Here is a 72,089-nt window from a genome sequence, read left to right on the forward strand (position 1 = left end):
CCTGGCTGCTTTGATCTGTGGAACTGGCACTGCTACAGGTGCCACATAATACCCATTCTGCACTTGTAAGAAATCCATCTTAAGTGTGGCAGCACTTAACTGCCTGTTTATTGACGTCAGACAGGTGCCTTCACTGTAATCTTTTTGAAGCCTTTTTTTTTAAACCAACATTCTTGTTTAGGCAAGCCTACCAAATATATAGCATGTTGGTGTGTTTTAACTTGGTCCTTAGCTTAGAGCTATTTTTTAATCACTCTTTTAATATGTCACAGCTGTTTTATTGATGTTATTGTTTTATTCCTTTTGTAAACCACTTTGAGGTTTCTTCTTCTTAGTCAAGAGGTATGCAAATTTCACGAAATAACTAAATGGAACATCGGGGGGGGGGAATCAAACGTTTGGAGCTGCAGCCCTAACCGGTTTACTGGGGGCACCAGCCTTTCAGGGTGCTTCAGTTGCAACAGCAGCACGACTGTCTCGATAGCATCTGGATTTTTTTATTTTTTATTTTTTAAAAGAAATTAAATTGGTTCTTTCACTGCTTGCCTGTGCCCCCCCTACCCCTTTCACCCAACCCAATTCATCCAGAGTATAAAATAGCCTTTGCTATTTAAAACATCCAAATCTCCCTCTTCCTCTGATCCGAGCAGCGTTGCACATTTCTGTGGCGGTGTGGTGGTGCGGAGGGAGAGGAAGACGAGATGGGTGGCGGTGGAAAAGCAGCGGGCGCCAACGTCATCGCCACCGACGTCACCTTTCCCCGAGCCCACGCAATCGCTGACGCCACACCTCCCCTCCCTCCCCCTCACGGGCTCCCTCCCCAACTCTACCTCCTCACCCCCTCCCACCACCCTACGCGTGATGCTTGCAACTCCCCCCTCCCGTAGGGGGAATTCTCCTCTACCCGGGCCTGACATCACTTCTCCCTCACCCAACAGCCCACCAAAGCAGAGACGCCGGTTTAGCGGCGGCCTTCTCCTCCCGCCATGTTAGGAGGAGGAGGAGGAGGAGGGGAGGTCGGCGTAACGCGGAACCGCCCCCGCCTGCCCGGGTAGCAGCAGCAGCAGGAGCTCCTCCTCCTCCTCGACGGGCTACTGCATGGAAAGGCTGGGAGCGATGAGCGAAGCCGCAGCAGCCTTGGAGGCTTCGGCTGACTAGGGGAAAGGCGAGCGAGCGAAGGAGGGAGGGCGAAACTCCCTCCTTTCTCCCTCCCCCTCCTCCTTCCCGTCCCCTCAGCACGAGGGGAGGGGAAGAGCATGAACGGCTGCCCCGTCCCTGCCCGCCGCGGCGCCGCTTGGGCGAGAACGAGGAGGAGAGGCGGAGGAGGAGCGCGGCGGCCGCCACCAGGACGACGACGACAGCCGCCGCCGCCGCCGCCGCCACAGAGTCATGGTGCCCTTCGCGCCGCCGGAGGGCGCGGAGGAGCCTCAGCCTGAGCCCGAAGCGGAGCCCTCCTCCTGCCCTCCTCCGCCCCCGCCTCCTGCCGCCGCCGCCGGCCTCATGGAGATCTCCGACGGAGGAGGAGGAGGCGGCAGCAGCAGCAGCACAGGCGGAGAGGTGAGGGAGTCCCGGGCTGGGTTTTCTGAGGGAACTTGAGGTAAAAGGTTCTGAGAGGGGATCGGGCGGGCGGCAGGCAGAGGCAGCACCGGCTTAAGAGGAGGGGGCGTGCGTGGCGCTGCCGGTGGTGGGCAATGGGGGAGGCGGAGGGGAAAGTACCGGCTTGCTGCTGTTCTCCCATCCCTCGATGCTTCGTCTCCTCCTCTCCTCGTAGGGATGCGGGAACCGGCTCCGGAGGGGTCTGAGGGAGAAGGGGCCGGCCGGGGTCGTGAGAAGAGTTTCGTGACACCGACTCGACACCCCCCACCCCGTTTTCATGCGATCCCTATGGTGCCTTTCATGCGATCCCCCCCCTCCCAAAATCTCCCTTGACTCCACCTGGTCCTTCAACTTGCCTTTTGCTTGCTTACCTCCCGCCTGCTTATTTATTTATTTATTTATTTTTAATACCCTCGTTATTCTGACCTGTCCCTCTCCATCATGCCTCCCTGTCTATCCTTCATCCGTCAACAGCCGAACTTGCGCTGTCATTCTCTTATCTCTTCTTTGCGCGCATCCTCAGCTCCCCAGTTCTCCTGCCGTCTTGGCTGGCACCTTCTCTTTCCCTTTCACCAACTCCGGCCCTTTGCTGGCTTGCCCCCCCTGAGAGGACTGAGAACCTCGACTTGTTCAAATTCAAAAGTCGATTTAGCAGCCCCGTCAGAGAATGGGAATTTTGGAGCCACACACACCTTTTGCAGTGGAATGCAAGGGAATCCTGAAAAGGAAAGCTGTTCCCTTTTGTTTCTCTTTTCCATGTTCTCTCGCTCCGAATTCCAGGTCTCTGTTCTTCTACTGCACAGGATCCAGTGACACCCAAAAGTCTCTGAAAACTGTCCCCTCCTTTCTACAACCACTTGGTTTTTTAAGAAAAAGTATTGCCTTATTTTCTTCTTATTGTTCATCTACCTATTGTCGCCTGAGGTTTCATTCCCCCCCCTAAAGTACTTTTACCAGATAGATTCCTCTCCAAGGCAGACTCTGTCCACTTCTGTTTGTCTTTCATCCTTACCTTGACAAATTCATCTCTGTGTCCTAAAGATGCTCAGTTCTGAACAGTTGCCAGATGCCTCCATTCCACACTTCTATCTCCATCTCCATCTATTTATATTAACAACCACTTCCTACTTTGTTCACCCTAGTTCTCCTGCTAGGTAATCCCAAACATCAAGGTCTGATGCATCCTTCCTCTACCCTGCTAGCTGTCTCCCCTTCACAACAAGGCACTGACTCTTGAGTTCTTTCTTACTTAACTAATACTTTACTCTCACAATAATTACCTCTTTTACTTTAACATTAAAACCTATTTCGCACCATGGTGCAGCAGTGAGCTACTCCTGTTTGCCTTAGTGTTTGTTAAGAAGATGAACTATTTTGAATTTGTTGCTGAAATATCTTGCTATGGTTTGCATCTAGTATCCTAATTCTGAAAGGCTCCAAATTGTCCTTTCCATTCCACAACTTTTGTTTGAACTTCTCAAAAGAGCCTGCTGCTCTTTGCCCTTGAGGTGTCTCCTCTAAGTAGCCCTAATGACCTATAGATTCCTGCCATATTTCCTGTATGAGTCCTACAGGAGTGGTGCTAACATTCCATTTTAAAAACAAGAGGTGTGGTGACATCTGTCAACTATATAAATTGGGAACAGACATAAGGAATGTTCTGTAAAACTTAGCAATAAAAATAAGGAATTACTAATGACCCTTTCTGAATTCATCAGCTTTGGAAGATGTCATGCTGTTTTTGGCTTAGCTGATTTTGCTTTACTACTTTCAAGCACCTCAAATAAAATTCACTATATTTATTACTGTGTTAATAGAGCTATGGGGGTCCCCAGATGGCCTCACAATGAGGCTCTGCATTAGACTTAGACCTGCATAGCTTCAGCAAGGGTGCTGCATCATGTATTCTTAAACATAGGCTTGACCCCCACCCCAATTTCACACAAAACAAGCTCCCACTCCTTAAACATTTGATCGCCAAAGAAGAAGCTTCACTCAAAACAAGCCCCCACTCCTTAAACATCTCTTTAAGACTGGTTCAGCTTAAAAGTCATTCAATTGTTCCATCTTTCAGCTTCTTTATCCTTATAAACCACCTGCACTTTGAGCCTGATTTGTCCTTAGAGGATCTAAGAACCTATGTAGTAACTGTTTCTAAGCCAAGGAGAAGCTGGTAAACCTTTTACTCTCTCAAGGGCTCATTTATTATGGAAAACAGCTTGTACAAGGTTAGAGTCTGCAAAGTATTGTTCAGATGAATAAAATCTCATGAATTGTCCTTTGTAAAGTGGCATGCCCAACTTCTATATTGTATACTACCATTGCCAGGATGTTATCAAATACTGTTTTATGCATAGGTGCCAAGTTCCGGATTGAAAAATCCGGGGTCAGCAGTGCTGCGGCACCAGAAGTCGCTTCTACACACTTCCGGACATGCATAGAAGCGACTTCCGATGCCGCTGTGCCCATTTCCAAAATGTCCGCAGTGCCAGAAGCACAGCGGTATCGGAAGTCGCTTCTACGCATGTCCGGAAGTGCATAGAAGTGACTTCTGGCGCTGCGGACATTTTGGAAATGGGCACAGCGGCATCAGAAGTCGTTTCTACGCATGTCCGGAAGTGCGTAGAAGTGACTTTTGGTACCGGCGTGGCACCAGAAGAACATGGCCACTGGCAGGAGCTCCGTAATCCGAGGGAATACGGGGTATTTTGCCATTTGGGACACCTGCGGGAAACGATAAGAAAATACGGGGGTTTCCCAGGGTAAACGGGGTACTTGGCAGCTACGGTTTGATCTCAGGATCTTTTACATTCTACCAGTTGTAACAGCTTTTGTCAGAATGGCTTTTGTTTGGCTTTCAATGGCTTAATTTTAGCAGTCTGACTGACTTTCCCCCTTGTCCCAGGCACCATCAGAAGTGTCATTAAACAAACATTCTAGATGCATTAATTAGTGATAGTTTCAACAATGTTGGAACACTTTTTTTTTGTTGGAAAAAAGACACTCAGCAGTTTCATGGTAAGAAATAAGCAGCAACTTTTGTAATCTCCTTAGTCCTAATGTAGCTATTGCTGGAAATTTAGTGCATAGTGTGAGTTAAAGAATCTCACATTGTGCAAATAGTAATATTCTAGTACAGAGTGCCATTGAATATAAAAACTTTGTGCTAGACCCAATGTTCCTGAGATTGGCAGAAGAGAGTTGAATATATGTGTTTGTAGGAGGGGGGTTATTGTTTTGTTTTTGTTTTAACTATTTATTTTGTGCTTTTATCTTGTATTTTTATATTGTGATCAGCCCTGAGATTGGATGCAGAACAGTATATAAATTTAATAAATAAATAAAATAGGCCTGATCAGCAAGCCCAAGAGGCGCAGTGGTTTAGACCACAGCACCACCCACTCACCTATGCCCTAGTAATTTAAGAAAATGCTATAATAAAATTCATTATTGAGTACCTAAATAAAAACAAGATTGGTGTTTATACTCAAAAATTTTAAAATACAACACAGCATTTGTTTAAAACCAACAGCTTTAGCCTTTTAAAGAACCTGTGTGCAAAGTAGCATATTGTTAGGTGCCTGTGGAGTAGTGGTTAAGAGCGGTAGACTTGTAATCTGGTGAACCGGATTCGCTTCCCTGCTCCTCCATATGCAGCTGCTGGGTGACCTTGGGCTAGTCAGACTTCTCTGAAGTCTCTCAGCCTCACTTACCTCACAGAGTGCTTGTTGTAGGGGAGGAAGGGAAAGGAGATTGTTGGCCGCTTTGAGACTCCTTAGGGTAGTGATAAAGTGGGATATCAAATCCAAACTTTTCTTCTTCTTAAGTAACTCAGCTATATTTGAACAAAAAACTAATATGCATGTCACAGCTCCGGTAGTCAGTACTGTCTTCTAACACTGCAATGCTATGCATATGTGGAAGTAAACTCCACTGAACTTTGTCAGGTGTAGGGCCAAATTACACATTATTCTAATGTGTAAAGGATCCAGTTGCCGAGGAGGGCTGTTTGCCGGTCCCACTGCTTCTAAGCAGCGGCAACAACGCCTAGAAGCAAAAGCATGAAACTTCTGTGGGCAAGTGTTGTGCCCTTCTGACTCTTGCTCACCCCCCATATTTTTTTCTGGTACACTATGATCTACTCAGAAAGCTGAAACGGGGGGGGGGTATAGTGTATAGTTGATGACAAAACTTTGCAGTACGAAAAGCAGGTCAAGCTTGCCTCTCTATCCTAAGCATGCCTTAAGTACTGTGTCTTACTGGTGAAATCTGTCTTTGGAAAACCATGGTTTTAATTTACAGTGGTACCTTGGTTTAAGAACAATTCGGTTTACAAACTCTGCAAAACCGGTAATAGTGTCCCAGTTTGAGAACTTTACCTTGGTCTAAGAACGGAATCCGAACAGTGGAAGGGCACCGGTGGCGGGAGGCCTCATTAGGGAAAGCGTGCCTTGGTTTGAGAACAGTTTCGGTTTAAGAACGGACTTCCGGAACGGATTAAGTTTGTAAACCGAGTTACCACTGTATTCCCCTACCCAGAAATCTAGTAGAATGTTCATGCATAAACAGGTGCTGTTTCCTCAGTACCTCCTGTTCCCCCCCACTCCAAGTTCACTATCCTGCCTACTATTTGAAAGGTACCAACTGGTACCTACTAGAAGGTCACTTAAAATGGATCATTTTTCAGTGAAGTACTAGGAGTATGGGGCTACTACTATGTACAAATCTGTGAGTTTTAGATTAAATGTTTAAAAATAGCCAATATTCTACAAATTATTAGTTGCTTTAAAATCAAGGATTTAAATGTAAATCAAATTAATCTTATGGATCTTTAGCTATTGTTGTACAGGTTCTGCATACTATCAAAATGACCAGGAATGTTTTGAAATTAAAATTGGTTTAAAAGTAGTCACTCTAGAAAGAATTTATTAGTCTGATCCTAATTTTATGTTTAGCAGATACACATATGACACAGAAAGAAACAGATGATATCTTTGTTGCATCTGTGCTAAAATTGTGAAATGACTGAAATCAGTTACAGTATATTTGTTAACAGAGCACAGATTAAGATTTACCCGGAACATTTTCAGTGTCCATTCTCAGATGCTATCACACAAGTAGTGGAGTTTTGCAAGTAGCATCACTCAAGATAGTTATGGTATATTTGTAAACTTAGTTACCGTGCAACATTTTCAGTGTCCATTCTCAGACATCACTGTTGGACAATTAATGGAGCTTTATAAGTAGTTGCACATTTGTTATGTGGGTGCTGTTACAGAAACTGCTCCTCCTGTAATATTCTGGAGATCTCTCTCTCCCTCTCTCTCTCTCTCTCTCTCTCTCTCTCTCTCTCTCTCTCTCTCTCTCTCTGTGTGTGTGTGTGTGTGGTGTGTGTGTGTGTGTGGGGGGGGGTTAGACCAGATTATGCATTTGAAATGTAAAATGGATGTGTGTGTGCGTGAGAGAGAGGGAGCACTTTTTGGTTTAGTTTGGTTTAGTAGATTATTAAGGCAAAACTTTCAAACTTTCAGTTTCTTTTATTCTTTCTAAAAATTAGAATTGTACGTGGGAAATGCATTCTTCACTCTTTGAAGTTCATGAGGACGTCAAATGCCAGATTAATATTGTAGCCTGAAATAAAAATATTCAGCCATAACAAAAAGGATGTTTACTTAGGACAATGCTATTGGATTCAGAGACAGCAAAGATTGTCATGAATATGAATTGAACCTTGCTTTTTCTGTTGCTTTGTCAGCTCAATGCCTCTTTTGTGTGTGTTCTTATTGTTGAATTGGTGAGAAAGAAGAGTGCATCTTTGGATTATCAACTTTGTCCCTATGTTCATTATGTGATAGAAATAAATTCTTCTAGTAGCCTTTTTACAATGGTCTTTGCTTAGATTAATTTTATGAAACTATTCTCATTTATCTTGGTTCACAGTTCACCAAAACAGAACAGTTATGATGAACATCCCTGGCAAAGTTGTACTTGCCCAAGAGTACTCTGTGTGTGCAATAAAACTTTTAGGAATTCATATCTCTTTCAATCAGAGGTAGTGTCAAATAGTGTCAAATGATTAATAGTAATTGTATATTTGGAAACTTACTTAGGTGCTGTAATTTTAGAGTTCATTTGCCCTCTTTGTTACTATAGTGAGGGCTGAATTAAAGAATCCTGGATAAATGAGGAAATATTTTAAAGGGAAATAAAATTTTGTTCATATTTATTTGCCTTCTGCTTTTAAACAGTAACAGTAAGGACACTGGTAAGGTACTGTGCATCTTTTTACACTTCTATTATGGTTATAGGCCAATGTCTCACATGGGCATGAACATTTACTTGATAGCTCAAGATGAGAACTTGCAGCTGAATGTGTGAAATAAATCCATTGAAAAGCATTGTGTTTAAAGTGATTTGAAAGGTGGTGTTTGATCTTGGATTATTAATTCACACAGTTAAGTTACCTCAAAGTGTTGCAGATGTTTAATAACAAGTATGTTGTTTGTGAATCCTTTGAAACCTTTCATTTCATGGTTCAACCTTCTATATATCTTATTTACTAAATTTGTAATTTGTTATTTACAGATAGTTTTCCAAAATATTACGACATTTATATTTACAATAAGTTCCAGAGGAAGAAGGGGGAAAAGGACAGCCACTTCTTCTATTGCCAACTTTTAAATTCATTAAATGCTGAAAAAATTAATTTGATTAATGTTAGACTAGATTGGGAAAATGTTGCTGCAGCATCATAGGTGAATATTAGAGCAAGCATTAGTTGCCCCTATACAAGCAGCAAGAGGCAAACTATCTCACTTACTCTCTCCAGCTGGGACCCACAGCGCTACCCCAGATATTGGTCAATTAAAGCCTTTGAAAGCCTCAGTGATCTAACCAGGGAAGGGGTACAATACTTGCATTATTTATTCTCTTCTCCCCCTGGTCCAAAATATTAGTGGGCAATATTTAGTGGTTATGCTTTGCCCCTTCCAATAAAATTCTAGAGTGGTGGGAATTTTGTGGAGCTAGGTTAAAAAGGGCAACAACCATAATTTTCTAAAGTTTTGAAAAAAGGTTTTCTCAAGCTTTTGAAAAAAACTTTGATGAAGCCATAGTGACACTCAAGCTCACACTGAAGTCCATGTGTTATACCTATTTTCAGGCAGTGTAGTTCTGAGTTTTGGGTCTTGTCTAAATCTACCTGTTGTTACTTACGGTACCCCATTGATTTTCAGTTTGTGTTAGCAACAGCACAATCTGTCCAGTGCAGGATATGTAAAAGAAAGTATACAGAGTGTCAGCAGGCATATAGATATAGGTCATCCTGTTGCCATTGTATACCTAGAACAGGTGTGGGGAAACTAAATTGCTGAACTATGGCTCCCATCATCCTAGTCCATTGGCCATGCTTGCTGGGGCTGTTAGGAGTTGTAGTTCAGCAACATCTGGAGGGTCAAAGATTCTCCACACCTCACTTAGACTTTTAAAAATCTGTTGTCAAAGTACCTCACTTGAACAAACTTAACAACAAGAGGACAACGTTGTCTTTTGGCTTGGTAAGTGGTTAAGAAACAGAAAGCAGAGAGTATGAATAAATGAACAGTTCTCCTACTGGAGGATTGTAGAAAGTGGAATTACCCCCTCCCCCAAGATTGGTATTTATTTATTCTATTGAAATCTTAAGGCAGTATACAACAAAATAATATAAGAAAATCAGTAAAAATATCCCTAAAAACATAATTTAAAATATCAATAGATACTGGTTGGCTAAAAAGTTCCTGCTAAGCTTCTACTTGTAGGGTGTCCCACAGGGATGCCCACCACACTAAAGTTCTCATCCTAGTCAAGGCCAACAAATTCTCAGGGGCAGTCCTGGCTTGCACCTTTATATACATCGCTCAGACTGTGCTTGAGGAAACCTAAAAGCTTTATTCAAGAAATCTGTACATAGTCTCAGCATAAGTTTAAAGTAAAATTCAATAAATAACTAATAAATAATACAGGCAGTGGTGCGCTTCCAGTTTGGGGGCCCTGAAGCTTGAACGGTCATGAGGGGCCTTCACAAACTACAACAAGGTTTGGGTAACCAGTGTTATTTTTCAATGGGGTTCTATGATAGATCACAATCCCTTCACAACATCTGTGCTATTGACTCTCAAACCTTGAGATTGTTGAAATATATACATCAAAAATAATAATCAATTTGAGTCGTGCAGCACAAATTGGGTCTACTAAGCCAATTTATTTTTAACAATGTGGACTAAAGCCGTTTCAGGGGCCCCTCTGAGATTAGGGGCCCTGAAGTACAGCCCCCCCCATACAGGATACGTATTTTAGAGGCCTAGAAGTGAGGGAGGACCCCAGACTGTGCACCTGCTCCGCCATAGGGAGTTGAACCAATTCAGTACAGGCAACTGACTATTTCTCAGATCGAGGAGTCACTCACCATGCCTCCGTCTTTCCAGAATTCAAACTCAGTTTATGGACCCACATATGGGAGAAGGGGGGGAATATTCAATTAATGTTGCAGAACTCTCTCTTCCATATTGGTATTAGTTTTCACTAGCCCCTTGTTTGTCTGCATTGAAAAACAATTGCCCTAACTTTTCAGTTTGCTGGAAATGTATCTTTATTGGGGAGCTAATGTATCAATGGATTTAGGGTTTCAAAACTAGAAATGATTATATGTTGTGCCAGAAGAAATTTTATGTACCAGTATATAAAATAGATTATTTAAAACATATTTAGTAAGAATAATCAAAATTTGGATAAGGTGCTACTACTTACAGGGTGGATTGGGCTGGCATCTTCAGAAAGGTATTTTATTTTAGGTAAATGCTTAATTGCTTTATTTTAGGTAAATGCTTAATTGCTTTATGTGTGAACGTAAACAAAAGAGGCTTTTGAGACTTGCTGTTTTATTGATAGCAAGCATTTAATTTGTTCTTCGTGCTGATTGAATGGTGTTTTGAAAATTAAGCTTTTGTTGAAAATAATAATCAAATAGTGGACTTCGTTTACATGATACCTTTGCTATATCTGTGTTGATAATGAAGTTAGTTGTTTGAGATTGAAAAGTCATATTCGAGCAACCAATCTTGACCTGAAAGACCATTTCCCTTAACCATGCCCATCCACTCATGTGACTGATGATGTTAGCTGATGGGTGGAAGGACAGGGCTTAATTTTGCCTTGGCTGCATGCTCTGCTCTCAACAGGGAACAAGATTGCATGGGCAAGGCAGAAGGATTTAATCTCCACTGATCTGCTGAAGGGTGAGGATTAAAATGCTTTTCAAAAGCACTGTTTGAAGCAGTTCCTACACTTCTCCAGCAGTTGGCTGAGCAGCAGTGGTAACTGTGCTGCTGTCCACGTACGGTCTTGCAGGAGAAGTGGACAAACTGCACTTTTGAGAAGTATTTTAAGGCAGTCTCTACACTCCTGTTTCATCTGAAGTGGGTCTGCAAGAGTTGCCTTAACGTGTTTCTCAAAAGCACTGTTTGAAGTACAGTATTCTCCCCTTCTTTAAATGAAGAAGTCAAAGTTTAGGGCCAACTAGATGTTACAAGAAAAACATTTGGTTCTCAACACAGTCTTTCTGTTTTAATGCTGGAATGCATTTGCAAAGAAGACTTTGCAGGTGCAGGAGAAACTAAGCGCCCTTCTTACTCACCAGTATACTTTGGGAAGTCTATATGATTCCTGCATTTGCTTTTACCTCATTGAAAGTGTGTTATGGCCATGTATTTTCTAAGTTTGCCTTTGGGCAATGTGTTATGTTAGATCTTTTTAAACTAGATCTAAGATTAACATGGGAGACAATGCTTACTGTATGAACTGAACAAAGTTATCTTTGCTATAGCATAACACATTCTACACTTTACTAAACTGAAAGTGTGAGAAGGCTTCAATGAAGCAAACTAAAATTAGAGTCTAAATAGATTTACACCATTTTTTGAGGAGGCAGGCAAGATCCTTACAAATCCCACCGAGGATTCATGCAATAGATTACAATCTCCTGTTCCCAGCAACACTCAAACTAAATATCTTAGTACAGGAAGCTGCACAGATCTTCAGAAATGGTCTGAGCACAGGCGCCAGGCACCCCTCCTAGTGGGAAATTGCCTGTGTATTATTGCTCCTCAACTGGGAATTCAGCCTGGCCACAGCTTCCACAGAGAGCAGTAGCTGACTGACTCAGCAGTGGGCTTCAGCAGGTGCCCTCTGTGTTGACTGCTGATGCTGTTCCAGATTGGCTGAATGAGAAAAGTCTCCCATTTTTTCTTGCAGTGGAAATTCCCCCCCCCAAGTAATATATATCTTCTCTTTTGTAAGTGTGTTAAATGTTATAATTTTCCATTGGAAAAACATTTGACTAAAGAGTTCAAATAGCCATTCAGTCCCATAGGCAAATTGCTGTCTCGTCATCCTGTGCTGCCTCTCAGGGCTGTTATGAGGATAAAATGGGGGAGAACTTCTCAGGAAGTTTTGTAGTTTTGTTGTAATGATATATATGTATGTACACCACAGGAGGCTGTCTTGTTTGGTAATTAATATAGCAAAATGAATAATTGTCTTTAGCAGGTTTTTCCAGTTTTTAATTATTACTATTCTACATGTTGGAGCAAGTGCATATCCTTGTTTGTATGATTCAACTGTTTAATCAAATTTAGCAACTTGTAACTTAGCACAGTTATGGCTCTTATTAAATGGAGGCAATTGTAATAAAATTAGATTTAGTAGAGAACAGCTGTAGGATCTGCTTTGCATGCAGAAGGTCCCTAGTTCAGCTCCTTGTGTCTCCAGGTGAGGCTGGGAGAAACCCAATCAAAAACTTTGGAAATCCTCTGCCAGTCAGTGTGGACAATACTGAACTAGATAAACCAATGATCTAACTCTGTTTAGGGCATTTTCCTTTGTAGAGGGAGACCCTCTGAGCCATCTTGCTAATTATCTAGCTTTCAATGATTCTGTTATAAAACATGCATACATGATTACTCATTGAAAGCCACATTCTTCCTTGGCTGTTGAACTTTTAAGAATTTTTCTAATGCGTCTTAATAAATTTTCTTCTTCTAGTTTGAACCATAGAAGCCATATGGACAGACAGTTATTTGCCCTTTTTATGACCTTTACCTACGGTATTTGAAAACTGTCAATTGGGTGATTTGACTTTTAAATCAAGGCAATTTAAGTCATTGATTAAAAAGAAAAACAAAACAAAAAAACAAATCAGGTTCTAACTATAATTCCAGAAAAGGAATCCATACTAATTGGAGTTTTACTTTTAAAAATACCCATTTGACATTATCTAAAGTATTTATACTACCCAGAGGTATAAATAATCTGAAACGTCTGGTCATTCAGCTTTATGCCTTTTGCTCTGCAGAAAGCACTAGGCAATTGTATATTATTGAAATTAATGGGGGAAGTTAAGATTTCTGCCCTTCTGAGCAGTGTTCCGGAAAGGTTATTGAATAAGATATTTAATTAGGGATTATGTGATGACCAGTACATTTGTATTGGATATATTCTGCATTCAGGTTTTCTGTTGGTAAGCTCATTTTTTATTTATTTCTGCAGCTGAATGGCATTAGAGTGGTGGATGAACCTATGGAGGAAGGAGAACCATATTCCTATGAAGTAAGTTCATGCATAAGTTCTTAAGGGTGGGAACTGCAATCAAAATATTTTGAGTCATATTTTCTTTGGGATGCTTTATTTAGGAACCAAACTAGGAGAAAACTTGTAGGACAAAATAAGAGTAATAGAGAGAAGTACTGTAATAAAAATTTACCCTGGTTCTTCAGAAGAAAAGTTCAGGATTTTTTCCCCATGTGCCCGAGCAAATGACAGCATATGCACATAGGTGATGTGTAACCTTGCTTGAAATAGTTTGACTTTCAAGATTTGCAGTATTGATGCAAATCAAGTAGTATTTTTATGAATTTTTGTTCCATATGTGTTGGATACATATCTGATGCTTGTTTGGGTGAGGAAAGCTGTATACTGGCAGCAGGCAGCCTGAATGACATTTTGCTTCAGAAGAAAGAAGTAACTACAAATTATTATAATTTTTAAAATCTATTTTTATTGTTACTGAAAGCAGTTTTGGAAATGTTTAATACTTAATAGTTCACAGAACTATTTTTTGTCTGCCTGCTTACATGTGCCGGTTAGTCATTTATAGCCTTAACAAATGGGGAGGGCCTGTTATGCAAAGCTCTGCCTGATCACTTGGAATGGAACCATGCTTATTTGCCATAGGCAATTTAGATGGTGGCTAGTTACAAGCCTGGTTGAAAGAAAAAAATAGTTCAAGCTGTTTTATCATAAGACACTATGCTTTTAGTGGTGTTTGTTTTTGATCTGTAAGCTGCCTTGAGTCCCGTCAATGAAAAAGGTGGCGTATAAATAAATGAATCATCATCATCATCATCAATAACAACAACAACATCACTTTAGAATGCTACAACATTTTCTGATGTTCAAATTACTTTTGAGGAGTACCAGCCAGGCTAAAATAGACTCAGGTGTGTTTATAGTAAATATTTTAATTTTATAGGAATTCTGTCCAATTAAGGTATATAGACCGTGTTCTGGATTGTATTTAATTCCCTTAGACTTGCTGTGTGGTGTTACTTTACTCTGATTTTCATTTGACTGATAATCACATAGTAAAGTTCTGATGCCTTAAATAATTTCCAAATTCTTTCTCAGGGGATCCAGTGAAAGTACTGGTATTTTATTTTAAATACTGTTTTTTGTTTTCTAATGCTTGACCTGTAAGCAAAACTTATTGGTCTCTAACATCAGTACTGGCATCTGAGTGATGGGCTATTGGGTCTAATTCTTTGTTATTAGTTTGCTTTTTCTTTGGTTTATATATTAGTGCTATATATAGTGACTGCATAAGCAATCTATGGAATGCATAGCCTGAGTGTTATCTTGGATATTAGGCAATGCGTGCTGTCTTGGATATTAGGCAGGCATGATTTTGAGTATTGCAAACATTCAGAGCAGGGTTCCTCAACCTGGTGTCTTTCCATCAGCCTGGCTAGTTTTGTCAGTGATCAGGGATGATGGTAGTTATAGTCCAGCAACATCTGAAGGGGACCAGGTTAGGGAAGACTGATGTAGGGGATGTTTTCATATTCCCCATTCCTCTAATGTCTGGCAGTATACCTTATTTGCACTTGGTGGCAACACACAGATTTGAGACACGTCCCCAGTCCAGTTTTCAATATTAATAAAATGTAATTAATATGTTAAAAGCCACACAAGCTTAAAATAAGAGCAGCACAGCCCTGGAGCTGGTCTTTGCCTGCCTTCCCCTCTCTGGAATCATTCCAACAGGGTATTTGGTGGGTGAGGGGGCATTCCAGTAGGGGCCTAGTGTTGTGAAGTGCTTTATAAATAACTGCCAGTACTTCGTTGCTTCTGGAAGTATTCCCCTTATCCTGGCATATGTTATCCATTAGTTTGGCTAAGGCAGTTTCTGTGCCAAGAACAAGCCTAGAACCAGACTGAAATGAAATGAGACAATCAGTTTCATCTGCTTGGTCAAGTAGATTGCCTAAGAAGGTGATTTGTGGGTATTTTTGACCAGCTGATTGTTGGTTAAAATCTTCAAGGTTTGAAGAGAGTTTCTTCATTAGTGGTTTTACAACAGTCTTAATCAAATATGCTGGTGGCATCTAGCTCTAAATTTAAGTTACTAAGTTTCCAGATGCTGTTATCTTTGTCCTAAATCAGTGTCCAGAAGCTATGGTCAAGTGGAAGAGGGCTAAAGATTGAAGTTGAATTCAGACAAGTAAGAAGTGATGATAGATCTTCCTATAATTTATGGGGCTGTAATCTCCCCACTGGAACAGCTTTGGAGCCTGTGAGTTATTTTTGATTCAGTCCTGCTTTTTGATAAGCAGCTTGCTGCTGTAACCAAGAGTGCTTTGTTACAAAGTGCAAAAGAGATACTGGTAGCTAAATTGAGGTGAAAGGCAACTCTGAAGAAGTCTAGAATTAAAGAATAACTCTATGCTGGGGATGGAGAGGAACTGGAGTCAAGAACAGAGTAACTAAAGAAAGTGGAGCTGACTTGGCAGCGGGCTGTATAGGAGCTGAAGTAAAGCCTGGGTAATATAAAAGGTTCTATGAACAGGAAAGAAGTGGGAAAATAAGAGCTTTGGAGGACAGGGCCAGGGTACCAAGTAGTCCTAGGATTGTGGACTCTGGATCTGATGGAACTATTGTCTCACCTTTGTTAGAAGGTGGCTTCTGCTAGTTGTGGCTTCTTTTGTTACTGAAGCAGTGTGATAGAGGCAGCAACCATTTTAGGTGTATCCAATTGATGCACGGCTGTCAATGCACAGGTCCTTTTGTACCTGGAAGAAGGCAAAATGAGGGCTGAATTGGGTCAGGAGGTGCTTTTCCATGTTCTGCTGATATGTGTGGGGGCCAGGAATGGAACCTCCATGCAAAATTGTTGCCGCTTATATTAAGCTGCGGACTCCTGCTTATTAGTAGTGTGCTTCATTTTAAAACGGAAGATGTCTTAGTTTAGGCAAGGAGAGTATCTGCATTAAAAACACATGCACCATAATATTCATACCTGATACTTTATTTTACAAGCAATAAAATACCACATGCAGTTCTAAATTACATAACAATGAGTATTCAAGGAAACAGTGAGTGAGGTTGGTGTTTATAGATCATAGGGCAGACAGAGCAAGTTTTTTCAAATCAGGACCTGAAAAAGATGGATGACTTGTTCATAGCTTGGTTGCTCAACTTTGGCTGTGATGGTGGTTGTGTGATCTGATTTTTTGGCTTTAAAGTCAGAGTGGGGGAAGAAGAGGAAGTAATAGTACTGTGGGACCAGCTTGACAATCTGCAGCTGAATTGACCTTCATTTATGTTGCAGATGTTCTGGATTGTGACATCTTAATTAAGGGACTGGAGTAGAGAAACTAAAGAAAGTTGGCTTTAGCAGATTAAACTTGTAGGTAGATGAAGATAGGACTCAAAATTCCCCCAAAAAAGGAAAAACAAAAAGGTTGTTACCCCAGTGAGAGAGGGGGAGAAGGAAGCATGTGGGGGGCAGAAAGAGAATGTGATTGAAGATAAAATGTTGGGAATACAGCAAGGGGGGGAAGGGCTGAGCAAAGTTTGGATTGGACAGAACAGGAGTGGGATGAGGAGGAACCGGGGTGATTTCTATAGGTGGACAAAACACGGTCTGAACTTGGAAAGTATTAAGGAGCTGGCTGAAATCTCTGGAGACCGATTCCAAGGAAAGGGGGTAGATTTAGTTTTGAGGGTGGGAATAAAAAGGGGGGGAAAGATTTTGAAAATTAATTATGAATATTTTTGGATAGAATAATGGGTAATAAAAGTAAAGAGAAGTATGAAGGGTAATTGATCAATAAGAAGTTATAAGTTGGGAGAAAGAATGTTATTTTAGATTATTTTAGATTTGGAAACTGCAATAATTAGTTATGAATAAGGAACTCAAGAAGGGGAAATGAGGAAGTCCGAAATGTTTAGATTAGAAATTGGAAAATATAAGTATGTCTTCTATATTTTTATTTTGGCTTTTTCTTTCTATTTCTCTTCCACTTTTCTATATAAAATTGAATAAGAATGATTTAAGAATAAGGTTATGAATTGGGAGATAGGATGTAATTTTATGATGTTCAACCAAGATTTGGAAATGGTAAGAATTAATTATTAACAAGGATTGTAAGAAGGTGACGTGAAGTAGTTTGAAGAGATAAGATGTGATAATATTGTCATTTTTGCCTTTTTTATTTCTGTATTATTATTTTTAATTTTTCTTTTTTTCTTTTTTTTCTTTATGTAAAATTCAATAAATATTATTTTTTTAAAAAACAAAATGTGCAGAAGGCTCAATCTGAAACAAAAGTAAAGTGATTTCACATGTGGTGGACTTGTGAAATCATTAAGAAATTTTGGAATAAAATTCATGATGAGATGCAAAAAAATTTGGGGAGAAATATCCCCAAAAGACCAGAGATTTTCCTACTAAGTATAACATTTCAAAAAGAGATACCATCACAATAAAAAGAAATTCTATTATATGCTTTAGCAGCGGCTCGTTTGGTTATTGCCAAAAAATGGAAAGAAAGAGAGGCCCCAAAAATTACAGAGTGGCAAAACAAATTGCAGGAAATGGCCGAAATGGCACAGCTAACAAATAGTTTGAGAGGAAAAGTTAAGGAAGAATTTGTTAAAAGATGGGATAGATACAAGAAATATGTTAAAAAATATACTGAAGATAAAATTACTATGATAGCGTTTGAGTGAACTGGTAAGGATATAGGTTGATTTAATAGATATGTGGAAGTTTAAAGAATTAGAATGTGAAGACACCGAAAGTAGAAACAGCATTGATTGTATATACATTCGATAATGAACGAACAAAAGGCAAGCTGCTGGAGATAACAGGAAGTCCAGAGTCTTTTTTTAGTCAATTATTATTTCAATATTTTCTATATTAGTATTTTTTTCTTTTTTTCTTAAATAAATAACTCACATTTTGAGCTTATATCTTTATGTCAAGTTTACATATACCTTGGTTTCCTCTTTCTTTTCTTTTTCTTCTTACTAGTTGTATGAAAAATGTATATAATATTGTTGTTTGATTGAAAAATAAATAAACATTATTCTAAAAAAAGAGAGAGAGAGAGCACTATGCTGTTGATAAAACCTGTTTTCTCTCCCTGATACTTATGCTCTGCTTCTTTTGCTGCTGCCCACACTGAACAGCTGTTGAGTGTCCAAGTTCTTTTCTTTTGTTACATTACGTGGTTGCTACTCAATTCTTAGGATTCACTGGATGTAGTTTTTTCAAATTAATGAATATGGGATCTAAAATTACTCAGCCAGGACCTTCGTGTTTGGGATTTATATCACAGGAGACTATTCCATGGACAACTGTATGATTTCTTTTTCCTGTTGAATTCTTATTTAATGACTATTGCCAAGTTCCACAGAAACAAATTGTGATGTCATAGGATAGTAACTTAAGGTGGAAGAAGAAAATAGAAACAAATGAATGACTAAAATGGTTTTTCATGCAAATGTTCTAGTTTATTGAAATATGAAAACAGCATTGTTGAATGTCTTGTGTGTGGCATCAGTAGCTATTAAAGATTTTATTAGAGCTTATTGATACGACTTCTGTTTTTTCTGTCACTAGGCAACATGAATACTAGCGTTTTAACTGTTTTTTCCTTAAGAAAAGGAGGGATGAATTTTCAATATGTGAGAGGACAGTACTTAGATGCCTTCTAATCTTATGTGAGGGAAAGACAGAGGCTCTGATGTCAGTATCAAATATACTTGAAGTTCTTAGTGGTGTTTATATCTTCAGTGCATTGTTGGAAGAAACTGAGTTCTTTAAAAACAAAGCAGATTTGTTGTTACACATCTTAAACATTATTTTCTGTTTGTAGACAAGGAATGTACAGTATATTAATCTCAAAGTCTGATAATCTTGTTGCTTCCTCACAACCAATATAAGGATCTGCTAGAGACTATGTCCCTGTGAGGACTTGGGCAATATTGTAACTATTGCCTGCAGTATCCTCCCCACTCAGTGGTGCCCTAAAAACAGGATCTTTTCAATAGAAAAAGAAACAGTCTCCTATGAAAGATCATAGAGGCCTGAATTGTCCTTCCCATTATTATTATTTAAATATTATTCATCACTGCTCTTCACCAGCAGGTTCTCAGGGTGTGTTACAGCACTTTGAAATTCAGAATTAAAAACAGTTAAAACATTCTACATTCACCAGAATAGGTGGAGTTCTGTAAACATGAATCTCAGGTGCCAAAGGCCAGGGTAAAGAGGTGTGTCATCAGTATTCCTGAACAGTTGTACAGTATAGTGAAGAGGCCAGACACACCTCCATGGGGAGGGAATTCTACCACTTAGTGGATGCCACAGAGAATGAATATCCTCTCCTAGGACATTGGCAACCAAATTTTTGCAGGAAGTGTAACTACCAAGGGGCCCCCCTCTGCTGATCTTAACAACCAAGAGGGTTTTGTAAGGAAGGAGGTGGTCTTTCAGATATTTGGAGCCATGTTGTTTGGGGCTTAAATACTAAAATGAGCACCTTGAACCTGGTAATGAACTGGTGGCCCAGGCAGCTGTTTTAAAACAAGGGGTTATATATGAGTTCTAAAAGCAACCCCAGCCAATAATCTGGGCACTGCATTTTGGACTAGTTGAAGTTTACTTCAGCAGCCTTACGTAGAGCACCCTGGAATTTCCTAGAGCATGGAGTACAGTGACCAATAATCTCTGTCCAAAAGGGGCTGTAGCTGGCAAATAGGCAAACCTAGCCACCAAGGGCCTCAAGTGACAATGCTGGATCTAGGAATAGTCATAGGCTACAAACAAGCTCCTTCCAGGGGAGTGCAACCTCATCCAGAACATGCTGTTTTCTCTCCTTCTCGACTTCAGAAATTTGAACATACTGTATAACACTCCTGTCTTTTCAGGATTCAGCTTCAGTTTGTTGGCTCACATCCAGCCCATCACCTACCCTCACTTTTTGGATAATTTGTAGTAGCGCTTCTGATTGGTGGTAGTGGTATATATGATTATACATCTGTGGGCAGAGCGGCTTTTATAGCACTAGCTGTAGATTGTATGAATAATAAATTATAAATAATTTCCCCTTCACAAATAGTAAAGTAGACAGATGGAGGCAGTAAAGATTATTATTATGTCATTGGTCATTATTATTCATTTTTATTTGAATAGGATGAAGGAGTTGTGAAAGAGATACCTATTACTCACCATGTGAAAGAAGGATGTGAAAAAGCAGATCCTGCACAATTTGAATTACTTAAAGTCCTTGGTCAAGGATCATTTGGAAAGGTAAGACAAAACAGTTTATTCTAAATAATGCAGTTTCATGTCATATTTGATTTCTAGTCCTCTTTATTCATCTAAATACAGTGGTACCTCAGTTTATGAACACAATTGGTTCCAGAAGTCTGTTCATAAACTGAAGCGTTCATAAACTGAAGCGAACATTTCCATTGAAAGTAATGGAAAGTGGATTAATCTGTTCCAGACGGTCCATGGAGTACTTAAACTGAAGCGTTCATAAACTGAAGCAAACTTTCCCATTGAAAGTAATGGAAAGTGGATTAATCCGTTCCAGAAGTACTGTGGAGTACTTCAACCTGAAGCGTACTTAACCCGAAGCATGGGTGTAATTGGTTCCGGAAGTCTGTTTATAAACTGAAGCGTTCATAAACTGAAGTGAACTTTCCCATTGAAAGTAATGGAAAGTAATTCCAGATGGGTCCGCAGCGTTCGTAAACCGAAAATTCGTAAACCGAGGTGTTCATAAACCAAGGTTCCACTGTACATACTTGATTTGTATTTAATGACTGCATAGTGAGCTATCCATGTTGGGGAGTTTAATATAGTAAATTTACAAAGGACACACACTGATACTTTCTCCACTGCTTTCACAAGACATTTTACTTTTCGAAAGTATTTTAGTCATTTTTATGATGAAACAGTACATATTGCTTTTGGTGGAAGATGGAAAAAGCATATTTGATTTACTGAGAGTAAATGATTAGCCAACACAATTGATGTTTACTGTGGTTTTATAATTTGTTAGAAGATGCCCAGAGTGCCTGGGCCAACCCAGTCAGATGGGCGGCATATAACTAATAATTGAAAAACTATGAAAGTGATCCTTAAACGGATGTGTATTCATCTCCACTACTATTAAAACACTAAAATTTGCGTGTTTGTGGAATGAGTTGATATATTCAACAAAACTTAAATAATGCATTTCTTTTTCATTAGCAGTTTCACTTATAGATAAGTTTTACACTGAAAATTCAAAATTGGATGGTGTGGTAATATTTTTATATGATATGAATATTTTATAACATTTTTTAAATTGATTATATTATTTATAGGCCTAATGCAGAAGTTAACCAATCAATGGTTAGAGGATCAGGAGTATTTCCTTCCTGTTCATATCATCTTCTTTTATATCAGGCATAGGGACTCAGCAGATTTTGCTGAACTACAATTCCTATCATCCCTTGTCATTGGCTATGCTTGCTAGGGCTGATGGAACTTGTAGTTCATCAATGCCTGGAGGGTCAAAGGTTATCCACTGCTATTTTATATATTCCTTCCCACTATGTTTCATTGTTAACTATGGTTAAGTGTTACATCTGAATCAGCTGTTAGATCCAAATGACAGTTTATAGCTATTATTGAAAGATGGTTTGCTAACTAGTTTCAGCTAAAACACTTGGACTGAAATATGTTACAGTATAGCATGGCTAGGTTATAAAAATGAAAGTAAAGTTGGGGGAAGGAGGCTAAGGGTAGTTCATAATCCTTTTTAAGCATGGTGTGACTTGACATAGTTAGCCTCTGCACCAGTATCAGAGTACGGTAAATGAATTAAGAGTGGGAGCTTTCATATCTCTAGAATACCTGGAAAGAAGTCAAACTGGCAAATCTTACAGTTCAGGCACCCCCAAACTTCGGCCCTCCAGATGTTTTGGACTACAATTCTCATCTTCCCTGACCACTGGTCCTGTTAGCTAGGGATCATGGGAGTTGTAGGCCAAAACATCTGGAGGGCCACAGTTTGGGGATGCCTGGTCTAAGTGATACTTCAAAGCAAGTATTTTTATGTGGTTTTCTGTCAGTTCCCTTCCTTTTCCCCAAGAAACACAATAGTTCACCCTTTGTGTTTAACATTTATAGGTCACATGGAAGAGTAGGTACAAGTTAGCCTCTATCTTACATGAGTATGTTGTTGTTGTTTAGTCGTTTAGTCGTGTCCGACTCTTCGTGACCCCATGGACCATAGCACGCCAAGCACTCCTGTCTTGCACTGCCTCCCGCAGTTTGGTCAAACTCATGTTCGTAGCTTCGAGAACACTGTCCAACCATCTTGTCCTCTGTCGTCCCCTTCTCCTTGTGCCCTCCATCTTTCCCAGCATCAAGGTCTTTTCCAAGGATTCTTCTCTTCTCATGAGGTGGCCAAAGTATTGGAGCCTCAGCTTCACGATCTGTCCTTCCAGGGAGCACTCAGGGCTGATTTCCTTAAGAATGGATAGGTTTGATCTTCTAGCAGTCCATGGGACTCTCAAGAGTCTCCTCCAGCACCATAATTCAAAAGCATCAATTCTTCGGCGATCAGCCTTCTTTATGGTCCAGCTCTCACTTCCATATATCACTACTGGGAAAACCATATCTTTAACTATACGGACCTTTGTCGGCAAGGTGATGTCTCTGCTTTTTAAGATGCTGTCTAGGTTTGTCATTGCTTTTCTCCCAAGAAGCAGGCGTCTTTTAATTTCGTGACTGCTGTCACCATCTGCAGTGATCAAGGAGCCCAAGAAAGTAAAATCTCTCACTGCCTCCATTTCTTCCCCTTCTATTTGCCAGGAGGTGATGGGACCAGTGGCCATGATCTTGGTTTTTTTGATGTTGAGCTTCAGACCATATTTTGCGCTCTCCTCTTTCACCCTCATTAAAAGGTTCTTTAATTCCTCCTCACTTTCTGCCATCAAGGTTGTGTCATCTGCATATCTGAGGTTGTTGATATTTCTTCCGGCAATCTTAATTCCGGCTTGGGATTCATCTAGTCCAGCCTTTCGCATGATGAATTCTGCATATAAGTTAAATAAGCAGGGAGACAATATACAACCTTGTCGTACTCCTTTCCCAATTTTGAACCAATCAGTTGTTCCATATCCAGTTCTAACTGTAGCTTCTTGTCCCACATAGAGATTTCTCAGGAGACAGATGAGGTGATCAGGCACTCCCATTTCTTTAAGAACTTGCCATAGTTTGCTGTGGTCGACACAGTCAAAGGCTTTTGCATAGTCAATGAAGCAGAAGTAGACGTTTTTCTGGAACTCTCTAGCTTTCTCCATAATCCAGCGCATGTTTGCTATTTGGTCTCTGGTTCCTCTGCCCTTTCGAAATCCAGCTTGCACTTCTGGGAGTTCTCGATCCACATACTGCCTAAGTCTGCCTTGTAGAATTTTAAGCATAACCTTGCTAGCGTGTGAAATGAGCGCAATTGTGCGGTAGTTGGAGCATTCTTTGGCACTGCCCTTCTTTGGAATTGGGATGTAGACTGATCTTCTCCAATCCTCTGGCCATTGCTGAGTTTTCCAAACTTGCTGGCATATTGGGTGTAGCACCTTAACAGCATCATCTTTTAAGATTTTAAATAGTTCAGCTGGAATATCATCACTTCCACTGGCCTTGTTATTAGCAGTGCTTTCTAAGGCCCATTTGACTTCACTCTCCAAGATGTCTGGCTCAAGGTCAGCAACCACACTACCTGGGGTGTACGAGACCTCCATATCTTTCTGGTATAATTCCTCTGTGTATTCTTGCCACCTCTTCTTGATGTCTTCTGCTTCTGTTAGGTCCTTACCACTTTTGTCCTTGATTATGGTAATCTTTGTACGAAATGCTCCTTTCATATCTCCAATTTTCTTGAACAGATCTCTGGTTTTCCCCATTCTATTGTTTTCCTCTATTTCTTTGCATTGCTCATTTAAGAAGACCCTCTTGTCTCTCCTTGCTGTTTTTTGGAAATCTGCATTCAGTTTCCTGTATCTTTCCCTATCTCCCTTGCATTTTGCTTGCCTCCTCTCCTCCGCTATTTGTAAGGCCTCGTTGGATAGCCATTTTGCTTTCTTGCATTTCCTTTTCCTTGGGATGGTTTTCGTTGCTGCCTCCTGTATAATGTTACGAGCCTCCATCCATAGTTCTTCAGGCACTCTGTCCACCAAATCTAAATCCTTAAACCTGTTCCTCACTTCCACTGTGTATTCATAAGGAATTTGATCCAGATTGTATCTTACTGGCCCAGTGGTTTTTCCTACTTTCTTCAGTTTAAGCTGGAATTTTGCTATAAGAAGCTGATGATCTGAGTTACAGTCAGCTCCAGGTCTTGTTTTTGCTGACTGTATAGAGCTTCTCCATCTTTGGCTGCAGAGAATATAATCAATCTGATTTCGATGCTGCCCATTTGGTGATATCCATGTGTAGAGTCTTCTCTTGTGTTGTTGGAAGAGAGTGTTTGTGATGACCAGCTTGTTCTCTTGACAGAACTCTATTAGCCTTTGCCCTGCTTCGTTTTGAACTCCAAGGCCAAACTTGCCAGTTGTTCCTTTTATCTCTTGATTCCCTACTTTAGCATTCCAATCCCCTGTAATGAGAAGAACATCCTTCTTTGGTGTCATTTCTAGAAGGTGTTGTAGGTCTTCATAGAATTGGTCAATTTCACTTTCGACAGCACCGGTAGTTGGTGCATAAACTTGGATTACTGTGATGTTAAAAGGTCTGCCTTGGATTCGTATCGAGATCATTCTGTCATTTTTGAGATTGCATCCCATTACAGCTTTTGCCACTCTTTTGTTGACTATGAGGGCCACTCCATTTCTACTACGGGATTCTTGCCCACAGTAGTAGATATGATAGTCACCCGAACTGAATTCGCCCATTCCCTTCCATTTTAGTTCACTGATGCCCAGGATGTCGATATTTATTCTTGTCATCTCATTTTTGACCACATCCAGCTTACCTCCACTCATGGTTCTTACATTCCAGGTTCCTATGCAATATTTTTCTTTACAGCATCGGACTTTCCTTTCGCTTCCAGGCATATCCGCAACTGAGCGTCCTTTCGGCTTTGGCCCAGCCGCTTCATCAGCTCTGAATCTACTTGTACTTGTCCTCCGCTCTTCCTCAGTAGCATGTTGGACGCCTTCCGACCTGAGGGGCTCATCTTCCAGCGTCATAACTTTTATATGCCTGTTGTCTTTGTCCATGGAGTTTTCTTGGCAGGGATACTGGAGTGGCTTGCCAGTTCCTTCTCCAGGTGGATCACGTTTAGTCAAAACTCTCCACTATGACCTGTCCATCTTGGGTGGCCCTGCATGGCATAGCTCATAGCTTCTCTGAGTTATTCAAGCCCCTTCGCCACGACAAGGCATTGATCCATGAGTATACAGCCTCTTAATTAGTTCACGCCGTGGATATAAAAGCAACCCCAACCCAGAAGTGACCCGAAAATGTCACAAACAGGCAGAATGGGGTGGGGACTGTCACAGTGGCCTGGGTGGGCTACTTCAGAGTAACGACTCCACACAGCTCGGCATTTTATCCTTTTATTGGTGCTGTGTATGTACAGTGCTCAAGGCAGTTTTATTTACAGATAGTGGTGCATGCTGTCAGTCTTCCTCAGTACCTCCGAATGGCGATTCGCGCGTTTCCCCCCAGCAAATGTAGGCATGCTGAATCTCCCCCAGCAAATGTAGGCATGCTGAATCTCCACCCCCTGCGCTTTTTACGCAATTCCGGAGTAGCTGGGATTGGCCTCTTCCCTACCGTCTCCCTGCTTCCTTGTTCCTTTCCCCGGCGGTGCCTGTGCTCCACTAAGGTACTCTTGCTCCCGTTTCCACCTCCTGAATCGCCACTCGAGGTCTCCCCCTCCCTGCTGGGGGAGGAGCTTGTATTCAGTATGGGAGGGGGCTCCCGGTATCTCTTATCCCTCACAGGGACAAAACAAGGTTTTCAGGCTTTTTCAATGGTGCTTCAAATATATGCAGTTTCACTTAAATGTGTGGTGCCTTGGAATGTAAGCCGTGCATAAATTGGGGGTTGCCTGTATTAAGTTTTTATTTCTGTAGAATTCAGTTTGTAGAACTGGGACTAGAAAAAAACAGGTCAGCTAGGTAAGGGAAGGATTATTCTAATCTGACATAGTATGCTTTCTACAAAGTTGGCCACTCGGTGGTCCTGGAATTCTCCTTATTTGCAGACTTACTGTTTGCCTGAAAGCAAGTTTGTATTTTGACTTCAACACTGGAGCATGTACCATGTGCGTACTTCAGTAATCACTCCCCCCAAAATATGTTATCATTTTTACTTACTACACACCCCCTGAAGCACCAAATGTATATTTAATAACATTTAAGTGTTAAATCATTTCAGTTTTTAAACAGGTATCATTCCGCAAGTTGTCATTTGCCCTAGGAGGCCTATAACCATGTTCTATCAATGTTGTATCTATATATGTTGTTGTTTAGTCGTTTAGTCGTGTCCGACTCTTCGTGACCCCATGGACCATAGCACGCCAGGCACTCCGGTCTTGCACTGCCTCCCGCAGTTTGGTCAAACTCATGTTCGTAGCTTCGAGAACACTGTCCAACCATCTCGTCCTCTGTCGTCCCCTTCTCCTAGCACCCTCAATCTTTCCCAACATCAGGGTCTTTTCCAAAGATTCTTCTCTTCTCATGAGGTGGCCAAAGTATTGGAGCCTCAGCTTCAGGATCTGTCCTTCCAGTGAACACTCAGGGCTGATTTCCTTAAGAATGGATAGGTTTGATCTTCTAGCAGTCCATGGGACTCTCAAGAGTCTCCTCCAGCACCATAATTCAAAAGCATCAATTCTTCGGTGATCAGCCTTCTTTATGGTCCAGCTCTCACTTCCATACATCACTACTGGGAAAACCATAGCTTTAACTATACGGACCTTTGTAGGCAAGGTGATGTCATTGCTTTTCTCCCAAGAAGCAGGCGTCTTTTAATTTCGTGACTGCTGTCACCATCTGCAGTGATCAAGGAGCCCAATAAAGTAAAATCTCTCACTGCCTCCATTTCTTCCCCTTCTATTTGCCAGGAGGTGATGGGACCAGTGGCCATGATCTTGGTTTTTTTGATGTTGAGCTTCAGACCATATTTTGCGCTCTCCTCTTTCACCCTCATTCAAAGGTTCTTTAATTCCTCCTCACTTTCTGCCATCAAGGTTGTGTCATCTGCATATCTGAGGTTGTTGATATTTCTTCCTGCAATCATAATTCCGGCTTGGGATTCATCTAGTCCAGCCTTTCATATATATATATATATATATATATATATATATATATATATATATATATAAATGTAAACTGAGCATGTGTGTTCGTCTCCAATGTTCAATGAAACCGCTTGACCGATTGCGTTCAAATTTTGACACAAAGTCAAATGTGACTATGAGAGCAAGCCCATACCGTTTTCAAAGACAGATGTCACACCTGTGCAAAGTAAAAAACCTAAAACCCCATGTTCAAAACCTCCCCAATCAGACAAAAGTGCATGCTGGGAAATAGAATGGAGAAGCAGCGTCTGCATTGGCTGCAGACAATCGGTGACATCACAAGATTCCACAGCAACCAACTGAAAAAAGGCCTTTTGCAGCAACAAGGCCCAGCATTGCCCAGCCAACTGAATAGGCCTCAGCATTGCCCAGCCAGGAGAACTGACTAGGCCGCACCTTTTTTTTTTTTTTTTACAGAACATGCGTGGGTAGGGGAGTGGAAGAAGGGGATACTTATCATATGTGGTGGCAGTGTAAAATAGTAAAACCATTCTGGGAACAAATATATAATGAGATAAAAAGATTGCTAAAATACACGTTCCCTAAAAAACCAGAATTATTTTTATTGGGTTTGATGGGGAAGGAAATTAAAAAGGAGGATCATAGAATATTTATGTACGCAAGCATGGCAGCTAGAATACTGCTGGCACAGAAATGGAAAACGCCTGACATTCCAACTGTGAACGAGTGGAGGGTAAAAATGGTAGAATACATAGAACTGGCCATGATGACTGGAAGAGTGAGAGAACAAAAAGACCAGAAATCTCAAAAATAATGGAATAAATGTAGAGAATATCTGAGAGCATATTGTAAGCCAACAATAACACTAATTGGCCTGACATAATACCTACAATAGGTTAAATTAGGGGATAAAACTGTGCCAGGTTGATTAAAAAGCAGTGGTTTTCTTGTCTATTCAACTCTCTTAGACATGGTTTGACACTTTGTCCATTAATGTTAAGTCCCAGGGTTGTGAGAGCTCAAATAGGTCTGCATTTACAGTCTTCTAATACCTTGCAATTGTAAGCTATGCTGCATTGATCCTTCTGGGAAAGCTGTTGATCAGTTTGTGAGTACAGTCATACCTCATGATACGTCCGCTGTGGGTTGCGTCTTTTCAGGTTACAGACGCGCCGAACCTGGAAGTTCCGGAACGGGTTACTTTCGGGTTCGGCGCGTCCGTAACCTGAGCACATGCGCAGAAGCATTAAATCGCGCTTTGCACATGCACAAAGGGCCGCATTGTGTCATGCGTGTGTGCAGATGTGACGCTTCAGGATGCGGCCTTTTCATGTTGTGAATGGGCCTCCGGAACGGATCCCGTTCGCAACAAGAGGTACCACTGTAGTATGATAGAAGTGCTGTTTTAGGATCAAAGGGGGTATCTTGTTTTGTGATAAGGCCTACTTTTTTCCAAAACAAAAAGACTTGGGGGTATTGCCACCACATGTGGATAAATGACTGGGTGACATTACAATTTCTCCAATACATAGCTAATGCTTTTTTTAGTCATTCTACTCAATAAAGTTATACAACTAATGTATCCCTTTAAGTGTGTTTTCCTGGTTATTACTGAAGCAGATTTAAAAGCGACTTTTACTTGGATTGTGTTCCATAAAGTATAATCTAATAGATCACCCAAATCTTTTTCCTATCATGCCTCTAGAGTTGTGAGAGGTGGCAGCATTTCAGTTTAGGAAACAAGACATTTTCCTAAAGCAGGGTGTGCTGTGGCACCCTGAGGTGCGTTGAATGATGGTCAGGGGCTCCACGGGCAACACTGGCCTCTGCCCCTCTTTCCTTCCCTCCCTCCTCTGATGCCCTCTTGCGTCTCTGCCTCCCAAAGGCTTGCACAGCTCTTTGTTGCAGCAGTCCTGACTACAAGCTCTCCAGGTGAATGGTGCCTTTGGAACTGGCCAGGGGGTCCTTCCCAGGCCCCCTGTGGGGCAGTGTAAGGAGGCACCTCACTTTGGGGCAGGGGGGGGAGCTCAGAGACCGGGAGGGGGGCAGCTGCAGCTGCCCTGAGGACTCCCAAGGAGAGGGGAGAAGAGAGGAGGCTGAGAGAACCCTCCACAAGTGAGGGGTGAGGGGCTGCTGGCTCTGCAGGCAACCCCACAGCTGCAGAAAGAATGTAGTTGGTCAAGAGAGCCATGGACCCAAAAAGTTTGAAAACATATGCACTAAAGGATTACAACTTCACATTAGCTTTTCAAAAGCAATCATTGTGTGTATTTCAGTAAGCATTTGTAAAATATTTAATCTCTGTTCTCTTGTTAGGTTTTCCTTGTGAGGAAAATTTTTGGTCCTGATGCTGGACAGCTGTATGCAATGAAAGTTCTGAAGAAAGCTTCTTTAAAAGGTTTGCTTGCATTTTTTTAAAAAATAATACAGTCCATTGGCTAGAGCCCCTTCTTCATGTGCCCCTTACACAAGAGGACCAGAGGGTGGCAACATGAGAATGGACCTTCTCTGCTGTGGCTCCTGTTTCTGGAATGCTCTCTGTAGGGAGGCTTCCCTGACTCCTTCAGTACTTATCTTTAGGTGCCAGGTGAAAACATTTTTCTATAACCATGCCTTGTTTTATATTTTAATAATCATTCCTATACTAAAGTTATTACAAGTTCAATTGAAGGTAGTGATACTTATATCCTAAGTAAATATGTTGTAGGCCTGAAGTGTTTGGCTACAGTCCTCAAGGGCATACATCTGAAATAGTTCAATGGGTTTTGCTTATTGATTATTTCAAACTGTATGGCTTAATGATGGTAGACTTCTGTTTAAACCAGTTGCTTCCTTCATCTTAAATCAATGCTTGATTTCCTGACTAAAAAGTGCCTGGGCTTATCCTGCCTGGCAGTTGCTCATTTTGATGTAAAATATAGGGACAGAATATCCATGTTAAGTGAAAATTGCACAAGTTGAGGGGCATTTGTTCCAGTATTTATCCTGAACACTGAAAACAAGGCTGAAGACTACACACTCTTCAAAAGCATGTATTTATTCCCTAGCTTTAAATGACATATTTTTAAGGGCTTGTCTTAATAAAGGTTTAAACAGATATGGCCTCTCCAAATATACCATGTTATACCTGTAAATCATACTACTGCAGTGAATTTCTCTTGACATTTTTGATGGGGTATGTATGAATCTGGTTGGTGACCCAGTGCAATCATAAATTGTAGAGTTGGAACGGACCCCAAGGGTTATCTAGTCCAGTTCTCTGAAATGCAGGGATCCCTGACAGGTGGCCATCCAAACTTCTCCAGTGAAGGTCATTTTGTAGAATAAACATTAGTGGTTTGTGTACAGAAGCTCCTTGGTGAATTCTGCCTATTGTATATATTTTCCCTCAAATTCTTAGTCAAAATAGCCATTTAACTAAACTGTGGTTGTTTATAAAGTTTTCTGTGGCTGATTTAATTCAGATATCTTGCTTAATATAGATAACAACCATTTCTGTTTGCAGTTCGAGATAGAGTACGTACAAAGATGGAGAGAGATATATTAGTAGAAGTAAATCATCCGTTTATTGTCAAACTGCACTATGGTGAGTATTTTTGTGCCCATTGAAATGCATATTTAAATGAAAATTCTAATAAGCATTTTGTTATAAATTTTTGGGGGGGATTTGCTGACTGATGGGAAAGCAAAATAGAACTTAATTATGAATGAACGCATGATAAACTGATAGTGAACATGCATGAAACTAACAATGATCAATCCCTGGACTGAATGAGATCTTTAATGCACTATTTGGTCTGTCTTAAAAATGTTCTTGACCAATCTGGAAATAGCCATAGTTTTATAAGCAGCTATTTTTAAAAGGACCCTTCACACCACTGATAATGTATGGCATCTTGGTAGCCTGTGACCACACTGCTAAATATGGATTTTTTGCCTCAATATGACCAAATTGTAGTGCTAATTCTACTCCCCCATGAAGCCTATTTGTTACATGTTTGCTTTTCCTGTCTCAATAAAGTTCAGTTGAATTTAGATTGAGGTTTCTACTTATGCAAATAAGAATGCAAACGTGATGAATTTAACTTTCATGGTTTTTGCCTGCTTTCTTTAAAGGCTTAATTGTAAAATTGGATACAAAATTAGATCTTTGCTGTAGAAAAAGTCTTGAGTACTTTAATTTGTAAATAGTATTAAAACAGTTAGAGTTCTAGATAAGCATGTGGGTATTAATTTAGTATTTTGATGAAGTATTCTTATGATTATTCAAATCAGCTTTTCAGACTGAAGGGAAGCTATATTTAATATTGGATTTTCTCAGGGGAGGAGATGTGTTCACAAGATTATCCAAAGAGGTACGTATTTCTATAATTTTGAAAACAAAATTAATATTTACATTAGGCAAAATGGACTATCTTGTTGTAATTTTACATTTTTATCCTTCCACATGTGTGCATTGCATGATATATATTGAATATACATTAGTACATATACCATAAACACATACCAGCTTAGAAAACTGTAAGTAGCTGGACCTATTTAATTAAATGAGCAGAGTTTCCAGTAATGGGTGTGTTTTGGGTAAGGCTCCTGAACCCACAATTGGGAAGGACATTCACCAGGACCAAACAAACTGTCACAGAAGTGTGGCAAGCTTTTGAGTTATCCAGAACTATTCACCAAGCAAGATGTTGCACAAATTAGGGAGTGACAAAAGTGAAGAAAAACAAAAGAGTACAAAAATAAGGCTGATGTAGTAACCATGAGGTCAGCTTCTGGATTCTGTTCCATGATCTTGAATTCTAGGGAACTCAGAACCGTGCCACATCTCTGTGACATCTTGATTTGTGCCAATAAAAGTTTTCCCCCCTTCTGGACCTAAATAACTTTCTTTGGTTTTTATGAGCTGAAGGCTATAATCCTATGCACACTCAATCTGTGGGATGTTTCAGGGAAGTACAGGCACCCCACCACTTTGTGCATTCCATTCATGCACGACCACGTTTATGCGGGTAGCAAGCAAATGAATGAATGAATGAATGAATGAATAAATAAATAAATAAATAAATAGACCGACCTTCCCTTGCTTGAGGCTTGTCGCTCTGGCCTTCTATTGAGTAAGGGAAGGCAGCCTTCTATTGACGTGGGGTCGGGAGATGCCTTTTCCCTGCCACTCGGCCGCGTGTCCACGTCCCCATTCTGGCGCTAGTTCTGCTGGGTGCTCTTATCGGCCCTTGCTCTCCGTGGTGAGCTGCCAGCACTGTTCACACTGGTTCCCTTCGGGCACACAGGTGGACTTGAGACAGGCTTGGCAGAAGCCCTGGGCAAATTCCGGGGTTAGTCTCTCTCTCTCTCCTCCCCGCACGCCCTCCCTAATAAAGGGGGCCGCTCCTCATTTTACGCAATTTCACTTACGTGTGTGGGGCCCCAGAATGTAACCCCCGCGTAAGTGGGGGGACGCCTGTATACATAGGATTGTCCTGTAATTCTTTCAGTATACAGTATGGACTGAGAAATGTGCCTCCCATTTACAACTGCTCATTCCTAAAACAGGAATGTATGTTTCAGTATTTACTTTTCCTCGGAACAAGAGAAAATGAAAATCTTGACTCTGCTTTGGATCTCTTCCACCTGTTTCTATAAATATTTTTATACTTCATATACTTTGGCATTTACATCTCTACCTACTTCATTCCAAGTTGCAAATTATTTTTATAAAATGGCTGTTTTCTGAAATCAGTTATTGGCATTTTTATACCAAGGAGTATCTGGACTGCATTCAGATCTTTATTTTATGTGGAGGGAGTGGGTGTGCAAGTAGAGCACATGATGATCTGTTAGGGAGTTTAGCATCATTCTACTTCCCTTCTGTCCATCCCAGTCATCTTTTAGCAGGGATGAGGGGAAGAAGGAGGAATGATCTGAATATCTGTTCCGTTGGGAGCTAGCAGGATTTATGCTAGCCCTCTCTAGCTTGTCTTTTCTGATGGCCTATATACAGCCTGAGCTCCCATCATCCTGGATTATGGGGGGTACATGCATCACAGCTTTTTAGATCTTACAGGAGTTTATAGTCATCTTAGATATGCAGAAATTTAACAAGATCAGAATGTAAATCTATATAGTTCTTATTAGGTTATGTTTACAGAGGAAGATGTGAAATTCTACCTCGCAGAACTGGCCCTTGCTTTGGATCATCTGCACAGCTTGGGAATTGTGTACAGGGACCTGAAGCCAGAAAAGTAAAGTAAAATGTATTTTATCCGTTACTACAGTACTCTTGTTCGAAGATTTATTTGCCTTTTTTGTAATCAGAATATAGAATCACATGAAAGTTTAGATATTTTATTCTAATATATATTGAAAATAGAGTATTGCATATTTGTTAATATAATACAGGCACCCCCCCACTTACGCGCATTCCATTCACATGCGACCATGTTTAGACGCATCACCGTGAAATAAATAAATGATTTAAACCAGGAAATGGTGCCAAAACACTTCGAAAAGAGCAGGAGAGACCTGGAGAGTGGGGGAGAACAGCTTGCATGGCCGCTCTGATTGTCTTGCCGCCTCCACTAACTCACTCTCCTTGTCTTCTTCCTCGGCAGCGGAGACATTGTGGGGTGGGAGGTGCTCCATGCCTCCGCCCATCTGCCCGTCCCTCGCTCACTCGCTTGTGTCAGTTTTGTTCCTTGGACAGGATCTGAGAGTCCCTCTGCCCTCTGATCGCCCTCTCCCTTGCCGCCCAACAAATAGGCAGCAACATTATTTCTTGAGGGGTGGGGGAGAAATTAGATAAAAAATAAACAGTCTCCAGCAACTTCCAAGACCACCAGGGAGAGTGCCAAGAAGCCCAGCAGCAGTGTTGGGCACCAGGAGCCACCCAGCCACCAACCCACAGCTCAACTTTCTGGTCACTGGAGACAGACAGGGCATGCACGTCCAAGGGTACATAGCCACCCTGGAAAGACTGATGGGATGGATGAGATCTGCTGAGAGAGAGCTGTTTCCCAGCCTCTCTCAATAGTGCCCTCCATTTTTCACATATATGTGCAGAGCCTGGGAACATAACCTCCACATAAGGTTGGGGGGGGGAATGCCTGTATATAAATAATATTGGTTTAATTATTATTTCATTTGCTAAATTAAATGTATTATAAATTCTCCTGTTATGTGTATTGGTGAATGTGGATTTTAATTTTCAGCATTTTGCTTGATGAAGCAGGACATATCAAGTTAACAGGTAGGTGGAACTTACCAATATAACTTTTTAAAAATATTTATATAAGTATCTTGAAAAGTTGTAATAGGAGCTACTGCATTTAGTTTTTCATAGCTGTTGTTATGTGCATTTTTTCCTGTGCATTTTCAATCATTTTAGACTTAGAGTATTAGAGGTTATTGTATGTCAGGATCTTGTGGATATAGCCAGAAATTACTTTCTTCTAGCCAGGTTGTAAGCTGTTGTGACTTCCTCCAATGTCCTAGCCAGCAAGCTCACCTATTCTCATACACCATCCTGTTGACTGTTAAGCATTTCTTGGAGATTTTTTATTAAATCAGGGAAGAAGAAGAAGATGAAGAAGAATTTCATTCATTCGTTCATTCTTGTACCCTGCCCAATAATATAAAAGAACACAACGAAACATTAAACATTACGATCTTCCCACTACAGGGCTGCCTTCAGATGTCTACGGAAAGTTATATAATTGTTTATCTCTGGACTCAGCTACACAACTGCAAATAAAACATTTTAAATGTGTTGTAAAGTGCAACATACAAATGTGACACTAAATAGCAACAGTGAGCTGTGCAAAAGTTAATGTCTTTTTCAAAACGTTTTTTAAAAGAACATTTTTACAGTGTTTTTATGTGTGTAGTTTCCCCCCCTCCTTAACACCTTTCTATAGCGCAGGTGCAGCTACCGAGAAGGTAATCTACCTGGTTCCCTTCTCGCAATGTGGGAACTGCTAGAAGGTCCTCTGAGTGGTACCTCATTATCCGGGCTGGATGGGGGTAGAGATGGTTATTCAGGAATATAGCGCCGAAGCACTTATTTTGCAACAATATATTATTAATATATTGGTTTAGCTTCTGAATTGAATATATATTCAGCTTCTGAATTTTTCACCACCAATGCCTTGCTTCTGCAAAATCATCTGATTATTGTAAGGAGTCACTGGATCAGAATGGCATTGGAGCTTGGAGGCTGCATCAAGAAGGGGGGTCTCTGAAATTGAGACCTCAGTTGCCCAAAGGAAATGCCTTCTATTTTTGCAATAGTACCCATGGATCCTTGTTGAAATGATTTTCAACAGTGAAGTGGAAGTGGTTCTTGTCTGCATTTTTTTTAGTGGGTCTGAACCCCAAAGTATAATTTAATATCCTCATGATTCTTTTAATCTACTTCTGCTTTTCTGCAGAGGATGTCAGCTGTTAGATTCATTTCTTGGTCCAAAATTATGATGGAAGCAGATACTATGTTCCAATTTGATGGCCCAGTTTGTCAGGCATAGTTTCTATTTGTTGTACATTGCTCATATATATTTATTCAGCTCCTAAATGTATTAGACACTTTTCTTCATACCGGTAGTAGTTTATTTAAAAAAAGACACATAAAGTAAAAATAGCAAAAAGCCCAAGCAGTTAAACTGTAAAGTTTAGGTGAAATTTATAAATCAGGTGGAAATATTTCAAATAGAAGCTCAGCAGTTTGATCATTTAGTTATTTAAGAACTTGTTGGTGGATACCTTCTGACATCTTGCTGAAATTTACAGAATAATCCACTGCATGTGTACTCAGAAGTAAGAGTCTGTTTAGTGGTGTTTTTCCACAAGTAAGCACACAAAGGATTGTAGCCTCAAAAGTATTAATGTCTTAGTTTTGTATCAGGATCTGTGTGTCACAGTTGTTTGATGAGAGAGTTGAGGGATTATGTCAGAATGATAGCAGACACAGAATATTTGCTTCTAGTATCTCCAAAGTATATCAAAGGTCACCAAAGACAAGCAGGAAGAAGAACTAGTACACTTCTCTCATGTAGATGGAATGTTGTATAAGTGCAGAAATGCACCTTGGATTTAAATGTTGTATACATCTATAAAAGTACATTTATGCAGAAGTACTATTTACACACTTGTGGGGGGAACTAAAAAAAATTGCAAAGGGACAAGGGTTTCAGGAAGAATTACTTTGGCAATCCCACCTGCCATTGAACCCAATGGGTTTTGGCTATACACGCTTTTGGCTTTATGTGTGATCCCCAGAACATAACTCCTGCATAAGTAGAGGTAGATATATTATCATTGTAGATTGCCTTAATTATCTTCATACTAAACAATCTGAGTTTAGTCTTTCAGTCATTCCAGAAAGAATGAAAGAGAGAAAATTCATCTGGGTCCTTCAAAATTTTCAATTTTTACTCTTGAAAAAACAGGAAAAATAGTATGCAGGGAGGAGCTGGTTCACCCCAAATTTAGGATGAGTGAGGATTGGTAAAATCCCTGTTTAGGTTCCATGTGGATGGTTTACATTTATCTTATTTTTGTCACGTTTTGTAGAAAATTGTTTTCTCCCAAAGTGGCTCACCTCAGTTAAAAAGAAAAGAAGAAAAAAAAGCAAAAGAATGGCTCTAGGAGAAAAGGGGCAAGGGGAGGTTAGAGATCAGTACTTCTGGTCAGCTGAACAAAGTACTGGCCTCTAAGCATGTCTTTACATCCAGTTTGGGCCTGGTTGATCTTCACTTGCTGGCATTCTTTCTTGAATAGTAGTTGGTGGGTCTTGTTCTTTGGATAGGTCTGGAATGTCCCTTTCCCTTGCTTCTGCAGTCGTGGGGGAACTGGAATTTAGAACAGAATGTTCTTTCTGTCATGGAGGGGAATAGTGCATTATTTTGCAGGCTTCAATTTTAATAGAAAGATGCTAAAATATAGTTGAAATTTGCTTGTTAGCAAGCACGCTTTAAATTCTCTTCAGCTTTATTATAAGGGACAAAAAAGCAAAGTAGGCATTTACAAGTGAATTTTGGCAGTATTTTGCATAGCCACAGCAAACGAAATGAAAAAAACATGTTATTTGGTCAAGCTTACTAAGCTTTTGGTGTGGCATTGTTAGCAAAGTCAATTCTTTGTAGAAGACAACATTAAGTTGTGAAATGTATTGTTCTAAAGGGGCACAAGGAGCTAAAACAAATTATACAATCATAATATAATATGCAATCATAATATCAAACAATCATATCATATAATAGTATATAATCATGATATCATACTATCATAATAGCAAAATCATACAGTCATAATATCATATGGTCACACAATTATACAATCAATATAACAATATCATACCATCACAATATCACACTATCATATTGTACAATCATCCAGTCATATCATATGATCATTAATGAAGGAAATTAACCTATATCCAACTCCTCCAGCATATGTTGCTGATGACCAGTGTAAAATGGGAGAGGCTTAATTTCCCTCTCCTTGAAATTCATTTTGCATTGGCCAGCTGGGGTGGGGGTGGGGTATGTGGCTGAGGAGCTGAGGGCTATGATATTTGCTGATGGCATTGTTATGATATTGTGATTGGGAAATATTATGATTATGTGATATTGATCTCATTGTGTGGTTGTATGGTGTGGTGTGTCTATGATTATGTAATTGTATGATATTATGATTGTATTGCAATGTTATTATAATTATGAATGATTCTATGATTGAATGAGATGGCTGATTGATTTAATAATATGATTGTATGATATTATGTTTGAATGCTATTACGATGTGAACTTGTAAACGGGCATTTGCTGCACCTCAACCTCATAGCGGTTGGCAAGAATATGTTTGCTAAGAGTCTCGAGAACCTAATCAGGAGAGCTTTAAACTAAATCCTGAGGGGGAGCGAGACAATATTACAGATGAAAGTTAAACATGCATGCACATACACACACACACACTCCCCTTACTTTTTCTTGGCTGGTTTTGCCTTTGTACCATTGGATTAACTTGCAGACTGTGCTTCTGGACACTGGTGGAAGCCATGTAAAGATTTAATGGTCTGAAAAAGCTTTATAGAAAACTGGACATGATCGATTCTTGTAACCTGTTCTTTCCTTGAAACTTCAATCACAGCAGCTGGAGGCAAACTGATTTTAAACCAAGCAGCAGCTTTGTCAATATGAGCTGCTACTGGCATGTTTCTATGTCTTTAAAAATACAGCCATAATTCCTTATGTTAGATAAAAATGAGACTTTTCAGTAATAGTTTTGCCATTGACGAACATTTTCATGTTACATTGTACAGCAAGAATTTGGCAAGAGGTTTGTACACGCAGATTCCACTTACAGTTCCAGGGGAATCATTTGTTGGGTGAGCATTCACACAATGAGCTAATGATTTCCATTTCCCCCCTATTAGAACATTTATAATCCATGATCATTTTCTGCCCCGTCCCACCATAGTTTCTTTCTAAAATGGCTGCAACCAACCAGCAAAAGGATTACAAAGAAAAACTGATTTGTCCAACTTCTCCTGCTCTCTGATTTGTCAGATTTCACTCTCCCCTCCCTCTGTCCATGATTTCTGCCCCAAAATGGCTGCCACTGATGAGCAAAGCACAAACAAATAAGGAAATGAGCAAACTCTGGCTGTTGGAATTTCGGAGTCAGCTGTGTATATATCAAGATTTGGGCATAATTCCTTGTGTTCAGATAAGTGAATTTGCAGGTAACAAGGGCAGATAGTGGGACCTGCGTGCACATAGAATGTCTTGTTAGGAGGCCAACTTATTTAATAAACTCTGCTGTCCTTGTATTCACTGTGTGCATTTATTATGAGCAGCACTGAAAGCATACCTTAAAATAAATGTTATATTGTATGTACAGATTATGTTCGGTCTTCCAGCATAGTGCTTTTTTTTTAGATCCACTTTTTAAAAAACTATTTAATTTTGTTTGAAGTATAATAAGCCAAGAGTGACTTATTAATATTTCCATGAGCCATTGAAGCTTATATATTGGTGGAACCGTATGGCAACCACTTTGTTTGTATCTTTCATTATTTTGCCTTTAGGCCAATAATATAATATTAATTAACCCTGAGCACATGAAGCCATTATAGTACAGGAAATAAAACAGTAAAATAATACCTTGTTATCATGCAGTTTGCTTATGTTTCAGTTATTTTTCTGTTTGAGAGTTCATTGATCAGCTGTTTTGCATCCCATTTTTTTCTGTCCTATGGGCTATAGGATAGTATACTAAAAAATACACAGTTCAAGCTTGTAATGTTTTGCAGCCCCTGTGGCACAAAGTTGCTTTATGTGAAATATTTTATAATACTGTTTTAGACTTCGGCCTCAGCAAAGAATCTGTGGATCAAGAAAAGAAAGCCTATTCTTTCTGTGGTACTGTAGAGTACATGGCTCCTGAAGTTGTAAACAGACGAGGCCACAACCAGAGTGCTGATTGGTGGTCATTTGGTGTTCTTATGGTACTGTAAATTTCATTACCTAATTTTACATGACAATTAGATGTGCTGTATGGTGTTGCCATTGTCCACATGTTTTTGTGATTGTCAAGATATTTGATATAGCATTATATTGCCCAGCTTAAAATCTGAGAAAGTTTTTGTTTTAAAATATACTTCCTTCTCTGTGAAATTTGTAGTTATTTTCTGTGTTGAATAACTGAAGTACAGCAACTGAAAACATTTCACCACACAATATTTTGACAATGAAAACCTTTTTTTATAAACATTTTTATTAGATTTTCCAATTTAAATATCTAATCCATTTTCAAATTATACAAATATCAATTAAACAATTAACCCTAATGAGATTGCTTCTCTTTGATGTCCATGTTTTAAGGAATCTTTAACCACATTCCAAGTGAATCCAAAAATACATACTTCAATTATTTATATTTTCAATTCACACAGTTTATATATTTAAGAAACCATATTAATTCAATAAATTTCCCACTTTCCGATCTCGCTTGCTTTATAAATGTTGTTTACAGTTCTTCAGGAGGGAGTTTTGTTAAGTAAATTGTAAGGCACAGTAAACCAGAGTTAGAAAGTTCTCGCTCCCCCCTTCAGCTCCGTCACATACCATTTCTTGCTCTTGGGTACATTCCTCTGTTATATTTTGTTTTCTCAGTGGCTGAGCTTAGCAGAATAAATCTTCTTTCCTTGTCTGAAGCATGTCCACGACTTATATCCAATCTTTCTCTTGTCATGGAGCCTGTTTTCGCTCATAGAATCGGCGTCCCGGGAGATCCAGGCTCCCATGGGGGCTTTCCATCCAGTGCCCCCAGCCCCTCCTTCCTTCCGAAGTCAAAGCTGGTGGTGGGCATCTGCGGATGAGACTGCATCTTCCCGTACCCCCTTCAGGAGGCTGCATACTCCCATTTACAGCCTCGTAAATTACCCTGTGGGAACCAGAGAGATGGTTTTTTCAGCCATCTTCTACGGCGATCCAAGCGGAAGTTGACAGTGAAAACCTTAATACATTTTAGCATAACCATTTGATTGAAGAATCTTATATTCCTTTGTGCTTTTTATTGTGGTAATGAACAACTAAAACAAACTCATGGACTGAATTTTAGCCAAGGGCATTTTGTTTTTGTTGGAATATTCAATAAGTATGTCTGTATGTGCCATGGCTGAACAAACTATCAATTGCCAATAGTATTGCTGCATTTTAACTAATGGCCCTCCAAACTCCGTGGGGCAATTTATCATAAATTCCATGTCTAGCTATTTTATTTTCTTGCTGCTTTCCTACCCCCAGTTCAAAATTCCTCCAAATTAAAATTAGATTTTATAAAAGTTTGATCTGAGGTTATTTCTTTCCCAGTTTGAAATGCTTACTGGTACACTACCATTTCAAGGTAAAGATCGAAATGAAACTATGAATATGATCCTCAAGTAAGTATTTTTCTGTTCTCTATCTCAAAATATTTCTATTTCTAAGTATTTCCAACTTAGAAAGTATAATACAAATTATATCTGACTAATACCATACAACAATCTTTAACTTGAATGAAAGAAAATATAGAGTAAAAATACAGTTTTCTTCATGACCTAAATGATTAGAAAATGTATTCTACAAATGAACAAATTACATTTTGGAGATGGCATTTTCTTTAAATTTCAATGGCTTCTATGCTTTAGACCAGGGGTTGTCAACCTGGTCCCTATGGCCCAGTAGTGGGCATTTCAGGATTCTAGGTGGGTGGTAGGGGGTTCTACAGCACAAGCTGAATCCTCCCCCCATTGAGCACTGGTGGGCAGTAAGGAAATGTTACCATCAAGAAAGATGCATTAGTGGGTGGTAGGTATAAAAAGGTTGACTACCCATGCTTTAGAGGGTCTTTGCTTATTAAACTTACAGTCAAACGGTTTAATCTTTAGAATTGGGTTAGTTTGGGGCTTGCCAGCAGCAGAGGCACAATGTTGCAAACCATAGCTTTTGGTTAGTGTTGCAAGAAACTTGCTCTGGCGATGCTGGCAGGTTTTTGTGCAATGGTTAAGATCACTGTGTTCATTCCCCCACCCCGTTTTTTAAAAAGCTTCTGTATAGTATCAGATATATTTCTTGGAAAAGTGATGAACACTTTTACTTGCCAGATTGTATACTAGATTCTTGCCACTCACCAGTCACAGTGAGTGCTTTTGGGACTGGGCATCTGTTCTGGTGACTTGCTCAATGATTTTGGACTACGGAATGGGGAGAAAAGCTTTGCAAAGAACTCTGATTAAATAGTCAGCTCATGAAAGCATAATGGAGTATTGTATTCCCAGCAAATTGTTTGTTTATCTGGAATAGATGAATGATATGCAATTCTGCGTGAGATGCAATATAGAAAGTGGATGACATGAATAGGTAAACCCATTTTAAATGTGCTCTTTTAGGGTAATTGAATTGAACTGCATACTTTCTTGTTGCATTGAAGTGTATTGCACAGATCATAGTCTATGTTTTATTTAATTAATGAGTATACTTTGAATATGAATTCTCTCTTTTTCTAGAGCAAAACTAGGCATGCCACAGTTTCTTAGTACTGAAGCTCAAAGTCTTCTCCGGATGTTGTTTAAAAGGAATCCTTCAAATAGGTTAGGTAAGTTTGTATCGCCTAGATTAGTGTTGGCGAACTTATGGCATGCGTGCCAGAGGGGAAACTCAGAGCCCTCTCTGTGGGCACGTGCGCTGTTGCCCCAGCAAAGGGCTGGTAGAAGGCAAGGGCAGCGTGTCAAGTCCTCAGCTAAACTTGTGTCCGAGTAGAAGTGCCTCAGATGGGGCGCCGGGATGTGTGTGTACAAAATGTAGCCACAAACTCCAGCTTGCAGGGGATCTGATGCGGAACTGGAGGCTCCTTTAAACTTCTCCCTGGAGGGGAGTGCCGCTGCAAACCCCTCAATGGAAAGTGTGATGGAGCCTGCACCTCCCCAGCTGAGCAGCCCCAATCAAGCTCCTGTTCCCATGCAGAGTAGCCCGATTCCACTCCTATATGCCTGCAAGCAGGAGCAGGCTGGGGGGTGCAGGTGGTGGTGACATCCCTTGCTTGCTTGCTTGCCGCCCCAGCCCAGGCTTCCCTCACACTAGAAGTGTGGCACTCAAAATGAAAGTTATACTCTGAACAGAGCATGTTCCGCTTCCGAAAAGGGTTTGAAAACCAGAACACTCATTTCTGGGTTTGAAGTGTTCGGGTTCCAAGCAGTTCGAGAACTAAGCTGTTTAAAAACTGAGGTACCACTGTATTTCTCCATTCCCTCTCTGCATGGATGTGCCAACCTCCCCTTCTAAACTACAACCTCAGTATTCAGGTTAAATTGCTGTGTTGGCACTCTGCGATAAATAAGTGGGTTGTGGGTTGCAGTTTGGGCACTCGGTCTCTAAAAGGTTCGCCATCACTGGCCTATATTGTAAGCAACTAAGGCCTGCTTATTTTAGTTGTTTATCATAGATTCATTCTGTTGAATCTTCGCAAAACCACAGAAGGATATGTCTTAAAGATGCTTTCGAACCAAGCATTTCGTTGAGTGTTAAATATTAAGTTCTGGTCTGTCCTGGCTTATGCAAAGGTTATACTATTTCCCATGGAAAATAGATTTGAAAAAAAGAGGAAATGAGCAAATTGAGTTCAAGTTGTTCTAATGACCTGTTAGAGTGGAAAACTTCAGTAGCATTGCTGGTCTTTCAGTGGAATCAATGGTGTGTCCTCTGCATCTCTTCTTGTTCTTTCTCTGCTGCAGCCTGATGTAATGACTGCTGCCAAATGACAGGACAGGTGGTGGCCTCACATCCATTCTTTTTCGTCTTCTGATACAGCCTGACTCTAATTGCTGCTTGTGTTCAAGTTATAATGAATCATACTCTGCTTCATCAAAATGAGCCGTCATTCAAAATAATGTAGTTTGGGTGGGGAACCTGTGGCCATGCAAATGTTGCTGAACTAAAACTCCTCATCTTTGACCATTGAACTTGCAGGCTTTGGCTGAAGGGAGTTGGTCTACAATAACTTACAGAGGGATAGAGGTTCCTCACCTTGATGTAGTTTATGTAGCTCCTTTGGGATGTATTCTGTTCTGAACTTGTTGTATAAAGCACTAATAAAATACTGTGTTCCCAAAGATAAAATTATAGTAGTCTGCTAATAACTGTGACAGGGGCTTTTTTGTTCTGGGTAGTGATGTATGTGTGGGTACGGTACCTGATGTAAACCATCTTGGTTCTTTTTTCATTTTCATGGTACACCTGAAGGTGAAAAAACTGGTCAATCCTGGAATTTTTATTTCACTTCAAATGCTATAAGTAGATGTGTTCCATATCCTCAGACTTTCTCCTAAATCTGGTTACTAAATATTGGCTGGGATTCAAAGAGTGCCCAAGGTTTGAGGCATATCAACTAAATTGTGTTAAGAGACAACAGTCCACTATTCAAAACTATAACTCAAAACCCTTAGTTTTGAAACTGTATTCCAATATATTTTAGGTAAGGTAGAGAGGTGCTATTTGAGCAACTAAAAGTCAAAGCCTCTTTGGATGCCCCACAAGATTTTTCTTTACGCTGTTTGATTTAGTCCCTTTCATTTCCTTCAATGACAGGAGCTGGTCCTGATGGGGTTGAAGAAATCAAGAGACATCCTTTCTTTTCAACCATTGATTGGAATGTGAGTAGATAAAAGAAGGCTGAAATTTAACACTCCATTTTTGTAATGTTGCCTTTTTAAAAATAAAAATAAAAATGTGGGATATATCAAATTGTTCAAGCAGCCAACCATTGTGTACTTCTAGCATCTATTTAGAAAACCTATTTTCTAAAAAGAAAAAACATTAAGGGAGAATCACATATGAACCGACCCAGACCCTACAGTCATCATGTATCTTTCTTCATGTATCTCCTCCAGGAAAGTGAGTCCTTTCTGTGGGAACTCCCTAGTTGCGTAATGCTTGAGGAGGATCATCTGGTGCCTTTCTTCTATATCTTTAGGCACCAGGCAAAAACACTCCTCTTCTCCCAGGCCTTTGGTTAATTAAACAGTCTATGGCCTTTTAAACTGGACAGAGGCCCATTTAGTCCCCTTTAATGGGATATCCTGACATCACACCTCTTCATCTCAACTCAATGCCTTTTTGCTACGAGGAAGGCAAAACCTCCAAGAGGGCCCAATCTGTTTGCAGGAAAATTCCTTCCTGACTCCAAATACAGCAATTATTAAACCATAGTGGTCCTGAACTCGGGCACAACCAATCTAAATATTCAGGTGTCAAACCAGAGTGAAGACTTATCCACTCTGGTCACCGCTCAATCCCAGCCTCCAGCATGCCCTTGATTTGGCAATTTGAATTTTGAGGATGACGTGTTCTCCTGTGGATCCCCAAACGATCAGCCGCTATGAAGTGGCATCTTGTCCCATGGGGAGTAGAGGGGCAGCTGTGACACACCACAACTGCCACCCACCCTGGCACCAGGTAAGCGGCCATTTCCAACCTTCAGCCCTAAATATCTAAAATTCATTCATTTTCTCATTTCACACTCTAATTTTTATCTTATTAATAAAAGACAGGAATGGCTTTCCTCTAATCGAACATATCAACTTTGCCTCCAATAAGTTCAACAACCATGCCTCTATATTTAACAATAATAATAAAAATTCTGTCATTGTCCACATAAGTCTCTCCGCTGTTATCATATATTGAGATATTATTCCATAGTTCTTTTTTTGTTATGTATCCATTAATTCGCCCCCAGTTCAGTGTCTTCAGGTCCAATTTCCTATTGGGTTTGATGTGGTTTTGCATCCTTATCTAAAAAACATTTCCAAGAAAAGGGCCAGAGGTTTGAAAGCTTTTTCTTTGGAGTTCATTCAAAATTGTACACAGAGAGCATTTCTTTCTCAGCTCTATTGATTACAGATCCCATCTCTCTCCATCCATGACTTCATTCCATTCCTGCAGAAAATCCACCATTTCGCTGTTTCTTTCCTCCAAACACCCTTGTGAAGGGCTTTTCCATTTCACTATCTGTTCCCCCCAACTCTACTATTTCACCCTCTGGTTCTGCCAATCCTTTACCCATATTCTTCTCCAAAGTCTCTGTATCATCTTTGATTCCACTTTTCATTTAATTTCTCTCTGGCTTGCTTTCATTTACCATTAGATCAAACTTTGATCTAATCAATTTTATTTGCTTACCAAACATTTGCTGATGGATACCAACAGTCAGTGGAATGTCCAAAGATATACTTGCTATACTGAATATTTTTTATCTTAAGCAATTCAGTCTCATTGCATTTCCTGTCTACGTATTAAGATCTTCATAGCCTTATATCTTATTAGAATATAACCATTCTCTGTGGAAGTCCTTTTTCCAACTTTACAGGAAGAGAAGAGGAAGTGAGAGTAGAAACCCAATGTTTCACTGGAGCTCACTACAACTCATGCATGTACTGTTAAGCCATGGCTTAGCGTTAATGTGCAAGTCCAGCCATTGTGTACTAGAAGTGAGTCAGGAGAAAGATCATATTTTTCTTGTCTTTTCCCCCCACTCAAGCATGCAGAGAATTGTTTTTTTTTTTTGTAGCCTTTTGGAAGTTCTTCAGATTCACACTAGAGAATCAGGTGAACCCAACTTAAAGAGAAATACCTACTTTACATTTTGATGCTTTAATTTGCATGTGGTGTGTTTGCGCTCATGAGGAAATAATATACTATTGCAATTCCATTTTCAGAAACTATTCAGGAGAGAGATTCTGCCTCCATTTAAACCTGCTTCTGGGAGGCCAGAAGACACATTTTGTTTTGATCCAGAATTCACAGCAAAAACACCAAAAGGTAAATTGGTAAAACAAAGAAACAAAAACAATATAAACTTTTCTCTACCACGCCCATTTACAGTGTAAATTTCATTTAAAATCCAAGCAGTGTTGGAACAGATCTAATTTGCTGAAAAACAATAATCAGCTCACATATAATTATTGTATTGGTCACTTATAGCAAACACTCTATCAATAATATCTTGAGGATATCATTAATTTGCTTCCTTTTAAAAATGCTTTTTGATCCTTTTTTGAAATTAAATCCTCAAGTTAATTGTTTGAAAAACAAATCTGAGAAAGAAGACAAAGTAGCCCTTTATTCCTTCTGCCTTTGTCACAGTTTCTTCCTCTTATAGATCCATTAAATTCTTGTAAATGTAAATGAGCTTAGTATTTATACTTGCCTTTATTTTTCAAAAAGTGAAAAAAAAATCCATAACTGCAGTGGGAAAACACGTATTATGGGCTGTCTAACGTAATGTAAATTTAATCATTAGATTCTCCAGGAGTTCCACCTAGTGCTAATGCACACCAGCTCTTCAAAGGCTTTAGCTTTGTCGCAACTACTGCCATAGAAGACCACAAAATCTCCCCTCTCAACAACATATTGCCAATAGTACAGGTAAAAGGTTGCATTTTCCCACCTTGGGTCCTGTATTCACATTTAACTATTGAAATAGCTACTTCCAGCGGTGTAGTAGTAAGATTTGCAGTAATTGCTTATTAAGCAAATATTGTTTATAAAGGAAAAGGGACCCCTGACCATTAGGTCCAGTCGTGACCGACTCTGGGGTTACGGTGCTCATCTCGCATTATTGGCCGAGGGAGCCGGCGTACAGCTTCCAGGTCATGTGGCCAACATGACAAAGCCGCTTCTGGCGAACCAGAGCAGCACATGGAAACGCCGTTTACCTTCCCGCTTGGAGTGGTACCTATTTATCTACTCGCACTTTGACGTGCTTTCGAACTGCTAGGTTGGCAGGAGCTGGGACCGAACAACGGTATATTGTTTATACAGGATGCATATTTTCTATTTTCTGAATATTAATCCTCTAGCACAGCAATAGAAGACCTCTGTCTCACAGATCTAATTGGCCTGCGAGGCAGTTTTCTCCAAGCCACACCCATCTGTATTGCACCGAACATCATATGTAGCATCATATGGGTTGTCATATGTAATATCAGGAGTGGGGCAGGCAAATACATGGCTGGAATACATGACTGGAATCAGCTGCATTGGGAACTTGCTAGTAAGCTGGTAGGGCTTTTCTCTGAGCCAATCAGCTAACGTGTGCTGAAATCTAGTGACTTTTGAAGGTGTGCTGAGAACAAGCTTTTAAAAGAACTTCTTCTCAGTGTTTATCCGCCGATGAGTGCTGAAAGGGAACTCCTCTGAGGTCCATTTACAAGCATAGTAGGAATTCAAAACGTGCCCGAAAACAATGTTTTTTCCTCTGCCGATCTGCAGAGGGAAAATGTCATTTTTTCCAGGTGTAGAGCGGCAAAGGGAAAATGTCCACCTGCTGGCATGGTTTGAATACATACCACACTTGCAAACAGACTTTAAAGGTGTTTCCTAATTTAGCACTCAGAGAGAACTCACTTGAGTCATGACCTGATGTCAGGTGATTGACAAGTGGGCAGCTCCACCCATCTTCCAAAGCTGGCCCTTGAGGACGGTGGAGGGATTTTAGAATCCAGCCTGCCAACTGGATCTAGTTCCCCACCCTTGCTGTAGCAGGTTCATAAATAAACATAGAGGATGAAACTTGTCAAATCTCAAAATTCTAGCTAGTACACACATTTTCCCAGCTGACGATTGTTTTTTTTTGGAGGTTCAGGGAGCGGGGAACATGTCTTATGTAGGATATCTTATTCACATCTTACATAAGGCAATTAACATTTAGGTGCAGATCATCAGGCTTCCAAAGCCCTATCCAATCCAAATATCTATTATACTAGCTATTGGCCATGACAAATCTGAATCGAGAATAAATGTCTCCCTTACAGTTCATGGCTACATTTTCTTGTCCTTAGGGTCCTGTTTGAGGCAGACAAAACTATCAGTAGTTATGTTTGGCCAATAAATTATGATCTTGTTTCCCAGCTCTGTGTCTTTATTGTACCACTTTCGGCACACTGCAGAAGCATCTAGTACATTTTACATATGTTTGGGAACTGAATCATTTACTGAAGTTTATGAAATGATTGTTAATAATTGTGTATAGCTTTAAATGACAGTTTGTTTGCTTTTAGCAACTTCGTGGGAACAGTGCACTATTCACAGATGCTTATGAACTTAAGGAGGACATTGGTGTTGGCTCATATTCAGTGTGTAAGCGCTGCATCCACATGGCTTCAAGCATGGAGTTTGCTGTGAAGGTATATATGGAGTTCCTTTCTCCATAGTTGGTACTGGTAAATGTATTAATAGATCTTAGATCTCTTTCCTCTAACCCTATTTAACAATTTTTTGCAAAATACAAAAATGTGTATTTTTAAAACAAAGACCTGTCACTCTAATGTTTATAAAGCAGCCTGTTATTAAAACATTATTCAACTGTAAGCTTTACAATAAATACTCAGTATGCTTGCTTACGTATAGTTACCTTCATGTACCCGAGGGAGTATCCTGCAACTTAGGAATACATTTGTAATGCCCTATTGGAGTTGCTTAGGACACTTAAAAAGATTTAGCCTCTTTGATGCCACAATACTCTTTATCTTCTATAAAGAAATGGTCTATAAAGCCCTTAATGGCTTGTGGCCAGTTTCCTTGGAGGATTGCCTTCCGCCATATGTACTCTCTGGACAGCTTCTGTCTGTAGAACTTGCGCTTTTTACAAATGCTATATGTTTCACATTACCTAGGTGTCAATCTTCTAGTTCGGTCACACCTGTGTTTCGAAACACCCTGCCTATTGATGCTAGGCAAATGGCCTTACTGTATTGTTTTAGACACCTGCTGAAAATCTTTTTCTTTCAGCATGCCAACCCAGACATATAATTTAGCGTTGTACATTCTGTTTTTATGCTTTGCTGATCTCAACTGTGTTTATTAATAATAAAATAACAATGTACACTGCTTGGCTTAGATTTTACTGATTAAGCATTCCATACATATTTCAAAATAAAGCAGAAGTCAAATAAAAATATTTTTGAAACTGATAATCAACTGAGCACTTGGGGATAAAGCTGATTATAAACTGAAACAAGTAAATATTTCAGTCATTTGTGGTCCTCCAGTCAGAAGACCTACATTGGCCAAATGGTGATCAGATCCTCACTGCTATTGCTGTACTTGTTTCTCAGAGCATCATAACATATAGGCTAAAGAGGAACCTTGAGTGCATGAGTTGTGAACACCAACTGATGTATGGTCAATAGTAGATAAGCATTGCAGTAGTGTGCAATGCTACACCCCCCCCCATGCTTATAAATCATAAGAGGCTAGAAAGTGAACATAACATCCTCTTCCTTTAAGACATGACAACACATGGATAATCTCTTCCTATCCTGTTTGATATAAATGGTATAAATGGCAGAAGTTGTCACTGTGTCCTTCCCCTTTAACACAATTGCTCTGTACTGTCAAGAGAAAAGAACTTCCTTCAAGGCATTTCAAAGAAAAGGCCTTTATAGATTCATACGTTCTTATATTAATGGTAGCCCATTGTCAGAAAAGCAACTAAAAAGCCAAATGCAAGGTGCCCTGTGGGTTTGTTAATTCTCCACCAAGTTCATTACTTTATCTCCAGTTCCTTTATTTTAAAACAGGTGATTCATCCCCTCAAATTTTTGGAAGGCCTGCTGTCAAAATTTATGCAATTTTTAAAAATACTACTTATCTTCTTGGGATTGAAAGTTGTGTGGGGAAAAGACTTTGCAGAGGAATTAAAAACAAACCAATTGAATAAAATAAAATATGGGCATCCAAGCTTTTAATATATGTTTCAGTTGGCATTGGGGGGGGGCCTCTCAAGCTAGCTCACAGGTCACCTGTGAAATTGGTTCACAATACAAACGGGGTGGGGAAATACAATGTGTGCTGGAGGAATTTTCATAAAGATTCCCATATTGGCACCTCATATGTAACCGCCCAGCAGCGAAAACATTGTGCAACATAGTCTTTAAATAAATAATATTATCACTGAACAAAAAAATTGAGAGGAATCATTTTCTCTGTGTTTATGTGGTATTATTCTGAAACCCCTCTAAAACTGGGATTATTTTATGCTGGTTGCAGAGCTCCCAAAACTGGAAAGATGTTACTCATTTTAGTAGCTGTTACATGAGCTAAGAGTAGTACAGGGAACATCCAGCCTGGATTCCTTCTCTTAAGCAAGCCAATCATTTGTATTCCAACTCAATATAATTTTATTTGGAAAAGCATACTATTTACATGGTCTTAACTGGACTGTACTCCTTGAAATAACCTCTCTTAGAGGTAGAGCACTTGCTCAGATGTATGCCTACAAACACTATGTTTATTGTGGTTTACAGGTTTTTAAAGTTGTTTATATATTATTGTTACTATATAACTGTTTTCATTTAAATGTGTAACATTTGTGTAACATCTGCATGCCATTTAATCTTTCCAGATAATTGACAAAAGTAAAAGAGATCCCTCTGAAGAAATTGAGATTCTAATGCGCTATGGACAGCATCCTAACATTATTACTTTAAAAGATGTATGTATTCTAATTGATTTCTGAAAAAGCATACTGTCTGTAAACATGGATTTAGTTAAACAAGTTCTTGCTGTTCTTCACTAGAATATAGAAATTTCAACCTCTTTAATAATTTTCAGGAAAATATTTCATTGTGCCTCATTAAAAGGCCATTACCATAATTGAATGTAATGCAATGTGACCATTGCTGTAGACAAGACTGTGCCTGTTTTCTAAACCCCACAGACATAGAGGTCCACACATATATCTGTGCACCTTCCTGCATAAGAAATGATGTAATCTCTGCGGGAATTGGTAGTATGTTAGCGTTGCCTGGAATTCATTTGCACATAGTTTCATTTTGTTTATTGACTCACACAGATAGTGAAATGAAACACCAGTGTGGCCTTAGTAAATGTGCATTTGAATCTGCTAGAACTAGGGATGGATAATATTTTTGGTTCTAGGAGACAGATTCTTACCAGGCCCCTCTGGGCCTTATTTGACAGGTGAGCACCTGCCAATCACCTGGTGTCATAGACAATCTGATTTCCTAGATCCATTTCAGTCAGAATTTTGACACAGAAATTCCTTAGGTCACCTTGCATGATGACATCTTTCAGAAGAGAGACAGCGGAAATTTGTCCTTGTTAATTCTCCTCAGCCTCTTAGTGGCTTTAGATATCATCAACCATGATACCCTTTTGGAGCGGCTGTTGAAATTAGGGCTGGGTAGCACCACTTTGCAGTGGTTTTGGTCCTACTTGGATGGTCATTTCCAGAGGGTGATGCTTGGGGAGTGCTCTTCACTCCTCTGGAGCCTGTAATGGGGGGGGTTTCCTCAGGGTTCAATCCCCCCCAATGCTTTTTAACATCCACATGAAACTGCTGAGTAGGATCATCCAGAATTTTGGAGTACATTGTCAGCAATATGCTCACTGGGCAAGGCAGTTTGAGCATATAACATCCATCTTGGACCAACTAAACTGGCTATCAGTAAGTTTCCAGGCCCAATTCTATGTGCTGGTTTTGACCTATAAAGTCTCTGGACTGCAATACCTCAAATACCACCTCTCCACATAGGAACCAACACAGACCCTGCAATCATATGAGGCCCCCCTTCCTGTGCTGCCTCTGAAAGAGGTCTGAAGGGCAGCAACCTGAGAAGGGGACCTTTTGTGCAGTGGCTCCCTGCTTCTGTAGTGCTCTCCCCAGGGAGGCTCACCTAGTGCCTTCGTTGCATATCTTTAGGTGCCAGGCAAAAATATTTCTCTGCTCCTATGACTTTGCCTAATTAAAACACCTATGACCTTTTAAACAGTGTATGAGGAGATTGTTTGTTATTATGTTATGAATTTTTTGTGGTTTTTGTATACCACCCTCTGAACTTCAGATGATGGGTGAATAAAATTGAATAAATAATAATAATGAAAGGTGGACAGAAATGCCCATCTGTCAAAATCCCTCGTGCAGCTTTGCATGTCATCCTTCACTTCTCCTTCAAACCACTGTTGAAGTTTTAAAAGAGAAACACACAAAGACTTGCAAAGCTAAATACTCTAGCAGTCTATCTTAAAGCTGCAAAGCACCCTTTGCAGTAGTTACCACCTCCTTTAAATGATGGGGTGGGTGCTCCAAAGTGTGCCAAGTACTTTAAAACAGGATCCACTGTTTATGTGCCTTTCTTTTTCTCTTTCACATCAATAAACTGGGAGGAGAGAAAGAAAGTTCTCTTGCACCCTGCCTTTGCTTGCAAAATGCTGCCTGAAAGTTTGGCACACGATTTGGTATTTGGAAGCAGAGGAGCCTTGCAAAAGCCTTTGCAAGTGTCCCCTTTCCCTTTTAATTCCCCTAGTCTTGTGCTGATCTTTTATCTCTGCTCATCTGGTGCTGAGTGGAGATTAAATCCTGCTGCCTGGGCTGCATGATCCTGTTTCCTGCCAGGGAAAGGGATGCCCTTCCTATACTGGAATTTGACTCTGTAATTCAGATTTTTTTTGGGTCATTTTACTCAGAGTTGATACATTGAAATTAATACAAATAAATTGGAGTCCTTGGAGAGTTGAGAAAATCAAATGAAAAGATTCCAAGAGCTCTGGCCAGGTAAAGGAATAATTTTTAGAAAGTTTTAAGTTGATAATAATAAGACAAATTCCAGTAGCAATCCAGTTTTTAGAAATCCAGGACAAGGCCCTGTTTCGGTTTATTCTTCATCAGCTCTAGTTTCATAGTTTCAAGGTCAAAGCGTACCAATCATGTACCATTCAAAGCGTACATGAATGGTACGCTTTGACCTTGAAACTATGAAACTAGAGCTGATGAAACATTGAAATTAATACGCATGACTCTGTTAGGTGTATGAACTTCAGTAGGTTTATGCTGTTAAACTTACAGTAGTTGAATATATTATATGACTTTGATTCACACTTTTCTCAAGTAATCAGATGCCTGGGAATATTTACATTACTCATATGCATTTAATTTCCGCAGGTGTATGATGATGGTAAATATATCTACCTTGTCACAGAATTAATGAAGGGAGGTGAACTACTGGATCGTATACTCAGACAAAAGTATTTCTCAGAACGGGAAGCAAGTGCTGTATTGTTTACGATCACTAAAACAGTTGACTACCTTCATTGTCAAGGAGTAAGTTATGTCTATTTTTGTTATTGTATAGTAATTACATTTGTATATATTCTAATATGTTGTTAATATTGTGGAGTAACTTTAAACTAAGCAGTACTCCACATACCGGTAGTAAACAGGACTGTAGGATATTGTGTTCAAGAGTTTGATTAGGTAAGCAATAAGGTCAAAGTAAATTTACAATAGTCATTTATTCTGAAATCTGTTCGCTAGTGACTAAAATCTGGGTCTGCTTTCATGATGGAAAAGCAAGCATCGGTTCTTAAAAAAAATTAATGAAAGCATGCTTACTCAAAAATAAGTTTCATCAATCTCAAAAAGGTTTATTCCTTATCCCCTCTTCTTAAGATTGCAGTCTAAATCAGCAGCCTGGTTAAGTTGCATTTATGCTATGAATAGTATCTAATTAAATCACCCATATTGGGCCCACATGCGTGTTGTATTGATTCTGCGTCTAAGTATTTGTCTCTTTCTTTTAAAAAATTGAAAAAGCTCCAAATTACGGTATCATTTCCTGCTTTTTTCAGTTTTCAGTTTAACATTTGTTTGTGTATTTTTAAGGTGGTGCATCGAGACCTTAAACCCAGTAACATTTTATATATGGACGATTCTAATAATGCTGACTCCATCAGGATCTGTGATTTTGGTTTTGCAAAACAACTTCGGGGGGAGAATGGGCTTCTCTTAACCCCCTGCTACACTGCCAACTTTGTAGCGCCAGAGGTATGCTGCTGAATTTATTGTATATTATTTGCACATGCTCTTGTGACATCTCAAGAAAGTAGTTACATTATCTAAAAAAAATTTCTTCCAGTAGCACCTTAGAGACCAACTAGGTTTGTCATTGGTATGAGCTTTCTATTTGCCTTGTATCTTCTAATTGCAAATGGTTAATTGTTTTGTTACTTTTTTATCAAATTGTTTACTTATCACATTTGTAGAGAGCTGTTCTCATAGCTCAAGGCAGTTAGCAAAGCTTTGCAAAATAAATATGTTACGAATACGTTTTAACAATGTTAAAGCACATGCATAGAAACTGATTTTCAATATTACCTGTTGTCATCTTTAACCAGAACCTTTCTGAAATCATAGCTACTGTGACTAGCATATTTTTGAGAATTTCTTTTAAGCTGTTAGTTGGGACTTTCAAATTATAGTCATTTCATGGCAGAAAAATCAAACTGTTTATTCTTCTCTATTTCATTAGGTTCTCATGAGACAGGGATATGATGCTGCTTGTGATATCTGGAGCTTGGGTGTCCTTCTTTATACAATGTTGGCTGGGTAAGAAGTGTTTTTAATTTAATCATTGTACTGAATGTTTTATTATTATTATTTTATTACATTTATATCCCACCTTTTCTCCTAGGATCTCAAGGTGTTGTACTGTCACGGACTGGCTGTATGCAGGAAGAGTGGTGGGAGGCACAAGCTGGGGATCCTCCAGGGGAAGAAGGCTCAGAGCCATGGGATGGGTGGCACAACAACTATAAGTAGTAGAAGAGGGAGCAGTAGAAGAGGAGGTTTCAGAAGCTGAGGAGCTAACAGGGTTTAGTGAGCTGGAAGAGGCTGTGGCAGAGAGCAGTCCAGAAGCAGAAGCCTAGGCTGGTGAGGAGGAGGACCAAGAGGCAGAGTGGAAACAGGCTGCTAAAGAAGCCAATATGTCTCCTGCTGCTGCTGTGACCATCTCCCCTCCTCCCTGATCTCTCAGAACATGAAGAAGGATGAATAGGGCAGAGCAAAGAGAGACAAAATGAAGGAGCTTCAGGTTGCTGGGGAAGGACCCAAGGGAGGAGGAACCTTAGGAAGCAGTGGAAGGTGGGCACCTTCAGTCCTTGCAACAGCCTCATCGGGGCAAGACCTACTGGGAAGAGTTGCTGTGACCACTAGGTCTGCACTGTTTTGTTTCTTTGAATAAAGAGTTAACTTCACAGACACCTTTTAAGTTTTTGCGGACTTGCTCCCAACCCCCGCCTTGACACCTACATACTTCTCCATCTCTCTGTTTTACCATCACAACAAGCCGGTGAGGTATGTTGAGAGATAGTGACTGTCCCAAGATCATGCAGTGAGCTTTATCTCTAAGTGGTCTCCCAGGTCCTAGTCCAGCACACTAACCACTATACCACACTGGTTTGTTTATGTGGCTGTAGCTATTTCTCTATAGTCTAGCACAGGTGAAACAAGTGGCGTCCTACATGAAATTCGATACCTCATAGTCAATAGGCTTCAGTGGTGTCAGTTAAAATTATTGTATTATTCTAATCTTGTTCTTTTGTATTGGAACCCAGGTATACTCCTTTTGCCAATGGTCCCAATGATACCCCTGAGGAAATCCTGTTACGAATAGGCAGTGGGAATTTTTCTTTAAGTGGAGGCAACTGGGACACTGTTTCAGACGCAGCAAAGGTGTAAATGTATTTTATCTTATGATTTATAAAATACAGGTAACTGTGTGAAACATCAGAATAACATTTTTGGCTAGGATCAATAATTCAAACTACGACATCAACAACAAACTTACCTTTAAGGCCTTTCTCTGTAAACATTTGAAAGGTAATTTTGTCTTGAAGCAGAACTGAAAGCATCACTTTGGCCTCTGTCACTTTTGGCTCCTAAGGTATTTATCAGAGGTAGAAAAAGCAACCTTTTTGTTATTTACAAAACTCAGGCCCAAGCTGCTGTTGTAGAATTTGTGTTGCATGAACTTTAATTATTTAAAAACTCATTAAATTTCTATATATATGGATAGATAGTATGTAAATTATGAGCCCATTTATTTTGACATTCAATTATCTTGTTTTCCTATGGCATTTGATGTCTGAGACTTTTACTGTGCCTCATCTCCGAAATCAGAAGTTCATGTTTAGCTTAGATTTATATGTAAGCAGTGGAATTTTAAAACTATGAAAGGTCACATTTAAAAGTATAGGGTGACATTAAACTAAATCAAACTTGGAATAGACCTATTAAAATAAATGGACATAAGTCAATTGACGTCGGTGGTTCCACTCAGTGTATGACTAACATTTGATGTTACCCATAGGATAGAATAAATGCTAACAGTATATATATTAATCACATATAGCACCTTTGATCAATAATTATTTAAAAGATGATAACGTATAATTTACTACTTCTGAAACTATTCTACTGAATTTACAAAATGCAATTGAGACTTTTAATAGAGCCCATAGAACGTTCTCTGTAAGAGATGGAAATATTACATCTGCAACATGCTTAAGTGGGTTATGAGTGCTGGCCAAAAGCAACATAAAGCAACATGGGACTGCTTTATACAAAATTAAAATTTAGAACATGTTCTATTGCTTTTTTGGAATTTACTGTATGTTTAAATCTCTGAGGAAAATTCAGGGACTCATGTGGGCTCTGATGCGCACATGGTGCTCTTTTTCATTTGGGCTTCTCTCTTCGTATGAGTGTTAACTGCTTCAGAAGAAAGATCACTTGAATGTTTTATATGATTGATAAGACCAAAAGGATCCAATCTTTCACTGCTTATATTTGGTTATAACAGTTGTATCTGTCCAATTTGCTTTAGGATTTGCTATCTCATATGCTGCATGTAGATCCACATCAGCGATATACTGCAGAGCAAGTACTTAAGCATTCGTGGATAGCATGTAGGGACCAGCTGCCACATTACCAGCTAAACAGGCAAGATGCACCTCATCTAGTAAAGGTAAAACTGAAACTAATTAATCTGTTGTTACCTGTGGGAGATTGGGGTTTTGTTTTTGTTATTCTTCATCAGGATATCATGATCTATTTTAATTTCATTATCTTTTAGGGTGCCATGGCTGCCACCTATTCTGCACTGAATAACAAGACATTTCAGCCTGTGTTGGAGCCTGTTGCAGCTTCAAGCTTAGCTCAACGACGGAGCATGAAAAAGCTAACATCAACCGACTTATAGTTCCACCGGGGCACTTAACCAAAGTGGAGCAAGAGAAAAAAATTCAATAAGTGGCTCTGTATCTGTATCTGCCTGGCCTGTGATTTAAAAGGCATATACAAGTTCCTCCTACACTACTTGAATTCTGTTGAAGAAAGAGAAGATATCCACAGGTTCATTGGGATTCACCACACATTTTGCAGGAAGTGTCAGTGATTCATTGAAACAAAGCATCAGGGTACATCATAATGATCATGAGGAGTTTTCTGTACACGGTCCTTTTCAAAGATCTGTTGCATTATGTTAATACTTTTAAATACTGTATAGTTTTTCCCAGTTTATAAATAAATGGTTTAGGGGACCATCAATACTGCTCAAGTTGTAAATTTAAAATTGAAAGAAAATAGTCAGTGTTTTAGTATTTTTGCTATCTGGCCCTATTGTAAAATAACGAAACAAAATCAAACTTATGTGCTCTAGTTTTGTAAATTGGTCACTTTACCAATGGACTCCATTCACTTAACTCATTGGTACAGCAAGATAAGGATAACTGAAAAGGATGTGCCGGTGCAAAACTCATGTATGCTAAAATTGAAGCCCCAAATCTGCCTGGTAACAGGCAACTGAAGAAAATGTACAAAGGGAATCAGCCATGAACCTGCATTTCATCGTAGTGTGAAAGCCATCACTAGAACTGTAGGATTGGTCAGCCCAGGAGTGCTTTTGTGTAAGACTGCTGTGAGGTGTTGGTGGTTAGAATGATAAACCCTACAATATTTTTAACATACATATGACATCTCCATCCTCGGAGGCTTTGAAGAAAAGGGTGAGTAGGCATCTTGGGTATGCTTTAGGTATAGAATAAGACAATTAGGAATAGAATATCTAGGACTGTGAGGTGATCTAGATGAGCCCCCCTCCAACAATATTATCATTCTGTGATAAGGGATTAGGTATGTTCCATTGTCAGTACTGTATACATTTGCAAAACATGGGCTGTGCCCTTTCATTTACTGTAGAAGGGCTGATAATTGTTTCTGCACTGAGGTTTTGAATACAAGCCCTGTAGAGCAAGAACCTATAGAATTGCCATTATTACTCTTGACAGGCAATTGAAGCTACCTTGATAGTCCACTGTGTTCTCTTCTTGTTGCCTTCCCTTTCCACCATTTCACCATGAATTATAAGATGCTGACTTTTTTATTTAAAAAAAACATATTCATATTTCATAATTTTTTTTAATTTATTCATACTTTCTATAGGAATTTAGTACATAATTTCTTTTTCCAGACCCTTTATAAACAATTCAAAGATGAATATCCATTTTAAGCCCTTCAAAGTCCTGGATCAGATCTAAGTTTTGAAATGTGTTCTAAATATTTTTTAAATCTGTTCTGGAGAATTTGTCTCAATGGAGAAAGTAGAGAAAAGTCTGCAATTTCTAGTTGTTGTGGCCATAACCAATCCTAAGCATAAGGTCAGCAGCTGAACGTTAGCCCACATTGGATTTGCAAACTGGTGTATGTTACCCCGAAGATGTGAATTTTAAAAGAAGTACATTTCAGTAAGCCTTAGCCTAGACTGTATCTCACAATATTTGGCCACAGAATATGCTTCTGAGATGTTGCAAGATGAGATCAGATGGAACCTTCCCCCAATAAAAACCCTCATGTTGATAATATATGATCACCTTTTTTTATTGTGAGTTCTTGGAATAACCACTAATGCAGTCAGGGAAAATAAACTCCATTCCATGTGACTAAATATGAAGAACTTAACTAGTTTTTAGCTATTTAACATATTGTTAAATATGCTGGGAGATCATATCATTTTTGTTGATGCTTCCGTTGGGAATAACAGAGCAGCTGGAGCTGAACACCTGAAATAGAATGCAGTTTCTAAATTCAATAAATCATATACCCTAGTTTATGAGCATAAAATTATATGAGTAAAGAAGAGTATAGATACCTCATTTATTTGAATAGTGAAAGTGTGACTTAATATTTTACAGTTTAAAGTCCCATTCTTCCAAAGAATTTTGGATAGTGTGTTTGGTGTATCCTTCCCTTTCCCCAAATCTATATAACTGCCTTATACCTGGTCAGCAAACATAGCCCAGTGCTGTCTATTCTGACTGGATGACTCTCCTGGGTCCTGGGCAGGGACTTTTCACAACAGATCCTTTGAACTAGAGTTGAAACATAAAACCCATGTGAGATTAACCAGCTGAGAAATAGTGACTGGCTCATGGTGCATGGTTGAATGGGGATTTGAGCTCAGAACATCCTTGTTCTATGCTAGCTGCTATTAACAAATACTGGTTTGTTGGTAATACCAAATTAGCTAAATCTGTGGGAGACTGTAAAGTAACAGAAGTATCCAGCTACCGGTATGTTGAAAGAAGAGGGTGGCAGATGGAATTGTTTGTTAGAAAAAATTATTCACATTTGTAATTATGCTTACATAGCATAAAGCACAGAATATAATAGAGTAGAAAAGAAATAGAGATGCCAGAACTCACCATGAATGCCTCCCTTGTTCACTTCTAATGACAATGGAACGCACCTGAGAGGTGCCAGAACTGAGTTGCAGTGAGTTCCGGCTGAAAAAAAGCCCTGGGTATTGGCATTCTCCCTCTTAAAACCTCCCCGCCCCCTCAAAAGTAATGTGGAACAGATTTGAAAAGTGATGTTACATCTTATTTTATATACTGTGATCCATGCAAGTTGCCACAGTGCGTTTCTTTTTATGGTGCCACCAGATTTTTGTTTGTTTTTCCTACAACATGGCTAGAACATGGATAATTCTTTCTAGGGAAAGCAGTAATGGAAGTTAGAAACATCGCTGTCAATTAGGATTGGGGATTGGGGCATCCAGCCAAATGTATTGTTGCCCTTCTTCCTCACCACCACAAGGTAGAAGAATGGATATCAGGGAATGGAGTATAGGATTTGGTGTGCACTTCCTTTTAAAACCAGAATAGGGGTCCATGCTAAATGGACCATTTCTTTGATTCAAGCAAAGTTGTTCTGTTTTCTTTCTTTCTTTCTTTCTTTCTTTCTTTCTTTCTTTCTTTCTTTCTTTCTTTTTATGCTGAAAGAGTGAAGTGCCTTATTCAAGACTCATGACAGGCAATTTGAAAGATACTAAATTATTTCTGTGTGTGTGCCATCAGCACATACAGAACATCCACAGTGATAGCCCTACATTGAATGATCATACCATAGGTTGCCATACGCTAAAGTGGATTAGCATCCTTGCTTTTACCTCTCAGAATGAATTTTACTGCACTAAGGGCTGGTTTGCACTAGGTAGTGGCACCTATACAAGGACCTCTATGTGGAGATTAAATTTGAATGAACTGCCACCTCTGTGTGGCAGATTGAAAGTGTGACTGTTACGACATCCACACTTGTAGCACCCCCATTTATAGAGCTGCAATATTTTGACAATGAAAACCTTTTGAAATAAACATTTTATTAGATTTTCCAATTTAAATATCTAATCCATTTTCAAATTATACAAATATCAATTAAACAATTAACCCAAATCTTCTGCCAAATTCTACAAATTTAAATTTGACTTCCCATGCTTCAGACTCAGAAAACCTAGTATTCTTATAATCACTCCTTTCTAATCAATATAGTCCAGATCTTATCCAATAATCTATTAAAATCCTTCTATCTTCTTTCAAGCCCCTGAGTTATTTGAGGAAGCAAGTTTGATCAAACCGTATGTGTTTCTGTGTGAATTTATGCCTATGATTCCTCTGTAAATTAGCACTGTCTCGCCGCACGCTGGTATCTTGCTAAGTCCGTCCAGAAATCCAAAGATCCTTCTTACAGCCAGCAGCCGCCATCTTTGAGCACTCCCCATATATCAAATCTTTAAGCCTCTGTGGTGATTTCTCCAGATCGCTACTCAATATAGCCTTTCAGGGTAGATTTTGCCAGGTCAGAACTATAAACACACATCTAATGTCTTATTTATGGCTCTCTCCCCCTTTGACTAATATCGTAGCCGGCTTTATCTCCAGTATGGCGGAGTCTAAATTATAACTGCGTCATAACTCAGAAGTTTCTTGACAAGTTTCCAGCTGCTAATGAGATTGCTTCTCTTTGATGTCCATGTTTTAAGGAATCTTTAACCACATTCCAAGCGAATCCAAAAATACATACTTCGATTATTTATATTTTCAATTCACACAGTTTATATATTTAAGAAACCATATTAATTCAATAAATTTCCCACTTTCCGATCTCGCTTGCTTTATAAATGTTGTTTACAGTTCTTCAGGAGGGAGTTTTGTTAAGTAAATTGTAAGGCACAGTAAACCAGAGTTAGAAAGTTCTTGCTCCCCCCTTCAGCTCTGTCACATACCATTTCTTGCTCTTGGGTACATTCCTCTGTTATATTTTGTTTTCTCAGTGGCTGAGCTTAGCAGAATTAATCTTCTTTCCTTGTCTGAAGCATGTCCACGACTTATATCCAATATTTCTCTTGTCATGGAGCCTGTTTTCGCTCATAGGATCGGCGTCCCGGGAGATCCAGGCTCCCATGGGGGCATTCCATCCAGTGCCCACCCCCATTTATAGAGCTGCTGTCATTGTAGAAATTGCAACACAGCCCCCTGTGTGGAGCTGCCTGTTCATATAAATGGCATCTCCTAACCAAAAGCTCAGAAGTGGCCCTGTATATTTGCAAGCATTCATGAGGACCACTGGCTAGTGTGAATTGGCTGTTTTGAGGGTAAATGTACCCATTCTATGAGTCAAACTAATCCCAGTTGGATGGTCTTGATTATGTGCTCTGAGACTCCATTGTGCCTGTGTGATTAGATTCCCACCCTCCCCATAGAGTTTTCTACCACTAACTGTGTCCTGGTTGTCATCTAAAGTGTTGCTTCTCGTGAAATACTTCTTAAGAAATCTACCTGTGTTGGAGCTCCCAATGTGAGGACTACTGCATTCAGAGCACCACTGCTGAGTGATTAGTATACTGTCTCCTCAGATTTGATTATATATTATATATTATTGCACATTGCTAAAATGCAATACAAATTTTAAAAATTACCTTTGGGTTATATGTGCATAGGCTGCTTTAATTCAGTCACCTGAAGTAATCATAGACATGTGACAAAATTATTTATCATGATATCAAAACCCATCGTTTGGGGACTGTGAGGCTCTCAATGCCCAAATACCTGTTGGAAAATCAGTGTACTGTATTGTTTAATCATATTTGTCTTTCTCCAAGCTGTGGCCCACATTTCTTGCCTCTTGCTTTGGTAGACTGCATGAAAAAAACAGTGACTAATGTTTTCATGGCAAAGCTGCTTGCTCAGGACGATCTTCCTTTGGGGTAGTGGTACCCTGAAAGATTGGGTAATGCGGATGCAACTTACACCACATGGCCTCTTTGATTTTCTACCTTGCCTTTGGGGCAGGGGGGAAGCCCTGAAAAAGTAGGAAGCCTTGAAAATTATGTAGCAGAAACAGTTTGCTGGCAAGTACACAGTAGCGTAACATAAAACGTCTACAGGCACAGCTGCGTGTGAGCCCATAAACAATGGGCTTTGGCTGTCTGGTTGGGTTAAAAAATATATCCTAATTGTGAGTCAATTGATGGGGGTAGCAAAGGATCCACACACTTGTATTCAGATGCATCATATAAAGAGAAATAACCTGTGTGACTTCAAGACGGCTTCAGTAAACCAAATTATGTGTGTTTCAAAGCCCAGATTTTATATTATAGCACTTGTTGACTGCCCTATTCAAAATGGGCACTCTGTCATTTTTTAAAAGCCACTAGTTATTTTTTGTTGTAAATATGTCATTTAAATACATTAGCATTAAATACAGGGATTACTTTTAGTATGTGATCCAATAGGAGCTATATTTTTTGGCAAACCAATTTTACCCATATTTAGAATAGTCCTGTTGGTGGAAAGTGGTGGTTGGGCCTGTAACAGACATGTATTCATTCTGCACTTGGCAGTATGATCCCAATCTGTGTTAGACAACAAGGGAAGGGTCTTCCAATTACACAGTGGCTAGGTTTATCAACCCGCTAGAAAAGTCTACTATGCACACTCTTTGAACTGAATAGCAGTTGTTGTGCAGATGCATTAGAGTCCTTGCAGAGTTGCCTTCATTTTAGCACACCTTAAACAGGGAAAGGTCTCAGTGGTTTTTAGCTCCTTGTCTCCTATGAGGATTGAGGGATGGTTGTGCCCACTCTGCAGTATTGCTAGAGGATAATTATAAAACTAGTTATTTGTGTTAATATAGACTTGCAGTGGAAGTAGAGATACTGAGTAGCAGAAACTAATAGGTGAATTTTAAAAAAATTGAAGTCAAAAGCCATCTTTTTATGGGGTGGGGGGGTTTCATGTAAGTAAATGCAGATTTAAATTACAAATGGGCAGTTCTTCCACATATAGTTCCTGAATACCCTCTTCAGAAAAGTTTTGTTGTTTAGTCGTTTAGTCGTGTTCGACTCTTTGTGACCCCATGGACCATAGCACGCCAGGCACTCCTGTCTTGCACTGCCTCCCGCAGTTTGGTCAAACTCATGTTCGTAGCTTCGAGAACACTGTCCAACCATCTCGTCCTCTGTCGTCCCCTTCTCCTAGCGCCCTCAATCTTTCCCAACATCAGGGTCTTTTCCAAAGATTCTTCTCTTCTCATGAGGTGGCCAAAGTATTGGAGCCTCAGCTTCACGATCTGTCCTTCCAGGGAGCACTCAGGGCTGATTTCCTTAAGAATGGATAGGTTTGATCTTCTTGCAGTCCATGGGACTCTCAAGAGTCTCCTCCAGCACCACAATTCAAAAGCATCAATTCTTCGGCGATCAGCCTTCTTTATGGTCCAGCTCTCACTTCCATACATCACTACTGGGAAAACCATAGCTTTAACTATACGGACCTTTGTCGGCAAGGTGATGTCTCTGCTTTTTAAGATGCTGTCTAGGTTTGTCATTGCTTTTCTCCCAAGAAGCAGGCGTCTTTTAATTTCGTGACTGCTGTCCATGGACAAAGACATCAGAAAAGTTTTATTAAACTGAAAAATTGTGTTGGGTTAAGTTGCTGAAGAAATGAGCAGAAGCGGTATCCCTTTTCTAGGATGGAAATGTTCATATTAAAAGGGGTGTGGGAAAACTATGGTTGCAATTGACTTTTACTTATGCTGCATTCTTCCACCGTCCCAAGCACTTTGGCATTCTTGCACTGAATGGTTTGATTCAGACATAACACAACTCTGTGTATAAAGCCAAGATATGCACGGGGCTTGTCCTCACTTCCCTTTCTTTGCTTCCTTCCTCTTCATACTTGAGTTAGTCATGGTTTCCTCTTACATCTAAAGTGGTAAACTATAGGTCCAAAAATTGGAACAAGGTTTGAAGCTCTTGGTTTGTTCTGAGCTTTGTAACTATAGCTTCCCCCTTTTAGACGTAATGGGAACCTATGGTTAATTAACCAAGGTAGTCTTCAATGTTATGTCGGAACCAGACCATTGCCTAGTTTACATTTTTGAACCTGTTTGGGCATGTGCCTGGCTGTGAATTTCAAAACCTGGAAAAAGCATCACGTGACAGCAAATTACGCAGTGTTTATATACATGCTATTTGAGGGTACAGCATTTTCTTACAGATTTAAAGTCACAAGTCCTACCCACTTCAACCCTGTTGTTAACATTATAACATTCATTTCTCAAGACATTGTGGATTTGTATCATATTGTATTTATTTTGTTCAGGTTGTCTTCCTTTTTTAAAAAAAAAGTTTTGTTTTAAGGCTCTGTATATATTGACATTAAAGTTTGTGTTGTATTACATTCTACTTAAGGATGTAGCCGGTATTGTATTACATAGTATGTTGTTCTTTGCATCCATGCTGCTAAAGACAGTGTATGCTTTCTCTCTCTGAATCATGACATATGCCAAAGACAGCATAGAAATCTGTGTTTTCGTTATTGCTTTCGTTGAAAGTTTGTGAGAAGCATCTTTAAATTTAAGGGTCCATGGGTACTAGATATATTTTAGATGCTCACACTCACACGCATAAGGTTTGCCAAGTGACACAATTTTGATCATTTTTAGTTTTGAATCTTCTTAATTTTTCATCAAAGCTCCTACAGTTACTTGAACTTAAATTCCTCTCAATGTAAGGCCCCACTAAGATTGTGCACATGCTGTGGAGTAGTGTGTGTGTGTGTGTGTGTACACACACACATATGTTCAGGAGTAAGAGTAAGGTAAAGATTGTGCCAAAGCCTGCATTGCTGACATTTACGTCTTCTCTTCAGCCCTCTTAAAATTTTTGTCACACAGGAATAGCTGCCGTATTCTGGGAGCATGTTGTCAGCACCAGTTCTTCCTAACATAAAGTTGAATCCAATTCTACACAATCAGAGTTCCACTCACACAATACTTCCCTTTCTTCCTCTTCCCATGCCCACCCCCTCTAATGTGCTGCATACAGTCCCACAACCCTAGAGCAGATCTATTTTTTCTGCTCTTTTAGATGTGGTAGATGTTTTGTGTTAGGTCATGCCTCCACATCAGCCATTTTGCCTTATGCCACACCCCTGTGGCACCATTGTGCAACTGGTGTCACTGCTGTCCAGAGCATGTTCTCAAAATTTCAAATGTGCTCAGTGACGCAAAAATTGTTGGCAACCCCTCCCCAAACTTATTCTTACAGGGCTTAATCATAGCATATACCTGTAAGCCTTTTCATAAAGAGTGTCATTCACACTATTGTGAGCAGTGTACTATTTGGCTTCATACGTGCTTCTGAGAGGAAAAGGGAGAGAGAGAGAGAACGTGTCATTTAATACCCCCCCCCCCGTATAGTGGATGCACCAGTGTTGGAATTATACAGTTTCCAAGGACTTACAAGTTTTTAAAAAATCAAACCCTTTAAGCTCATCAGGTAGTGGTGGTTCCTCACTAAGGTACAGCAGTATTTGATTAGTTTCCTATGACAACACATATTTATAATAAAACTTACACCCTGCCTTTCTAGACACATTCCAACTCAAGATGGTGCCAAAGTATAAAATCAGCAATATAAAATACAAGTAAAAACAGCAGATTAGTATAGTATAGAGATATGGGTACAAACCTTATTAGGACACATTTTTGGAAGCCACACTGACAGCTAAAGATCAGGGTATAAATGCTGTAAACAAAATACACACTGAAAAAAGTCCATCCTCTTGTCCCCACCATCCAATATCACTCTGGCAACATTGGGAAGGGCCTCAGAGGCTGAGGAAAGTCGTGAAGCAGGCTCCTACTTTACGAACCTCAAATCACAATGCATGTCTGTCTATGTAAAATGCCCCCCCCCCTCAGGCGCAGAACACCGGGTTTGAGTTCTACAAAAACAGGGTGACTGGAACAAGGGCAACTTCATGTTAAAAGGTGTGGATGCTTGACATAAAGAGGAACAAGTCCATGTTTGACCCTCTTCAGAAGAATGCCACATGCAGGCTCCCAACACATGAGAGGGGAACTGGGCCAGAATAAGTAGCTCTGCCCCTACATGCCCACTAAATATCTCCCCGCCCCACAACTTTCTATACACACGGTACAAACATCTGCAAGGACAGGGCCTTCATGTATTGTGCAAAGATTTATCCTCTTGATCTGCAGCCCCAGACACTCAGGGTTCCAGGCCATGTGGAATGATTTTTGCATACAAGAACTGGTGTGAAGACCTCCTGCATGTACATGTTCAAATGCAGTGTGACAAATGCAGCAAATGCTGAGTGAATGATAGATGTGAATCTGGAACATGCCTGTGAGATCTGAGTACTCTAACATCTGCATATGTGCATTGGCTTACTGTTCACCTTCACATAGGGATGTACAATTGTGTTTTTTGGGGGGAGGGCTGCTGTTCAGTTTATTTTCAGTGTTGAATGATTTATTTGTTTCCTTTTTGCTCTTTTTCATAACTTTGGAACTATTTGATTTTGTTTCCATTAGTGCCATTTGTATTTGCTGTTCTTTTCAAAGGGGAGGCTAGCCAGTATTCTGCTGCCTGTAACTTTGGTATTGAAGATACATCTGGAGTTTCCCCTATTCCGTGAAGGCATCAAAAAGTCAATACTGCAGATATATTAGATAAAGATTTCCTGCTTTAGAAGGAATTTTAAAAGAGGCATATCCTATATGTTTCTTATTGCTTTCCATAGGAGATCCAGTTGTTCTTCTGCTTGTAAGTTCTATGTTTTCCATCCTATTGGATGGCATGAAATGGTTGTGCATTTTAATACTATCTCTCAAGTCATCAGATTTCAATAATAATAATAATAATAATAAGGCATAGCAAGGGGTCACCATTTTATAAGTAATCTAAAAATGACACTGTGCTCTTGATCTCTTCAATCCTCTTGTAACTCTTCTGTGACCGGTATGGGCTGTTCTAGGAGGGCTTCAATTGAAATGAAATAAAAGTTCCATTTAGAACTCATTTGTTTGAATTCCCACTTTTCTTTCTATAACAATTAAATGGGGCTCTTTATTTTTTTCATTTATTTTTAAGGAATGCATCCAGCCTTCTGGCCCTTCCTACACAGGTGTTGGGGATCATGTGAAGGTCGATGAAATCTGCAGGGTGAGCCCTACTATAAGGAAGAGTGAAGTAGCTGCCTGAGATGGTGGATGCTGGGAAGCAGGGAGCAGCTGCAAGGTGTTGGGCACAACTGTGCATAGGATTTTTTTCCCCGGGGAAGGAGTGGGGGGACACAAAGTAAAAAACTGAAAGTGGGGAGCAGGCTAACCTCACAAAAAATGAGGAGAGTACTGTCTACATTTTGTCTCGTATCTTGGGTTCTACAAATGGTAGAAGCCTGCTTGAAAAGGAAGGAAGGGAGGAAGGAAGGAAGGAAGGAAGGAAGGAAGGAAGGAAGGAAGGAAGGAAGGAAGGAAGGAAGGAAGGAAGTGGTTGTATCCAGTGCAGCTCTAGGTAACTAGTTATGTTAGTATAATTATATGCTGGATTATATGAGCCACTGGCCTTATCCATCCAGGGCCGTCTTAAGCGCCCCTGGCGCCGTGGAGCGACGGATCCCTCCGGCACCCCCCCGCCCCATTTCCCAGCGCGGCGGGCGGGCACAGCGCGCAGCACGGCTGCCACAAGTGCTGCTGCGCGGCGGGCGGGCAGGCACAGCGCGGTTGCCGTGGGCGCAGCTGCGCGGCGGACCAGCCGGCCAGTGGGTGGGTGCAGCTCGCGGCGCCCTCCTGGCGGGCCGGTGCCATGGTGTCCTGCGCCACCCAGCCTGGCCGTAGGGCCGGCCCTGTATCCATCAGGTCTCTTCTTATGTTCTTAAGTTCTATGGTTCATGGGATAGGTGTGGGGGTTCCTGCAGATGTGTAGTAAGTAAAACCTTTATTGGCATCAAACAAACTCGCATACAAAATAATAACAGATTAAAACTGTCACTGTGGCAAACGCTGTGCCAAGAGAGGGAAGGGAATAATCCGCCATCTGCTTTCACGACAATGGGGCTTCCGGCGACTCAGACGACTGCAGAGTACAACGCCGAGAAAATAGTAAATTAAGATATTGAGCCACCATCTCGGTGATGTGCATGGTTGGAAGATAATAATTTATTTGTCACATGACTAGTTCTGCACACCTTAATCTAGTCTGCTGCTCTTGGATATGGCAGAGGAAACCACATTATTGCCCGTTTTGAAGTAATATTCAATTACTGGCCCTGTGAATTCCTGTATAGAAGTGGGGGTGGGAAAGAAGAGAAAGATGTTGTCTTGTCCTTTTAGATAGGAAAATGTCTTGGACCAGCCTTGACTTGCAGAATCATGTGCACATTAGTTTATACCGTGTTTCTCATATTATAAGACATGTCTTATATTTATTTTTTCCTCAAAAAAACACACTATGGCTTATTTTCAAGGGATGTCTTATTTTTTTTCTTCCTTCTCCTGCTGCGGCCGGCATTGCTGCTGCGCCTATCACTATGTCTTATTTTCGGGGTATGGCTTATATTCCTTGAATGCTTAAAAATCCTGCTATGGCTTATTTTATGGGTATGTCTTAAAATATGAGAAACAGGGTATCTAGCACACTGCTCACTGTGTGTGTGTGTGTGTGTGTGTGTGTGTGTGTGTGTGTGTGTAAAGCCACTTTTGCAACACTTTGCAAAAACCCAGTGTATGGCATTGGGATAAACCTCACCATCTGCATCAAGCTGGAGCAGTTGTTTCCTCTCCCATGGGAATCAAATTTGGATGTCCTTGTTCTGGCAGTTCTGAAGCCTATTAATAGTTCCTTTGACATACATAGAAGGGGATGGAGGGAAGGGGGAGAGCAACACCTGAATAAGCAGGGGGAAGCAAAGATACATTGGCAGCAATTGGTATTTTTAATCTAAAATGTGAACCACTGCCCCAAGTGAAGGCTCTAGAATGCCCTTGATTCGTTTATTGTTCAAGGGCACTGCCAGTAACAGTTATGCTCCACAGCAAATAATAAGTCAAAATAATATTTCAAAACCATAAAGATTTTCAAAAAAGTAGCATCACAACCTCCAGATGTCATTCTGCCACCAACTCACAGCATACATTGGTTCTGTTTATAAAAGTACATACTAAGCAGCTTTTCACTTTGCACAGGTATTGCCATGCTTTTTTCTTTAAAAAGCTATTTTTAAAATTACATTTATATCCCCTTTCCTCCAAGGGGTGATATACCTCCAACGGTGGCATACATGGTTCTACTCACCATTTTATCCTCAAAACACAGTGACTGGCCCTAGGTTACCCAGTGAGCTTTATGGCCGAGTGGGGATTTGAACCCTGGCCTCTCGGGTCCAAGTCTAACCATGCCATATCTCAAAGGACTGGAGGTAAAAGAGATTCCAAACCAATTTTCACAGCTGCGTTAACAAAAAGAAAGCTATTGTGTATGGTGCACCCATAGCTCATGGGCCCTATCTTGCTTGCTATGCAAAATCTATTCCTTCCAATGGCACGTCTTCCTCGTCTTCCAAAGGGTGCATTCATATTCTTCATCTTAATCATCACTGCAAGCAGATCAGAGCCCACCAGAAGCAGGAAAATGTGCCACTCCTTGTTTGTCAATCACCTCCAACCTGCTTGCAATGACAGTATGCAAGATGAAAAACAGACCCTTTTACAGACCGTTTCTTTATAAAGTTACTTGTATATTGCAATTTCATTTTTTTAAAAAAAACAGATAAGTGTAGAACCATTATAAATATGCAATAAGACTCACATAATGTTTCTAAAAAGAGAAAGATCACTAGTTTTAGTGTCTGAGGTCATATAATGAAGCTGATTGTTATAAGGTTCAGGACAGACAAAATAAATAGTTCCTCACACAGCATGTAGTTAAACTATGGAATGTTTTACTATTGGGAAAATATTGGGTTTCAGTAGCCAGTACCTTGCAGGTTCGGGCCGGAATGGCCAATAAAATCCAGACTCCAGAGGTCAGCATAACATGGTGTTTATTTAGCATTGCAATGGACATCATTTAACCCCCTAGAGCAGAAAGTGCCACCTCATGTAAAAAGCATAGCAATACTTAAACTTTCTTAAACATTCCTACACAACTGTTCTGGCCAGCTAAGTCACACAGCATAGCTCAACCGCCTTCTGAAATAGCAATGACCTTCATCTTCATCCTTATCTCCTTCCTCTTGCTTACATGCTGCTTTGTTCTTCTCTCATGGTTCTCTTGCAAAAACAACCTTCACATTCCAACCTTCACTTGCTGAACCCTTCCAACACACATTTCAATTTTTCATGCTATAATTTCAATAAGTTCTCTGACAATCCCATGAGATGTAGCAATGACACCCCCCCCCAACTTGGATGGCTTTAAAAGGGGATTTGGCAAATGGTGGCTTAGGCGATCAATGTCTATGCTCTGCCTCCATCGTTGAAGGAAATATGCCTCTGGGTGCCAGTTGCTGGGAAAGCAAGTGGGGAGAATGTTGT

General features: G+C 39.9%; 1 protein-coding gene across 1 annotated transcript; it reads left to right on the forward strand.

Moving 5' to 3' along the window:
- Positions 1-757: 757 nt before the first annotated feature.
- RPS6KA6 (ribosomal protein S6 kinase A6) lies at positions 758-59,773 on the forward strand. The gene is made up of 22 exons (XM_035113870.3): positions 758-1,557; positions 13,180-13,239; positions 20,390-20,506; positions 29,841-29,922; positions 31,030-31,110; positions 31,800-31,879; positions 33,660-33,766; positions 34,733-34,770; positions 39,884-40,026; positions 41,393-41,463; positions 42,568-42,656; positions 44,645-44,709; positions 46,771-46,873; positions 47,355-47,479; positions 49,114-49,239; positions 51,459-51,548; positions 54,018-54,176; positions 54,738-54,899; positions 55,384-55,460; positions 56,468-56,585; positions 57,739-57,879; positions 57,988-59,773. The coding sequence occupies exons 1-22, from the start codon at positions 1,390-1,392 to the stop codon at positions 58,111-58,113; spliced, it is 2,328 nt and encodes a 775-aa protein (XP_034969761.2). The 5' UTR covers positions 758-1,389; the 3' UTR covers positions 58,114-59,773.
- The last annotated feature ends 12,316 nt before the right edge of the window (positions 59,774-72,089 follow it).

This window comes from Zootoca vivipara, chromosome Z2, assembly GCF_965207765.1.
Source record: "Zootoca vivipara chromosome Z2, rZooViv2.hap1.1, whole genome shotgun sequence".
Lineage (NCBI taxonomy): Eukaryota > Metazoa > Chordata > Lepidosauria > Squamata > Lacertidae > Zootoca > Zootoca vivipara.

What these genes read in the sequence shown, in the direction of transcription:
- RPS6KA6 (XM_035113870.3), top strand. Translation starts at nt 1,390, where the DNA reads ATGGTGCCCTTCGCGCCGCCGGAGGGCGCGGAGGAGCCTCAGCCTGAG. An exon ending in GGTCATTTGGTGTTCTTATG is followed by an intron (nt 40,027 to 41,392) that starts GTACTGTAAATT and finishes TTTCTTTCCCAG; the next exon opens with TTTGAAATGCTTACTGGTAC. An exon ending in CCAACTTTGTAGCGCCAGAG is followed by an intron (nt 54,900 to 55,383) that starts GTATGCTGCTGA and finishes CTATTTCATTAG; the next exon opens with GTTCTCATGAGACAGGGATA.